Here is a 72,089-nt window from a genome sequence, read left to right as displayed (position 1 = left end):
GTACAGCATCAACTAGGTACAAAATCTTAACTTTCTCCAATGTTAAAAATTAACTCTGTAATTATATTAATACCACTAACATGATTCTAATAACAAAAACTAATATCATCCGAATTAACCCTATATCCCAGAGTGTAATGATTAGTGGAATAAGCCTATTTCTTCTCAGTTTAATGAGAACAATCTCAACTCTTCACTAGTTTCTTCTGTGACGCCCTCTGAGCAGCAGTATTAGCTTTAACAACAGGATTTTGCCACTCACACTTCTAGACAGCCAGTCCCGCCAGTCCAAAGAATCCCGAAGTGAAGTGAAGTCGCTCGACCCGCCCCTCAAAAACTCTCCATCACCATGCTAGTAATATTACAAATGTTTCTAACCTTAATATTGGCTGCCACGGAACAAACACTATTTTATATTTTATTTGAAGCAACTAGTGTTCCAACACTTGTCATTACTCAATGGAGGTAATCAGAACAACTTCAGGCAGGACTTTCTTATTCTACACACTAGTAGGATCCCTCCCCCTCTGAGTAGCACTAGGATATATCCACAACACTGCAGGCTCATTAAACTTAATAATTCACAGACAAAGAGAACAGGCTGAGGGATGCCAAGGGGGAGGGGGTAGGAGGAGGGGTGGAGTGAGAGGCTGGAGTTAGCAGAGGTAAGCTTTTATATTTTGGATGGATAAACAAGGTCCTACTGTATAGTACAGAGAATGATATTAAATACCCTGTGATAAACCGTAACAGAAAAGAAAACTAAAAAAGAACATATGTATGTATGTGGCTTCCCAGCTGGCGCTAGTGGTAAAGAACTAGCTTGACAACACAGGAGCCATAAGAGATTTGGGTTCGATCCCTGGGTTGGGCAGATCCCCTGGAGGAGGGCATGGCAACCCACTCCAGTATTCTAGCCTGGAGAATCCCATGGACAGAGGATCCTCGCAGGCTACAGTCCATGGGGTTGCAAAGAGCTGGAGACAACTTGAAGTGACTTAGCACACACACATGTATAAGAATCACTTCGCTGTACGGCAGAAGGTAACAACACTGTAAATCAACTGTATTTCAATAAGAACTTTTTTAAACTTAATAATTCAATGTCGAACACACATAATACCCACCTCCTGATTCAGCATTTTCATAGGACTAGAAGGCAGACTAGACCTCAGTTAAAACATCTCTTGACGGCCTTCAGCTCTGATCACCCAAAGCCCACACAGAAGCCCCCCAGGACAGAGTCCACAGTCCTTGCAGCCATACTAGTAACAGTGGGAGGCTATGGATCCACACACAGATTTCAGGGCAGCTGCTGCCTCCAGCGTCACATCAACTATACCTGGTCTGCCAGGAAACTCACACCAACGCATTCACAGCCCAACAACCATCCCAGCATAAGACCTGGAAACACACCTTCGTTCACAGCAACGTGATGATTACTGGCATGTCTTACAGATTTAGCCCTGCTCCCAACTCTCAACCTAACTGGAGAATTACGTGTAGTATTATCACCTCTTTCATGATCAAACACCACCATTATCCTCATAGGAATTAATGTAGTAATGACTGCTTTAAACTCCCTATATGCACTCATCATAGCACAAAGGTAAATACACACATCACGTTCCTAACATCAAGCCATCACTGACATTGATGAACCCAGAGTTTGTCATACTGAGTGAAATCAGAAAGAGAAACACAATTACCATGTATTAATGCATATATAGAGAATCTACAAAAATGGTACTGATGAACCTATCTGCAGGGCAGGAACAGAGAGGCAGACTGCAGAACAGAACTGTGGGCACGCAGTGGAGGGAAGGAGAGGGTGGCATGAAATGAGAGCAGCACTGACCCATGTGCACTGCCATGTGTAGACAGACAGCTGCGGGAGGCTGCCGGATAGCGCAAGGAGCTCACCCTGGTGCTCTGTGATGACCCAGGGGTGGGATGTGGGGGACGTATGTATACTTACAGCACAAACTAACACAACGTGAAGCAACTACACTCCAAGTACAAAATAAATAAAATGGAACCAAATAAGAAATTAGAAAAAGAAGTGTATAATAAACCCTAAATGAAGAAAATAATTAAAACCAAAGGTCAGAAGTCAACACCACTGGAAGCAGAAAACAACAGAGGAAATCAGTAGGCCAAACTAGTCAAGAGAGTTTGGGTCTACTTATGTATTGTATTCAAATAATCTTATTCTTTAATTCATAAGGTAGAAAATTCATTTTTAGGATCTTAATATATTAGCCTTGTACTAAACCATAATATCAAGTCACTGTATTTATAAACTACCTAGAAGTTTATAAGTTTGACTGTTATAATGAGTGTTTCATAGCCCATCAATTTTAGATTTAAATATAAAGCATGTGTTTTGGAATAAAAAAATCACTGACATGAGAAAATGCTCTTTTAACTCTCTAACTCTTACCTTTATTACTCCTATCACTCAATCCCCAAAATTATCTGCTGGTCCCTCTACTGCCGATAGTTTAAAAAAAATCCCACTAGATTTATTGTGCTCAAACTTTCTTATTTACCAGAAAAGTACACCAGAACTGCCAATTCAGGCCTCAAGACCTAACAGGATGTCTTTTTCAGACTTTTAAAGGGTAACAGTCATCACTTGATCTTAGAAGCCAAACACTGACGCAAGTCTAAATAAAAGGAATACATTTATTTGCCTCTTTCACAGCAATTAGACTATTTATATCAACACTACCAATTATAACAAACTAACATATAAAGTAACATATACTCAACCTACATAAAAGCCATTATCTCATATGCTTTTATCACCAGTCAAATCTCTACGGTAATATTCATTCATTCCGTCTGCAATGCAGGATACCCTGGTTTGATTCCTGGGTCGAGAAGATCTCCTGGAGAAGGGATAGACTACCCACTCCAGTATCCCTGGGCTTCCCCCCTGGTGGCTCAGACGGTAAAGAATCTGCCTGCCATGCGAGAGACCTGGGTTCAAACCCTGGATTGGGAAGATCCCCTGGGAAAGGGCATGGCAACCCATTCCAGTATTCTTGCCTGGAGAATCCCCATGGACAGAGGAGTCTGGCGGGCTATGATCCTTGGGGTCGTAAAGAGTTAGACACGACTAATCGACAAAGCACAGCACAGCAGGCCAAGAATGATTTCCAACAGACAATGAATCACTGTCCAAACTTTCAAATGATCATTTAGCTTCAAAAGAGATAACGTCAATAATATTTGTACCAGTAGCTATACTTGTTACCTGATTAAAGAATTCTTAATATGATATATACACACAGACCCTAACATGAACCATTTTTCAAATACTTCCTCCTCTTTCTAATTACAATACTAATTCTTGGTACTGCCAACAACCTTTTCCAACTTCTCACTGGATGAGGAGATGGAATTATACCTTTTTACTGATTGTATGATGACATGGCCAAGCAGAAGCCAATCCAGCTGCCCTGGAAGCAATCTCTTTTTTTTTTTCCCCCCCTTTGGTCCCACTGGGCTGCTCCTGGGATTTTAGTTCCCAGACCAAGGTTCAAATCTGGGCCCCAGCAATGAGAGCCCAGAATCCTAACCACTAGGCCACCAGGGAACTCCTACCCTCAAGCAATCTTATGTAACTGCATGGGAGATACTGGATTTCTTATATCAATCAGCATGACTCTTATTCAACATAAACATGAAATAGACAACATATTTTTATACTTAAACTACCCCTGCTTCCCTTCATAGGGCTTGTTTTCCAGCCCCAACTGGAAAATCCACCCCATTTGGCCTCCCTCCTTGAATTCCCTCAGCAAGAGGCCTTCCCCAACCCCCAACCGCCGCCCCTCCCCCCATTCAGCTCTGCTCCACTTAAATGCAAGATGTGTAACAGGCATTTTTCTACTTACCCACTTTCACGTCCTAATAGAAAACAGTAAGTTCACTCAAACAAGAACATTATGTTTTGGAGCCATCACCACACTACTTACACCCATGTGTGCGTGCATGCATACTCAGCAGTTTGTGTCCTGTCTGACTCTCTGTGACCCTACGGACTGTAGCCCGTCACGCTGGGCTCTCACCCAAAACAATGTCCTAAAACTGGTTGCTTTCTCCACTTGGGCCAACTAGGCCTCCTTAAGGTAATGATGGCCATGAGCCAACCTTACTGAGCTTCCTGCACACACATACACGTGCCTTCTTTAAAGCCATAGCATTTGCAAGCTCCGAATCCACGATCCACAATTTAAATGGTGAACAAGACATTCAAAAAACAGGAAGCTTGTGGAAAGCCATACCTTTTCACTGCAACCTCCCTTGTCGCTGGAAGTCTCTTGAGAACAGGAAGCCTTGTCCTCACAGGTTCTTATTCCAAAGAGCTGATGATGAAAACTGCTAACTCCTTGTAACCAATGCCTGAGTCCTGTTAATCACTCTCATTACCACACTGCTCCCAGCTGTCTACAGCATGCAAATTTTCTTCCCACTCCCAGGACGACCTTGCTTCTCTATATGCTCAACGAAAATCACCTGCTCCTAATCCATCCCATCAAACGTCTATTAGCTGGAAGCATCTTCGCTGGATTCCAACAATATTCCAACAATATTCTCCCCGGCCCACCAATTCCACAAATGACAATGCCCTGTTATTGGAAACGAGCTGCCCTGGCCATGACTATTTCAGGTTTTATTCTGGCCCTTGAAATCAACCGTACTATGCAAAATCTCAAGTTGAATTATTGTTCAAACCTCTTCAAATTCTCTCATCTCTTAGGATATTTTCCAAAGATCCTGCACTGCCTCTTACCATCATTAAATTTTTCAGCTAGCCAAAAATCAGCCTCATCACTTCTAATCTGACTACAACATGTTTTACCAAAATCCACCTCTCTTAGCCAAAGAAAAACCTCTACACTAGCATCAGACCAAAACTGCCTGAGGGAACTGTTTCCTCTCATTCCTCATTACCTCCTCCTGAGCATAATTCTATTTAGTTACCAGAGTAACCTACATCATGACTCCAACACTTGTAAGCAGTGATCAGCCAATAACAATTACTAATCAAGTACTAAAATTGTACAACACAGCAATTGCTAGAGCATCATTGTGAAAAACCCAGAGTTAGTGGTATCATAAATAACCCAATCCCCTAGTTCATTAAATTTAACCACAGTCTCTACATCCTCATCCTTGAAAACAAAAAACCATTAAAAATTCCGTCATTCATTCTGAAAGAAATGTGCAGAGACACAGCCTCAGCAGAGACACGTGAGGCTGAGCAGCTTTTCATTTGTTTACTAACTTTTTAGGCTTCCATGGGTCTGTGGTTTGTTAACAATCTTGGCAGCCTTTTTTTAATATTGAGTTGTTTCTTCCTCATTTGAGAGTTTTTTTTATTATTATTGTCTGTGGGATCTTGATTCCCTTACCAGGGATCGAACCTGCACTCCCTACATTAGGAGGGCAGAGTCTTAACCTCTGGACCACCAGTGAAGTCTAGAAAGTTCTTTAAAAAAAAAAACAAAAACGATTTTATATTGGAGTAAAGGTGATTAACAATGTGTTAGTTTCAGGTGTAAGACAAAGTCATTCAGTTACACATGTATCTGTTTTTTCACAAATTCTTTCCCCATTCAGATTGTTACATAATATCGAGCAGAGTCCCCTGTGCTATATAGTAGGTCCTTGTGGGTTACCTATTTTTAAAATAGATAGAACAGTGTATACATGTCCATCCTGAGAGTTCTTGACATTTTATAGATATTACCCTTTGTAACATGGCTTGGACATATCTTCTCCTATTCTGTGAAATATATTTTAACTTTGGTTCTGCAGTTACGTCAAGGTCAGAGATGCTCTCTGTCTTCTAAAATATTTAAGGATTTTCACCTTATATGTAGTACTTTGATCCTGCCTTGATTTTTCTGTGTGGTGTGAGTATCTCATACCTTCTCACTGATTGCTTCAGTGAGTGACTCTGCTCCTCTAAAAGACAATGTTGCCTTTTGTCATATACCAGATTTATGCGTGTGCATGGATCTGCTGCTGACTTTCTAGGGCTATTTTACTATCCCTTGCTAATACCAAATAAAATTTTATAGAAATAAAGGGATATAAAAACATTGTTATATCTTTATTCTTATCAAGATATTAAGTCCTGATAAAAATCTTAACATCCAATACAAGTTCAAAGTTGTTTTATTCCCGGTACTTTTTAATTTTAAGGCTTTTTAGAACAGTGTTAGGTTTACAGGAAAATTGAAAGAGATATTACAGAGGCACTTTACTTTTTTTTTTTTTTTTAGGCACTTTACATTTTACTATGAATTTTTAAGATGGACTTGGCAAGTCCCATAAAAAATGAAAACCTTTTTTTCTTGGAGCTGCATTAAATTTACAGGTTAATTTGGGGGGAAGTGATTTATGATTAAACCTCACAGTCGTGAACACAATCTTCATTGACTTAGGAGCTTTATTGTTTTTCAGTAGTTTATTGTTTTCTTCATAAGAGTCTTCCCCATCTTTTGTCACATTTATTCTTTAGATACTTCTTTTTGTAGCTACTCAGAATCAGATTTTTTGTTTTCTTGCCATGCCACTCAGCTTATGGGATTGCAGTTCCCTGATCGGGGATGGAACCTGGGCCATGACCGTGAAAGCTCAGAGTCCTAACCACTGGACCACCATGGAATTCCCTACACTGAAGTTTTAAACCATCCTTGGTGCCTTCTGTAGCACCACAGACAATGATGCATACTAAGTAATGCCTTGTCCCCTTATTCAGTTCATGAGTCTATGGGTCATGGTTTAGGTTGTAAGGCTTCTCTGTCCTTGGCAGGGCTGACCTGCAGCCTGAAGGTAGGCTTGCCGTTGCCTGCAAGCTCATGCCTCTGGGTCAGCTCCCTGTCAGTTCAGGCAGTGGGGAGATACAAGAGGGACAAGCCCCAAAGGAAAAGTGCTTTTCAAGTCCCATGTCTCTACTTCCTTGAGCATGCACCCTCACAGTGAAGGGTGGGAGCTGCCACTGTGGATGGGCATCCTCTGATTAAAAAATATTTTCCCTCAAGTGTGAATCTACAGGGGATTACATTCACTGAATGGAGTATGGAAATTCTGATACAGAAAGATGTCTAACTTAATAAGACACTCTACCTCTTGGTACAGAAATAAAGGCAGGCATGTGAGGGAAAACAAGCAGGTTAGAAGTAGAGTGTATGCAGTTCTCTAAACTTTTATTAACCTAGTTTGTTCTGAACATATATGGACTACACACAGAAAGAACCCCCTCCCCACAGTGCCCCACATGTACGTACAGAAGGCAGAGGGGGCAACTGAGTCATCACACCTCTGTCGAAAAATGGAAGCTGTCTGGAGGCGGGGCCTTATTGGAAAAGGGGACCCTTAAGAGCTCAGGGGCTGACAATCCCACTCCTGGGCATATATCTAAAGAAAACCATAATTCAAAAGGATGCGTGCAGCCTGAGGTTCATTGCAGCACTATTCACAATAGCCAGGACATGGAAGCAACCTAGACGTCCACTGACAGAGGAATGGATAAAGATGTGGTACATGTATTCAATGGAATGCTACTCAGCCATACAAAAGAACAAAATAATGCCATCTGCAGTGAGATGGATGGACCTAAAGATTGTCATACAGAAGATGGCAGAGAAATAGGATGGGGAGACCACTTCCTCCCTCACAAATTCATCAAAAGATCATTTGAATGCTGAGCAACTTCCACAAAACAACTTCTGAATGCTGGCAGAGGACACCAGGCACCCAGAAAGCAGCCCATTCTCTTCGAAAGGAGATAGGACAAAATATAAAAGACAAAAAGAGAGACAAAAGAATTAGGGATGGAGACCCATCCCAAGGAGGGAGTCATGAAAGAGAAATTTCCAAACGCCAGGAAACCCTCTCACCAGCGGGTCTGTGGGGAGTTTTGGAATCTCAGAGGGCAACATAACCAGGAGGGAAAAAAAAAAACCCACCTAACTGCAACTCCCAGCAAAGAAGGAACCCAGATGCTTCTGTCCACCACCAGTGAGCAGGGGCTGAACAGGGAGGCACGGGTTGTACGCTTAGGGTAAGGACCAGGCCTGAATGCCCTGAGGACAATCTGAGGGAGCTAACGTGAGGGATAGCCAGAAAGAAACAAAAGAGAGAGAGAGTGAGTGAGAACTTTCCCAGAAAAGCTCTAACCTAAGGCACAGCCTGGCCTGCTCACAGAACATAGGACTGAGTGAATACTAGAGGAGCCAGCTGCAGACCAGCCAATCCCCCTGCCGGAGGCAGAGCGGCAGGCGGGCCACAGCCAGAGCCAGAAGGTGAGGGGCAATCTCGGCCCCAGAGACGGCATCCTCCACCAAACTGCGAGCAGGCTCCCAGTTGCTAACCAAGCCTTCCTGGGATCCTGGATGGTTGACATCCACCACAAGGGTCGCAGCCAGAGATCAGCTCCCCAGAGGAGACACACGGCACACCTGAGACAGTGCTCTTGCGGTGCACTCAGGAAACCAAGGGGCTGGGACGGGGAGGTGATGACGTTCCGCCCAGCTGGGAGAGAGTGCTCACCAAACACCAGGTCACCAAAGCTGCTCAGACCTGGGAAGGGCACAAAATGCAGGCCCAACCGAGTCTGTGCCTTTGTGGGGTACCCGAGAACCGAACCTGAGAGGCTTAGACCTGGGAAGTGCACACAACCCAGGGCCTGCTTTAGACAGAGCCCCTGCAGAGCAACCTGGAGCCTGAGCAGTGCAGATGGGGAAAGCACACACATGCCATAAGTGGGGGCAAACCCAGTGTGGCCCAGGCACTGCGAGCACTCCCCACACACGCCAGTGAGATCTGTCTGCAGGGTCCCCCCATCCCCACAGCACGACTGAACAAGTGAGCCTAAAAAAGTGACCACCACCCCCCCCCTTGTGTTAGGGTGGAAATCAGACTGAAGAGACTTGCAAACAGAGGAAGCCAAAATAACCAAAGAAAAGGGAACCACTCTAGAAGTGACAGGTGCAACAGATAAAAATCCTATAGTTAGCACTGACTACATTGGAAGGGGCCTATAGACCTTGAGAAGAAGTATAAGCTGGAACAAGGAACTACCTGAAACTGAAATGACCCCACACTGCTCTCAACAGCTCCAGAAAAATTCCTAGATATATTTTTACTATTATCATTTTTTAACTTTTAACAATTTAAAAAAATTTTAAGTTCGTTATTACTCCTTTAATTTTCATTTTTGTAACTGATTACTTTGCAAAAAAGACCCTATTTTAAAGCAAATAGCATATATATATAATTTTTGTGATTTTGTTTTACATTTTTAATATTGTACTTTTGAGAGTCTAACCTCTACCCTAGATTTTTAGTCTTTGCTTTTTGATATTTGTTATCAATTTTGTACCTTTCAGAATCTAACCTTCAGTACACATTTTTACTTAGGGGTGTGACTACTGGCTTGATTGCTCTCTCCCTTCTGACTCTCCTTTCTCTCCCCCAGGTCACCTCTATCTCCTCCCTCCCCCTTCTCTTCTCTACTTTGTGAATTTCTCTGAGAATTCCGGGCTGTGGAGAACACTTAGGGAACTGATTACTGGCTAGACTGCTCTCTCCCCCTCTGACTCCCCCTCTTCTCCTGGTCACCTCTATCTCCTTCCTCCCTCTTCTCTTCTCTATGTAACACTGTGAACCTCTCTGAGGGTTCCAGACTGTGCAGAGCACATAGGGAATTGACTACTGGCTAGAATGCTCTCTCCCCTTTTGATTCCCCCTCATCTCTTCCTGGTCACCTCTATCTCCCTCCTCCCTCTTCTCTTCTTCATGTAACTCTGTGAACCTCTCTGGGTGTCCCTCACTGTGGAGAATCTTTTCACCATTAACCTAGATGTTTTATCATCTGTGCTGTATGGATGGAGAAGTCTTAAGGCTGCTGTAAGAAGAAGACTGAAAGCCAGAGGCAGGAGGCTTAAATCCAAAACTTGAGAACACCAGAAATCTCCTGACTCCAGGGAACATTAACCGACCAGAGCTCATCCAAAAGCCTCCATACCTACACTGAAACCAAGCTCCATCCAAGAGTCAACAAGTTTCAGAGCAAGACATACCAAGCTAATTCTCCAACAAAGCAGGAACATAACCCTGAGCACAGAAATACAGGTGGCCAAAAGTCACACCAAATCCATAGACACCTCAAAACTCACTACCAGACACTTCATTGCACTCCAGAGAGAAGAGATCCAGCTCCACCCACCAGGACACAGACGCAAGCTCCCCTAACCAGCAAACCTGGACAAGCCACTCATCCAACCCCACCCACAGGGAGCAAGCTCCACAGTAAAGAGGAACCACAAACTTCCAGCCTGCAGAAAGGCCACCTCAAACACAGCAATCTAAACAAAATGAAAAGGCAGAGAAATATTCAGCAGGTAAAGGAACATGATAAATGCCCACCAAACCAAACAAAAGAGGAGGAGATAGGGAGTCTACCTGAAACAGAATTCAGAATAATGATAGTAAAGATGATCCAAAATCTTGAAAACAAAATGGAGTTACAGATAAATAGATTAGAGACAAGGATTGAGAAGATGCAAGAAATGTTTAACAAGGACCTACAAGATATAAAAAAGAGTCAATCAATAATGAATAACACAATAAATGCGATCAAAAGCACTCTGGAGGGAACCAAGAGTAGAATAACTGAGGCAGAATATAGGATAAGTGAGGTGGAAGACAGAATGGTGGAAATAAATGAAGCAGAGAGGTAAAAAGAAAAAAGAATTAAAAGAAATGAGGACAACCTCAGAGACCTCTGGGCAATGTTAAATGCCCCAACATTCGAATCATAGGAGTCCCAGAAGAAGAAGGTAAAAAGAAAGGCCATGAAAAAATACTTGAGGAGATAATAGTTGAAAACTTTCCTAAAATGGGGAAGGAAATAGCCATCCAAGTCCAAGAAACCCAGAGAGTCCCAAACAGGATAAACCCCAGGTGAAACATCCCAAGACACATATTAATCAAATTAATGAAGATCAAACACAAAAAGCAAATATTAAAAGCAGCAAAGGAAAAGCAACAAATAACACACAAGGGGATTCCCATAAAGTAACAGATGATCTTTCCATAGAAACTCTTCAGGTCAAAAAGGAATGGCAGGACATACTTAAAAGTGATGAGAGAGAAAAACCTACAACCCTCATTGCTATACCCAGCAAGGATCTCATTCAAATATGAAGGAGAAATCAAAAGCTTTACAGACAAGCAAAAGCTGAGAGAATTCAGCACCACCAAACCAGCTCTTCAACAAATGCTAAAGGATCTTCTCTAGAGAGGAAACACAGAAAAGGTTTATAAACTCAAACCCAAAACAACAAAGTAAATGGCAATGGGATCATACTTATCAATAATTACCTTAAATGTAAATGGGTTGAATGCCCCAACCAAAAGACAAAGACTGGCTGAATGGATAAAAAAAACAAGACCCCTATATATGCTGTCTACAAGAGACCCACCTCAAAACAAGGGACACATACAACCTGAAAGTGAAGGGCTGGAAAAAGATATTTGATGCAAATGGAGACCAAAAGCAAGCAGGAGTACCAATACTCATGTCAGATAAAATAGACTTTGAAATAAAGGTCGTGAAAAGAGACAAAGAAGGACACTACATAGTGATCAAAGGATCAATCCAAGAAGAAGATGTAACAATTATAAATATATATGCCCCCAACATAGGAGCACCACAATATGCAAGGCAAATACTAACAAGTATGAAAGGGGAAATTAACAGTAACACAATAATAGTGGGAGACTTTAATACCCCACTCACACCTATGGATAGATCAACTAAACAGAAAATTAGCAAGGAAACACAAACTTTAAATGATATAATGGACCACTTAGACCTAATTGATATCTATAGGACATTTCACCCCAAAAGAATGAATTTCACCTTTTTCTTAAGTACACACGGAACATTCTTCAGGACAGATCACAGCCTGGGCCATAAATCCAGCCTTGGTAAATTCAAAAAAGTTGAAATCATTTCAAGCATCTTTTCTGATCACAATGAAGTAAGATTAGAGGTCAACTACAGGAAAAAAACTATTAAAAATACAAACATATGGAGGCTAAACAACATGCTTCTGAATAACCAACATATCACAGAAGACATAAAAAAAGAAATCAAAATACACATAGAAACAAATGACAATGAAAACATGACAACCCAAAACCTATGAGATTCATAGGGGAAGGTTCATAGCAATACAAGCTTACCTCAAGAAACAAGAGAAAAATCAAATAAATAACCTAACTTCACACCTAAAGCAACTAGAAAAAGAAGAAATGAAGAACCCCAGGGTTAGTAGAAGGAAGGAAATCTTAAAAATTAGGGCAGAAATAAATGAAAAAGAAACAAAGGAGACTATGGCAAAAATCAACAAAACTAAAAGCTGGATCGTTGAGAAGATAAATAAAAAAGACAAACCATTAGCCAGACTTATCATGAAAAAAGGGAGAAGAATCAAATCAACAAAATTAGAAAGAAAATGGAAAAATCACAACAGATAACACAGAAATACAAAGGATCATAGGAGACTACTATCAGCAGCTCTATGCCAATAAAATGGACAACATGGAAGAAATGGACGAATTCTTAGAAAAGCATAATGTTCCAAAACTAACCAGGAAGAAATAGAAAATCTCAACAGACCCATCACAAACATGGAAATAGAAACTGTAATCAAAAATCTTCCAACAAACAAAAGCCCAGGACCAGATGGCTTCACAGGTGAATTCTACCAAAATTTAGAGAAGAACTAACACCTATCCTACTCAAACTCTTCTAGAAAATTGCAGAGGCAGGTAAACTGCCAAACTCATTCTATAAGGCCACCATCACCCTAATACCAAAACCAGACAAAGATGCTCAAAAAAGAAAACTGCAGACCAGTATCACTGATGAACATAGATGCAAAAATCCTTAACAAAATTCTAGCAAACAGAATCCAACAACATATTAAAAAGATCATACATCATGACCAAGTGGGCTTTATCCCAGGGATGCAAGGATTCTTCAATATTTGCAAATTAATCAATGTGATACACCACATTAACAAATTGAAAGATAAAAACCATATGATTATCTGAATAGATGCAGAGAAAGCCTTTGACAAAATTCAACACTCATTTATGATTAAAACTCTCCAAAAAGCAGGAATAGAAGGAACATACCTCAACATAATAAAAGCTATATATGACAAACCCACAGCAAGCATCACCCTCAATGGTGAAAAATTGAAAGCATTTCCCCTGAAATCAGGCACAAGACAAGGGTGCCCAGTCTCACCACTACTATTCAACATAGTGTTGGAAGTTTTGGCCACAGCAATCAGAGCAGAAAAAGAAATAAAAGGAATCCAGACTGGAAAAAGAAGTAAAACTCTCACTGTTTGCAGATGACATGATCCTCTACATAGAAAACCCTAAAGACATCAGCAGAAAATTACTAGAGCTAATCAATGAACATAGTAAAGTTGCACAATATAAAATTAACACAGAGAAATCCCTTGCATTCCTACACACTAACAATGAGAGAACAGAAAGAGAAATTAAGGAAACAATTCCATTCGCCATTGCAATGAAAAGAATAAAATACTTAGGAATATATATACCTAAAGAAACAAAAGACCTATAAATAGAAAACTATAAAACACTGATGAAAGAAGTCAAAGATGACACAAATAGATGGAGAAATATACCATGTTCATGGATTGGAAGAATCAATATAGTGAAAATGAATATACTATCCAAAGCAATTTATAGATTCAATGCAATCCCTATCAAGCTACCAACAGCGTTTTTCAGAGAACTAGAACAAATAATTTCACAATTTGTATGGAAATACAAAAAGCCTTGAATAGCCAAAGCAATCTTGAGAAAGAAGAGTGGAACTGGAGGAATCAACTTGCCTGACTTCATACTATACAAAACTATAGTCATTAAGACAGTATGGTACTGGCACAAAGACAGAAATATAGATCAATGGAACAGAATAGAAAGCCCAGAGATAAATCCACGTACCTATGGACACCTTATCTTTGACAAAGGAGGCAAGGATATACAATGGAAAAAAGACAACCACTTTAAAAAGTGGTGCTGGGAAAACTGATCAACCACTTGTAAAAGAATGAAACTAGAACACTTTCTAACACCATACACAAAAATAAACTCAAAATGGATTAAAGATTTAAATGTAAGACCAGAAACTATAAAACTCCAAGAAGAAAACATAGGCAAAACACTCTGACGTAAATCACAGCAGAATCCTCTACAACCCACCTCCCAGAGTAATGGAAATAAAAGTAAAAATAAACAAATGGGACCTAATCAAACATAAAAGCTTTTGCACAATGAAGGAAACTATAAGCAAAGTAAAAAGACAGCCTTCAGAATGGGAGAAAATAATAGCAAATGAAGCAACTGACAGAGAATTAATCTCAAAAATATACAAGCAGCTCATGTAGCTCAATTCCGGAAAAATCAACGATCCAAACAAAAAATGGACCAAAGAACTAAACAGACATTCCTCCTAAGAAGACATACAGATGGCTGACAAACACATGAAAAGATGTTCAACATCACTCATTATCAAAGAAATGCAAATCAAAACCACAATGAGGTACCATCTCATGCAGGTCAGAATGGCTGCTATCCAAAAGTCTACAAACAATGAATGCTGGAGAGGGTGCAGAGAAAAGGGAAGGAACCCTCTTACACTGTTGATGGGAATGTAAACTAGTACAGCCACTATGGAGAACAGTGTGGAGATTTCTTAAAAACTGGAAATAGAACTGCCTTATGACCCAGCAATCCCACTGCTGGGCATACACACCAAGGAAACCAGAATTGAAAGAGACATGTGTACCCTAATGTTCATCGCAGCACTGTTTACAATAGCTAGGACATGAGGCAACCTAGATGTCCATCAGCAGACGAATGGATAAGAAAGCTGTGGCACATATACACAATGGAATATTACTCAGCTATTAAAAAGAATGCATTTGAATCAGTTCTAATGAGGTGGATGAAACTGGGGCCTATCATATAGAGTGAAGTAAGCCAGAAAGAAAAACACCAACACAGTATATTAACGCATATATAAGGAATTTAGAAAGATGGTAACAATGACCCTATATGTGAGACAGCAAAAGAGACACAGATGTAAAGAACAGACTTTTGGACTCTGTGGGAGAAGGTGAGGGTGGGATGATTTGAGAAAACCGCATTGAAACATGTATATTACCATATGTGACATCGATTGCCAGTCCAGGTTCGATGCATGAGACAGGGCACTCAGGGCTGGTGCCCTGGAATGACTCTTAGGGATGGGATGGGGAGGGAGGTAGGAGGGAGGTTCAGGATGGGGGACACATGTACACCCAAGACTGATTCATGTCAATGTATGACAAAAACCACTACAATATTTTAAAGTAATTAGCCTCCAATTAAAACACATTAAAAAAAAGACTGTCATACAATGTGAAGTCCAAAAAAGACAAATGTATAATATTGTTTATATGTGGAATCTAGAAAAAAATGGTACAAATGAACTTATTTGTAAAGCAGAAATAAAGTCACAGATGTAAAAATACAAACTTATCATTACCAAGGGGGGGAGATGTGGGATGAATTGGGAGACTGGGGTCGACATATACATACTACTACGTATAAAATATATAACTAGTGAGAACGAACTGTATAGCTCACAGAACTCTATTCATGCTATGTGGTGACCTAAAATAGGAAGGACTCCAAAAAAGAGAGAAAATATGTGTATATACATAGCTGATTCACTTTGCTGTATAGCAGAAGCCAATACAACATTGTAAAGCAACTAAACTCCAATAAAATTTTTTATTTTTAAAGCCCAGGAGCTGGAATCAGTATATTTTTCTATTGTGCTAACTCAGTCTTTTTGAGCCATTTCTCCAATAAGCTCCCAAAATGAGAGGAAATGAACCTCCAGGACCTTCCACGCTTGTCTTGATTGACCACTGGCCCTTGGGACCCTGCAGCAGCTTAGGTGAAGGTGAGATTTTTGACATCATGAGAACTAGAATATTGGGGTAAGGACATTTGAAACTGCTGGTCCATGTTTGTAAAAAGAAAAAAAGTTACCCATTTCCCCTTGACCTCAGTGCACTTCTGGGGTCAGCCATGTTCACACCTGATCAGCTGAGATGTGTCACCCCCACCTCGGGGATGATCCAGATCATCTTCCTTTCTGGCCCAGGAGTTGCTACTTTCCAATGATGTAGACAGTGGGCAGGGGAGGGTGACCATAGAACATCTGGGACAAAGTGGTCAAGTTTATCTACATAGATTTGAACAAAATGAAACATCCACCCATTCACCTGCTGAGATCAAAGCAGGTGCAAAAGCCCTTGAATGCGTAGGAGCTCAGGTAGACAGAGGGGCTAATCACTCTTGTACAAGCAGCCAATAGGTGAAGACAGACCAGGTGGCCTTGTGAAAGACCTCACTGAGGACTCTAGGATAGTGGACCAACGATACAAGTCTTTGCAGTGAAGAGTTACTTCCATGATTCCTCATTGGACATCTCAAGCTTTATGGTTGTTCCGTTACAACCATGGTGGACTTGAGCATAGTCCATTGGTCTGCAGTAGGGGTGATGGCTCCACCTGCAATGCAGGAGACCCAGGTTTGAACTCTGGGTCAGGAAGATACCCTGGAGAAGGAAAAGGCAACTCAATCCAGTATTCTTGCCTGGGAAATCCCATGGAGAGAGGAGCCCGGCAGGCTACAGTCCATGGGGTCATCTGTGACTTAGCAACTAAACAACAAGAGGTAGTGGCCACACATGTTGGTTTTTTCCACGTATGTTTGTCTCAACACTGTTCTCTAGGTGTGGTTATTTCATATAACTATACATTTAATGTAAATACTGAATCTGAAAACTGTTATGTTTCCAAGGGGAGGTCATCCAATATATGGGATCTCTTTACAAATCCAGTCCTGGGGGCCCAAAGACCTGACCATTAAAGCTGGGACATAAGTGACTATTCATGAGCTGATATACAGATATTGTTCATTAATTCCTGGGAGAGCAGGGGTGGGCAATGTACTCTGACTAGAAAGTCCCACGTGAAGCTCAGCTTATCACAGGGGACACCCACTGCTGCAGGCCATCAGCTGTTTGCCTTTACTGAAAGGCTCTAGCATTATAGAGGACCTGCTCACCTTGGAGCTGGATGGGCTTCTTCACTGACCCTTGTCAGCTTCCTTCCTTCCATGAAGGAAGACACCTGTTGGTGAAGTTAAAGGCTTAGGGACTGGGCTTAATTGCAAGATCCATAGTGTTTTCACGACAGAACTTCCTAGAGCTCATCCCACCTATGGAATTTAGTTCAGACTTGCAGGATGTCAAGTTGGAGGCTGTTTTGACCAGAGGTTAGTCACGTTCACAGTCGCTTCTCAATGGCAGGAGGAAGTTCTCAAATTCAAAAGCTCAACCACACTGGAGAAGGAAACAGCAACCCACTCCAGTATTCTATTCTTGCTTGGGAAATCCCATGGATATAGGAGCCGGGTGGGCTATAGTTCATGGGGTCAAAAAGAGCAGCTGAGTAGCTTTCACTTCACCTCTATATACACATAACTTTAATATCATACCCATTGAGCAAAATAAGTTTCATAAAGGTGTTTCAGATCTTACTTAAACTAAATTAGACCTTTTGTATCCAGAACAACAACAATGTTCAAAATTTCAGATGTTTTATTATTGTATTAGTCCAATATTAAACATTTTAAATGCCTGTTCATAAGACTTGTTTTTAATAAGTTTATCTTTAGTGTATTATTTTCCAAATAAATACAATAAACAAACATCTTGTTTTCTTAACACACACACACACACACACACAAACTCAACCACACACGTAAAAAAAAAAAATGGTATCTGTGAGGTGATGGATGTGTTAACCTGACTATGGTAATCATTTCAGAAAGTAGACATATGTCAAACCACCACGTTGTCTCCTTTAAATATGTAACTTTTCATTTGTCTATTATACTTTTTTTTTGGCCAAAATTTCTTCAACCTCTATATTCTTCGGGCTAGTCTATTATACTTCTTATTAAAACACCACCTCCAGCTCAGAGGGCCAGGAGAACCAGAGGAACCGTAGTGGTAAAAGGCCTCCATCAGCTGTGCAATGAGTAACAAGCACCTGTTACTCATTGGTTTGAGGGAGGTGCTAGGGTAGGGTGCCTAAAGGGCTTCCAAGATTATTGGATATTGGGGCCCTCATTCAAATACGGCCACAGGTCTGACGTCTGGGGGTGGAGGTTACAGGAATATTCCCAGGTTTGGGATGTACTGTCTCTAATTAGACAATATGCGACGGGGCCAGTGGAGCTGGGATTTTTGCCGCAATTTGTGGTTGCAACCAAGTTTCTTGTTAATTGATTGTGAAATGTCTCTTTGAGCTGTGATGCAGCTCCCAAGAGGGCTACTTGGAAGGCAGCCGAGGGGAGCGTGGGTGACTAAGCAAAAGCAGTTTGGCCTGTGAAGCCATTATAGAGACGCCTGCACACCCACCAACAGTTCCCATGGTAACAAGTTGTGTGTCCAAACCACTGATGCTCTCTCACTGGAGATTCAGGGCCATAAGTGTATTGTGTGCTACACCAGGTGGAAGCAAACAGGTTTCATCTATCCCTTGCCGCCACCCTCAACCCCCATTAAAAGAATAAACTACCAGCCATACCCCAGACTGCAGACTTAAGAGCCAGGTTATGAGGGAAGCGGCAGCTCCGTCCACGTTGGGAGCGTCGAGCGTGGCGGAAATGAACGTGGCCACCTTCTTACCGAAGCACCCAGAGTCCACAGTAAAGCTCCCGGCTCCCATCGGCCTGACAGTGGGGGTGCAGCTCCCGAGGAAGCGTGGAAACTCCGTGCTGCACCCCTGGCCATCCGAAACCTCGGGTGAAAAGACCGTGGACCCTTTCTTCTCCCAGGAAGAAGGCGCTGTGTCAAACTGTAACGCTCGGCGAACTTTACGGGGAAAAGCCCATCCTGGAACCTGCATCTGACTCTTAGAGGAGCCACCAACAGTGGATGCAACGAGTGGATCCCGTGAGCAGGTTCTTCTGAAAGAGAGGCAAGCACAGTCCAGGCCAAAGCCAACCAAACACCCCCCACAAAACTACAGCCAGTACTCCGTAAGCTCAGGAGCATGCAGGGCTTCCCCCTGCGTGGGGTGAAGCCGGAGAGCCGACCCATACCTGAGTCTTGTCCCCGCTCGTCCCATGGCTTAGGTTCACCGGGTCTCAGCGGGGTCAGCTCGCACCGAGCAGGTCTTCGCGCGCAGGACTCGTGGGCTCACTCCAGGTTCTTGCGTTGTTTCCTTTGCGCAGGCTCACGGCTCCTCCGGTCCGCTCCGCCCGCCCCTTTTATCGCTGTCAATCACCTGCCTTGGCCATTAGTTGTAAAATAGATTCATTTGCACAGCGGTTTTCCTGGGTTGCCTTCTTCCCGGCATTCAGTGGCCTCCTTACCCAGGATTTTTATTGGGAAGGTGACTCACTTCTTGTCCAAACGACTCGCTCGTTTGCGAATCTTGGTGGCTTTCTGCCCACCCACTTCTTGCAGGGGGCCGTAGGGGGTTGTCCCTGGCCGTTCACCGCTCCCTCCAGGCTATGTATTTTCTTTCCTCGGGAGAGTCAGATGCTCTGAGCTGCAACCACTGGGGTCAGCAACCTTCACTACTGTCTTCCAAGGTCGCCCCTCAGTAAGGCAGTTAGTTGGCGCAGCTGCGGCCTATTTTTGGCTTGTACTCACAGACCCAGATGGACCCCTACCTGGGCAGCGCAGCCAGTAGGAGGCTGCCGAACGGACCACCCTGTGTGAGCGTGTGCAGGGTCCCATGGGAGACACTGTATGAACTCTGCCTCAGCACAGTCTGGGCTCTCCTGGTGCTCAGACGGTAAAGAATCCGCCCGCAATGCAGGAAACCTGGGTTTGATCCCTGGGTCGGGAAGATCCCCTGGAGGAGGGTGTGGCAACCGATTCCAGTATTTTTGCCTGGAGAATCCCATGGACAGAGGAGCCTGGCGGGCTACAGTCCATGGGGTCGCAAGGAGTCGGACACGACTGAGCGACTGACACAGACCAGTCTGTCCCGGGTGAGGAGGACGAATGTATCCACTGACCGCTGTGTCCAATTAGCCAGCATCCCCCTACGGGCAGGAACTCTCGTGTAGCTGCGGGCTGCACACCCACGGCGGGGTCCACGGGAAAGCTCTGGTGTGGCAGTCAAAAGCTGTCGGGGAAGCCTGCGGCCCAGCTCTGTGCTTGCGCTGGAGTGAAACTGGTCACAGCCTTTGCGGGGCAGACACGTGGTCCCTGTCTGGATTAAGAGATGGTGCGAAAAAGGGCCGAGAGGATGCCAAGTGTTGCCTGAAAGGCGGTGGGGGCGCGGGGTGTGTGTGTGTGTGTGTGTGTGTGTGTGTGTGTGTGTGTGTGTGTGTGTCTGTTACAGCAACACAATGAAAGGATGACCTACGGCATAGGGTCCTTTTTGTTTAATTATAAAGAATTGCCACACTTATATCTGCACTTTTTAGGCAATACATCGAGCGACACTAGAATTATGCGATAAGAAAAGCAAAGGTGGGGTGAATGGAGATTTCCAAAGGAAGGAGAACCAGGAGCTGGGATGGGGTGGGAAGCGTGTAGTTACAGTTAAATGTGGTCAGAAGCTGTGTGGTCAGAAGCCAGTGATCAGTGCGTGAGCATCACTAACTAGGGGATTATGATGCGTCTGAGTGCCTGAGGTTCCAATAAAACCTGCAAGCTGTGCTTCTGATCCCGAACCCTGGATTAGGATGTCTTGGCTCTCCGGGCCGGGCGGCGCTCCCCAAGGCCACCAGAAGGAGGCGCTGCGGGCGCGGGGAGCTGAGCAGCCACCTGCGGGGCCGGGTGCTTTTCCGCAGAAGGAAGCCGAGCCCGCGGGGAGCAGAGGCGCTGCTCGGGCGGGGGACCCGGCTCCCCGGGGAGGGCCCTGCCCGAGCGGGCGCAGGAAGCAGCTGACTTCCTGCGCCCCCGCGCCTCCCCTGCCTGCCCGAGGACCCCTACTAGGAGTCGGGGGTGCTCTGCAAACTAGTTGCAGCCAGCCCACGCAAGTTTTATTTGGCCTAAAAACCCAGATTTCTACTTCTCTCAGTCACGTGGGGCTTTTGGCGACTCCGGCGGCGCTTGCGGCTGCCCCTCCACGTGCATCCCCGGCCCGGCGTTTCTTTTTCCTTTTTTGATAGCTTCGACCAGATCAATAGCTTTCTGGCTATTGACTGTTTAATCCGGCTTCAGAACTGAATCCGGCGCAAGACTTCATACCTTAGCGTTTCCTTCTTTGCACAACTCTATACAGAGTTAATCATGGTCTCTTTTTCTTGACAGTGAATCCCCAACAAGCTATCAGTTGCCTCAGTCTGCTTACAAGGTCCAGAGGCACCAGGTATTGTCACCGCGGCCTCCTGAGGAAGTTTCTCCTGGTGTTTTTGCCTTCTACAACCTGAACTGGTCACCCTGTCCATTTGTCTGGTGTCTAATGGGCAGCCATGCAGCTCCCTTCAGCTCAAGGGGTGCCTCTTTTTTTTTAAAGCAGATAAGTCCCCCATGTCAATCTAAATCACACATCAAATTCCATTATATAAAACTGGAAATATGGCATTCATATAAATTACTCATTTACATTTATAACACCGACTTCTAATGAAGTCAGTCTATGAGAGTAATGAGGTTAACTGGAACAACATACCATTTGGAGGAAGGCGCTAAATGGGGCTGTAGCCTCTTCTGTTCATTCACCTATCTGTTTTAGTGGCTGGTGCTGGAGGAAGCCTGGCTTGCCCAGGATATCCTGGAAGGTTCTCAGAAGTTCACCTCCCATTCCTAGTGTCTCCCTGGACCAGCCAAGGTGCAAGGCCAGCCTTCTAGGGCTGTGTGAGGCGGGGTTCCCACTGTCAGCATTTGCCGTCAACAGAGGAGTGTGCATCTTAAGATATTAATATATATTTTGCACATAACATTGATATCCAGGGACTTCGTTGATGGGCTAGTGGTAAAAATTCTGCCTTGCAATGTAGGGGACCAGGGTTCAACCCCTGGTTGGGGAACTAAGATCCCACATGCCTTGGGCAACTAAGCCAGTGTTCTGCAACTACTGAGGCTTGATGCCACAACTAGAGAGTTTGAGTGGGCAAGGAAAAGATCCAAGTGCCTCAACTAAGACCTAACACTGCCAGATTAATGAGTTAATTTTAAAAATAGGGTAACTTTCTTTAAAAAATTTAAAATAAAGATTGACCTCTGTGAACCCCTGTTCACTGCTACAGTTCAGAAACCGCCCTACAGTGGGGAGGAAGTGGTACCCAAAGGCCTGCGGTATTTCCATGGCAACAGAAGGTAGCAACCCAGGCTAGAGAAGAGGCCTGGGAGGTGGTGGCACAGGGAGTGGGCTAGCTTCGGGTCACCTGAGCATCCTGATGCTTCAGCCCAGGCTGAGAATGGAGCCTTCAAGTTCAGGCCGAGCCTCCCGGTCCAGGGTGAGGACCTGGACTCAAACCCCATCTCCAGCCCTGACCTCATGTGCCCTCGGCTTTCTCCTGGGGTCTCCCCACTCCTCCGCCTGGCCTTCAGGACAGATGGGCTTCCTCATGGGGCTCCTGGAGGAAGGGGCGGTTCTGTGGCCGCACCTGGGAGCCTCAGTGAGCAGAAGTCTTTTCTTGTGGATGGTGAGGAAACGTCTGTGCAGAGGCCTGCCCGAAGGAGGGCACCACCTCACCTTCCAGGTCCCTCCCCAGGGCTCTGCCGCCTGTTCGTGGGAGACCATGTGGGCTGACCCACTTTGGTCTCACCTCCCAGGGTCCCTGATGCCACAGATGTCAACACCCTTTCCTGGGTCTGCAGTGGTCGTGGTGAGCTAAGACTGGCTCTGGGTCCTTGGGGCAGGTCTCATGCCCCCTGAAGTGGAAGCGAGGAGTCATAACCATCCTCCCACTATGGGTCCAAACATCCCTCCTCTCATATCTCCGCTTGGTCCAGCCTGGCTGGGACTGCTTGGTGGGTCACCTCCCCATGCTGGGAGCTGGGGTGGTGGGGACAGAGTTTGGCTTGCTCGTGGGCACTGCCCCTGAGATGACAGACCTGTTTTCTCTAGACCCGCAAGTCTTAGCTGTTAGAACATGGTGCTGGCCTCTGCTGGACTGTGGTGCCTGCTGTGGGTGGGCAGAACTGTGTCTCTGTCTTTCTCCATTTCCCAAGAAGTTTGTCAGTTACTTAGGAGCCTTAGACAGAAGGTCCTGCGTTGCTTTAAGAGAAGAAAAACTCTTGGTGAAATATAGATAACATAAACGTTAACCATTTAAACAAATTTCAGGTGTTAATTACATTCAGATTAATGTGCAGCCATCACCACCATCTCCAGAATGTCTTCTTTTTTCTTTTGGTGGCATGTGAGTTCTTAGTTCCCCAACCAGGAGTCAAACTCACAGCCCCTGCAGTGGAAGTGAAGAGCCTACCCATTGGACTGCCAAGGAAGACCCAACCAGAACATAATATTCTCACCTTCCCAAAGGGAAACTGTACCTATCCATTGAAAGTGAAAGTGAAGTCGCTCAGTTGTGTCCCACTCTTTGACCCTGTGGACTGTAACCTACCAGGCTCCTCCTTCCATGGGATTCTCCAGGCGAGAATACTGGAGTGGGTTGCCATTTCCTTTTCCAGGGGATCTTCCCGACCCAGAGATCGAACCTGGATCTCCCGCATTGCAGGCAGACTCTTCAACCTCTTAAATACTCCCAATTCCGCCCTCCAGACTCTGGCAACCAATCACCATTTTACTTTGTCTCTGTGAACTTTGCCTACTCTAGGCACCTCATGTAACTAAAATCATAAGAGTATTTGTCCTTTAATGTCTGGCTCGTTTTACTTAACAGAATGTCTTCAAGGTTCATCCATGGTGTACCATGTGTCAAAATTTACTTTTTAAGGCTGCCCAAGTTGCTTTTTAGTCTTATGTGAATTATGCTGGCTTCCACCCTTAATATCAATGTACTTTGAAAATACACAAGTCTTCTGAGGCCAGGATGATATGCATTCTTTCCTCTTCTCCCCTCCAGAGGGCACATGAACGTCGTGGGTCCCCAGGTAGCACGCGCCTCACTCTGGTTGTACAGCCTTCTTCTAATTTAATAAGAACTCCTGCAATTGGCCAAGTCGACATTTTATTGAAAAACATACATACACAATGGGAAGAACAGGAAAGGGGCCGTGACACCTAGTTGGGGACCGGCTGACCGCATGGTGCTACCATGAGGCCTCGCTTTTAAGGAAGAGTGCACCTTCAAGACCGGATTTCCAAGCGAGATAAATTAGATGATGGCTGTGTTTTCAGAAGAGAGTTTAAGGCAGAGCCCCTCCCGAGGGCTGGGGAGAGGAACAGGCGTCACAGGAGTATTCAGAACCCCCTCCCCCCATCACCATAAGCGGAGGGGTGTCGGGGGGTGTGGGGGGCATCAGTCCCTGAGGCAGTTCTAAAGCTGGAGGAAGAGATCAGATTTTCCTGGCGGCTGCTTTTCTTTCCCAGACAGGGAGGCATATTCTCTGATGAAGTGTGGAAGGCTGGAGAGAGGGGCTGGACCCGCTTGGAAGCCGGAAGAGTCCTGCCTGCGCCTCCCACCCGGGGGATCCGGTGCGAGGCCCGAGACCCCGGTTTCTTCTGGGGTCGCCAGCTCATGACTCTCCATCCGCGGAGGCACACGTCCTGCAGGGCCTCCTACAGGGCTGGGGGAACCTGGGGGCGTCAGGCGGCGTCTGGGGGAAGGGAAGGGCAGGGTTGAGGGGGCCGGGCCCGCAGGGCTGCCCCGGGGCTGCGCATGCGCTGCGTTCCCCCGCCCACACCAAGGCTGTGGGAATTACTTTGGCTTTTTCAGTCCGGTTGTAAAAACGAAATAAAAGATTCCCCTCCCCTCTCCTCCCCACCCCAGGCTTCTTTCTCAGAGGTACTTGAACTCCTTTAGCTATTTCTTTCGGGTCTTCCTCCTAATTTTAACATATTTATATCAAGGTTGATTGATGTATCACTTTTAGACATTACCTATTAACTTTTTCACATTCTTTTTTCGTCATTCATTCTTTCTTAAACAGCCTCACAGGGATATAATTATTCTACCACACAGTTCACTCATTTAAAGTGTGCAATTCCGTGGTTTTCACTGTATTCACAGAATTGTACAACCATCCACACAATCTTAGAACAGTCTCATCGTGTCCCAAAAATCCCCAAACGCACACGCAGTCATTCCTGTATCCCCTGCCCCCAGCCCTAAGCAACCGGTACTCCACTCTCTGCCTCTGTGGATTTGTCTATTTTGGACATTTTTCCTAAAGGGAATCCTACCACCGTGGTCCTTGGTGACTGACTCTTCACCCAGCCTTCTGTTAGCTTTTTGCCAGTGAGAGTATTAGGAGGAGACTGAAGCTCTACTGTGGCAAGCACTCTGTAAGACTCTTTGATCTTTTTAATGTATGTTTTAAAAACAAAGAAAAGAATGAGCAAGAGTGCTATTCAAAGAAAGAAGTAAAGTATAGCTGGTTCAACTTTCAGCAATCCTATTTCTAGGAATTTATTCTAAAGGTGAAAAAACATTAGGTTATGTGTGTGGGGATATATTTACAAGGATGTTCATTACAGCACTGTTGAGTAGGAAAGAATTTTTAATTAAAAAAAAAAAAAATATATATATATATAATGTGCCCAAATAGGAGACAATTTCAGTGAACTACAATGCTGACATGCAAAGCAGCCAGTGCTACACCACCGAGCCATGAAGGATGCCAGAGCAGGACCCTTAATTATGTGGAGAAAGTGACTGATAAGGGGCTGGGCAGGAACAGAGGAGCAGTTTGCAAAATCATACACGAAGTCTGATCCTTTAATAAATGCACATCTCTTGGGACTTCCCGGGCGGTCCAGAGGTTAGGACTCTGTACCTCCACTGAAAGGAGCTTTGATCCTAGGTCAGGGAACTAAGCTCCCGTAAGCTGCATGGCACGGCCCAAAAAACAAAGGCACATTTCTCTCTTTGTATATTCAGAGCAAGGAAATGCTGAAGGGACAGATACCCAGCAGGTGCTATTTCTTGGTGGTGTGATAATGGTTTTTATTTAAGAAAAATTTTTTTAATTTCTATTTTCTAAATATACTACCTTTTATTTTTGTCATTAGGAAACTCATTTAGAGAAAATGCTTTGCCATCAAGAGAATGAGAATGTTGGGGTGACCCTGGGCACCATGGAGACAAGATGGTGCTCTGTCAGTGGTCCCCTACTGCCTAGCTCCAGAGCCCATATCCTCCCATTCCTGAGCACAGGGAACCTTCTTGGTCATCTGTATTCAGACCAGAACTCACCTGTGGACTGGGTCACGCACGAGATCTTGTAGGACAGCCACACGCTCGCCAGGCAGAGGAAGGTGGCCAGGAAACCGAAGATCTGCGCAAGAGAGAGGGGCCAGGAGGTGCCCAGGGCAAGGGCCAGTCACGCAGGCAGCCCTTTCAGCGGCTCATCCCTGTGCCTGTTTCCTGTACTGGCTGTGGCCGCGAGGGAGCCCGGGGACTCATCTGACCTGGCCACCTGTCCTCACGCAGGCACGGGGGTGATGCCCTGGCCCCAGTCAGGCCTGCAACTGGGTCGCAGCCAGGCCTCTGGGCACCACCTCTCACCTCTTCTCCAGACAACTACGTGCCCCCGCTCAGGTTTATGTTTACAACCCAGCTGGGGCCAAGCCACCAGTCTTTATCCTGGACTAATAAGACAGAAAAAGGAGGAACAGTACATTTTATTTGGGGCTCTTAACATTTAATGTTCAAATGGATCTTGGTATGGGGGCATCATATGCACTTCACCCATAAAGGCTTTCTGTTCTGTCTGGCTTCCCAGCTGTGTTGGAGCCAGAAGTTGAGGCCCCCATACCTGGCGCCAGGTTTACACATATTTAAGTAACATCAGGCTGAAATAAGTTCAAGCAGCATGCCTGTCCTTCCTGCGTTCCGCTGTGAGCACCTAGCCCTGCGCAGCCTTCTCATTTGTGGTAGGCAAAGGGCCTCCCGGGCTTCCCTGGTGGGGAAGTTCTTTACCTTCTTTACTTTCCCAGATGGTAAAGAATCTGCCAGCAATGCAGGAGACCCAGGTTCAATCACTGGGTCAGAAGATCCCCGGGAGAAGGAAATGGCTACCCACTCCTGTATTCCTGCTTGGAGAATTTCACAGACAGAGAAGCCTGGAGGGCTACAGTTCATGGGATCACAAAGAATCGGACATGACTGAGTGACTAACAATTTCACCAACACTTTAAAGGACCTCACGGAGGATTATTAAATGATGGAGTGAGAAGCAGACACAGACTCAGGTGTCTCTGCCTGGGACTTGGAAGCCTGTAGCCTTTCCCGACTTGTCAGAGGTCCCCAACCTTTTTGGCACCAGGGCTGGGCTTCAGAGAAGACAATTTTTCCACGAACCAGGGAGGAGGGATGGTTTCAGGAGGATTCGAGTATGTTACATTTATTGTGCATTTTATTTCTATTATTATTACATCAGCTCCACCTGAGATCATCAGCCACTAGATCCCAGAGGTTGGGGACCTCTGGTTAACAACAACTGCAGCGGCAGGTACTAACACTGATGGAGCATTTACTTCATCCCAGGCAGTGTTCTAAGCCCTTCAGATGCATGACTTCCTTTAACCCTCATAGCTCTGCCAGATGAGACCAGAGGTCTGAGCCCAGGGTTCCTCTCTGCTCACCTTGCCAGGTGTCCACAGGCCCCCCAACTGCATGGCCGGGGCCCCTGGAGGTCCAGCAGGAATGGCCCACAGCAGCCAGCCCAAGTGCAGGACTATCCTGCCTGCCTGCTGGTTCCCAAGTGGCTGCCCTGCCCAGCAGCCCCCCAGCCTCCTCTTCCCCCTTGTCCATCTCCCTGGTTCCTTTTGTACCAACTGTCTGCACCACATAATCAGCCTATTACAGCCTGTCCCGGCCTCTCATTGTCTGTTCTGCACAATTAGCACATTATACACTGTCCTGCTCCCCAACTGTTCACACTGCATAATTGAACAGTTTATTACAGGGCTACATAATGTGCTTCTGGACGACAGGGCCTTGTGTGCTAATTGTCTCATGGCCCCGGCCTCCTAAGCAAGAGCATCCCTTTCTCATCAGCAGGGACTGTATCTTTTCATTTCTTCTGGTTTCTCTGGGTCCATGCTTGTTCCCCCAGGACAGGTGGAGGACAAGTGGGGGTTGTTGGGAGTCCAGGGCTAATACTGTCACGTGCCACCCGAATCAGAAAACCCAGTGGGACTCTGCCCGTGTGGTCCTGAACCACGGTAAGCATAAAGCTCCTCTGTCAGCAGGCAGGTGGGAACTATCCTTCTTCTTGGAAACTAACCTCCACAGTGGGGAAGGGGTATGGGAGGGGCTTAAGGGGCACAAATTTAGGGGACGAGGGTTCGATCCCTGGGTCAGGAAGATCCGCTGGAGCAGGAAATGGCAACCCACTCCAGTATTCTTGCCTTGAGAATCCCATGGACAGAGGAGCCTGGCGGGCCATAGTCCATGGGGTCACAAAGAGTCAGACACGACTGAATGACTAAGCTCAAGGGGCATGAGTGCTCAGAGGTCCGGCTGCCCCTCTGCAGGGACCTTCTGCCCCCTGTAGACTCCACCCGTTGGTGGAATCCCAGGCACTCACTGGCTCTCAGCCCAAAGTCAAGAGATTTTGAGTTCCATGTGGAAGTGAGTGACTATCACACAGACAGCTTCTCTTCAAACTCATTTGAAAAGTGAGGCAAAACGGTCGTAGCCCACATGCTTCCAAACTATAAACAATAAGCTAAATCAGAAATCAGATGACAGGAATCTATAGATCTTTTAAAGAATATGGCTTCCCATATGTGACTTCTAAGACACGTGTGGGTTTCCTGGTGGCTCAGACAGTAAAGAATCTGCCTGCAATGCAGGAGACCTGGGTTCGATCCCTGGGTCGGGAAGATACCCTGGAGAAGGGAATGGCTACCCACTCCAGTATTCTTGCCTGGAGAATTCATTCCATGGACAGAGGAGCCTGGCGGGCTACAGTCCATGGGGTCACAAGAGTCGAACACGACTGAGTGAGTCACGCTCACACAGACACATTTGTGTGTCTCTGGGTGATAAATACACGTAGCTCCCAACATGCTCTATTTTTGTCCACTTCATGCTACTTCCATTCAGGTTAGCCAGTGGGTCAGTGTTCACCTCTGAAAGGTACAGAAGTGTTATTTCCTGGTCTGAATACTGTGAATAGTCAGGAATGGCAAAGCTGAGACTCGTGGTGGGTATCACTAGCTGATCGCAGGACTGTTCCCTGGGCCCCAAAGGGAACTTCCCTGTGCAGAACCCTTCCCTGCACAGGGCTGAGACAGCCCCGAGCAAATGACCAGGGCAAGCATGAGAATTAAAACCTACTTATCCCCTGATTTAAGGAGTGGCCGTAAGAGAAAGAGGTCTGGGCCGCTGGGGCCATTTGAGTTTGCACAGCCCTGCCCATCACCACCTGACGCCCTCTGCCATGGGCCCACGTTTCAGGCTCTCTGGGGACTACTGCTGATGGATCAAGGTGGAGACCAGTCCTGAGAAAGAAAGTCCCCAGAGAACAATCCCTTTGCTGCCCTGTGAGGAAGAAAGTGGGCATTCAGAATAGGAATTCCTCCCTGCCGCCTCCTGGGAAGCGTCCTCACCGCTCCAGCCACCAGTCCGCTCTGTCTGTAACTCTCGGAAGCTGCCACGATGGAGGCGACGAGGAGGAGCAGGGTACCGATTAAATAATGCAGGAGTTCCTGCGGGCAGAAACAGAGCAGGTCAGTGGGGAGGGAGCTCCGCTCCCGGTTCTCAGGAGAGAAGGACAGACACTTCCTCTTCTCCTGGTAACACCCCAGCAGGGGCAGGGGAGCTCACAGGCAACAAGGACGGACGGCTGGCCAGGATGAGGCCAAGCAGGAGAGAAAAGACACTGGGCAGGCAGGAAGAGAGGCGGCAGAGACAGAGATGCTTCCCAGGTGAGCAGAGATGTCCCCTAAGGATGGCTCCACTCCTGAGGTCAGGCTGTCTGTGGTTACCTTGACCTTCAGGCTAAAGCTACTAACAAGCAAATGAGCTGCTTGCAACTTCCAGGCTGGAGCGTTTCAGTGCAGTTCTAGCTCTGAGAAGAAAAGCCCCTTAAAGAGATGTGTGCCTTCGCTTCCGCTGCAAAGAAAGGTCTGGGCTCGCAACGTGCTGGCTTTGGTGGCTGCCTGGAGGGCCTCCCCATTCTGCGGACAAAAGTCCTCCCAGTTCTATCCACATTTTGTCTTCCCTCTTCTTTACTGTTGAAAACATGCCCTCAGGCCAGACTGCCGAGGGTCTGCAGGAAGGGCTGACTCCATCTTTGCTTCCCTTGGGTCCATAGGGTCATCTCTTTATGCCCTTTGCAGGTTCTGGAGGAGGTGGGGGTCTCTGTCTTTTGAAAACAAGAGGATGCTTCGCCTCATGCTGCCCCTTCCCTACCAACACCAGAAGGGCGAACTGGGGCTTAGGGCCACCGAGAGCAGACTGTGCTCTAAAGAGAAATTTGTAGCTGTTAGGGTATATATTAAAAGTGAAGAGAGGTTTCAAATGAATAACCTAAACCTTCACCTTAGGACACTGGGAAAAGAAAAGCAAGCTAAAACCTACAACAAGAAGAAAGAAGGAAATAGGGATCACTGCAGAAACAACTGCTACAGAGAAAAGAACAGAGAAAGTCCATGAAATCAAGAGCTGGTTCCTTGAAACGATCAACACAACATAGAGAAAACTTTAGCTAGACTGACCAGGGGGGGGATAAAAAAGATAAGAAAAACATTCAAATGGCCAGAATCAGAAATGAAAGAGGGGACATCACTACTGATGAAATAAAAAGGATTTTAAAAGAATACTGTGATCAGTTGTACACCAATAAGTTATATAAGTTAGATGAAATGGAGACATTCCTAGAAAAACATGCTACTGAAAATGACTCAAGAAGAAATAATCTGAATAAGATCTATAATAGTAGAACCTGAATGAATAATAAAAACACCCACAGGAAAAGCCCAGACCAGATGGCTTCCATGCAGAATTACAAACATTTAGAGAGGAATCAATACCGACTCTTCCAAAACTTTTCTAAAAACATAAGAGAAGAAAACACTTCTGATAACAAAACCAAAGAAATCACAAGAAAACTACAGACCAATAATATCTCTTATGAACACCAATGCAAAAATGTCAACAAAACACTAGCAAACCAAATCCAGCTACATGTAAACTGAATTATACATCACAGCCAATCAGAATTTCCCCCAGGAATGCAAAGTTAGTTCCACATATGAAAATCAGTACAATAACAAAATCCTAGAGGGATTCATCATCCTGTATGATTGTCTTAATAGACAAATGAATTAAAGATAATGTCTTCTATTTGATAAATACCATCTCTGGTGGCTCAAACAGTAAAGAATCTGCCTGCAATGCAGGAGACCTCAGTTTGATCCCTAGATCAGGAAGATGCCCTGGAGAAGGGAATGGCTACCCACGCCAGTATTCTTGCCTGGAGAATTCCATGGACAGAGGAGCAGGGCAGGTTACAGTCCATGGGGTTGCAAAGAGTTGGACATGACTGAGTGACTAACAGTTATCTACAAAAACCCCAGCTAATGTTACATTGAATGATAAAAAACTAACAGTCTCCTCCTAAGACTTGGAACAAGATGATATCCACTCTTGCCACTTCAACATTCAACTTCTTGCAATAAGCCAAGAAAATGAAGTAAACAGCATCCAGACTGCAAACAAATGTAAAACTATCTCTATTTACAGACAGTATGCTCCCATAGATAGAAAACACTAAGGAATCCACTAATGAACGGTCTATTAGATTTAATAAATGATTTCAACACAATTGAGGATACAAGATCAATAAACAGAAATCAATTGTATTTCTATTCACGTGCAGTGAACAATCCAAAAATGAAATTAATAATTACATTTGAAATAGTATCACAAAGGGTAGGACACTTAGCAACACACTAAACAAAAATAGTATAAAACTCATACTCTGAAAATTACATGACATTGTTGAAAGAAGTTTTAGAAGATCTAAATAAATGGAAAAGCCTTCCATGCTCATGGATCACAAGACTTTATATTATTATTAAAATGGCAATATTCTCCAAATTTATCTACAGATTCAATGTCATTCTTATTAGAATCTCAGCTAACTTCTTTGTGGAAACTGAAAAGCTGATTATAAAGTTCTTACGGAACTACAATTCAAAATAATCCTGAAAAAGAAAAAGCGGGAAGACTGCTGGAATGCAACATGTTATATCCACTTTGGAAAATAGCCAGGCAGTTCCTCAAACAATTAAACAGTTACCATGTGACCCAGCAATTCCACTCTTAGGTATATTCCCAAGCAAAATAAAAACATGTCCATACACAAAACTTGTATACAAATGTGCACAGCAGCAGGATTCACAATTGCCAAAAGGTAGAAACAACCCAAATATCCATCAATGATAAATGAATAAACAAAATGTGATTGAGTGGTTAGGACTCCGTGCTTGCACTGCAGGGGGCATGGGTTCGATCCCTGGCCGGGGAACTAAGATCCCGCATGCCACGTGGTGCACCCGCAACAAACAAACAAATCAACAAAAAGCCAAAATGTGGTATATCCTTTCCATGGGTTATTTCTTAGCTATAAAAAGAAATGAAGTACTGATATATGCTATAAATAGATAAGCCATGAACACACTCTACTAAGTCAAAGAAGCCAGTCACAGAAGACCACATCTATGAGTCTACTTACATGAAATCTCCAGAATAGGAAAAGTCATAGAGACAGAAAGTCAATTAGTAGTAGCTCAGGACTGGAGGAGATGAAGGGTAGGAGGTAACAGCTAAAGGGTACAGGGTTTCTTTTTGAGGTGATGAAAATATTCTAAAAATGAGGCGACGGTTGCACAAGTCTAGAAACATACGGAAATCCACTGAACTGTACACTTCAATTGGTAATTGTATGACATGTCAACAAAGTGTAAATAAAGCTGTTTTAAAAATAATATAACGGGAAGAAGAAACCTTAGCAACTTCTGATATCTTTCTTCACACTTTGCCTGTCCACTTTAGCTGACAGATCTTATCCGTAGGACAGTGTAAATACCCACCACCTCTATGAGCTTCCTGCTTCCACATTCTACCTCCAAGTCACCCCCCATTCAGCCCATTTACTGTCACTTGAGAAAACCAGCATGCGATGAGAAGCGCAGCCTTCTTGCAGCTTGAAGGTGAGTTTTAGAGGCCAGTAGGACACGAGGCAGAGAGGGCCACCCAACAGAGCTGAGGCAGCCAAAGAGGCGGGGCGGGTAGACGGGAAGGACGCCGTCAGGTTCCAGCACCCAGCCTGCGTCCTGACTCGCGCCGGGGGAGAGCGGCCCGGCCGCTCCCTTACCGACAGGGGCCAGCTGATACAGGTGAGCACGCGGTAGAGGCGGAAGAGGTGCACCAGATAGAAGGCGAGGATCATGATCAGGTTGCAAATGGTGACCACTTCGAAGTAGCTGTAGGCGCTGTAGCTGGTCCAAAAAGAGGTCCTCACGCAGATGAAGGCGATCAGCAGCGTGACCTGGGGCGGGAACACAGACACATCAGAGAAGTGCCCGCCCGAGATGGGCACCCAGGGAACGAACAAGACAACAGGGACTTCCCTGGAGGTCCGGTGGTTAAGACTCTGCCCTTCCACTGCGGGGGGCCCAGGTTCGATCCCTGTTCAGGGAACGAACATCCCACAGGCCCAGAAAACAAAACAAAATGCATACGGTGATAAGACAGATTTATAAAGCAAAACACCAGGAACACAACCAACCACAGGGGACTGAGAAGCTGCCACAGTTGAGGTTACTTCCTCACACATTGGCAAGGAACAGAGCAGCTCCCCCACAGGACAAGCTTCTGACACATAAGCCACTGTGAACACAGGCTGGGAGGGAGTGGCATGTCTGCCCTAAGTAGTCTGTGTAGCAGCAGGGTGCAACCTTAGAGAGAGAGGGGGCAGGGATTCTGGAAATAACCAGGCAGGACCACTCCCCTATCTGCTCAACCTCCACAGAGTCAGAGAGTGGGCCCCAGCGTTCCATTAGGTTGACCTAGGAAGTTGCCAATACTTGACTATTTTTGACCCACCAAGATGTCAGTTCATACAAATAACCTACCAGCTGGCAGAAGGTAAGTTGCTGTTGACAAGAAATCAAATAACAATCCAGCTAAGAAGACAGATAAGAGAATTTTATTCGAGTCAAACCGAGGGTGATAACCTGGAAAACAGATTCTCAGAAACTCTGAGAACTGCTCCATTGAGCAGAAGTGAGAGGTGCAGTTTTATACATTTTTAAGGCAAAGAAATTATGTATCATATTGACAGGTTAGCACTGAGTACACAGTTCGTTGAAGTGTTTTTGTTTTTTTCAATTATGCATGTACAGATAAGCCTTTGGTCAATGTGACCCCTTGTTTGAGATGGAAAAGAAATATATTAATCATAGGGTTATAAAGAATCTGAAGAAAGAGGCCTTCTTCTCAAAGGCTGAGTTCGTCTTTCTGCTTTGAGGAGGTCTGATTAATGAATAACATAGATTCACACTGCACTTTGGGAAAGGTCCACAAAGGGGGCATGTCCTTAGTTATTGCTGGCTTTTTTTTCCCTTCTGTCTCAGTTTGATTGTTCTACTATAGAAAATTTACAATTTTCCTCATCGTTCCCATGTACTGATTGCTTGATGTACATGATCTCATTGAGACGTCCCAGAACTCTGCCAAGTCAGCAAAATCCCCCCAATTCCTGCTTGTGGGGAAATGGAGACAGACAGTCTCCATCATCAGCCTACGGCTACCCAGTTAGAGCTTTCCTGGTAGCTCAGACAGTAAAGAATCTGCCGGCAATGCAGGAGACCTGGGTTCAGTCCCTGGGTTGGCAGATCCGCTGGAGAAGGAAATGGCACCCACTCCAGTATTCTTACCTGGAGAACCTCATGGACAGAGAAGCCTGGCGGGCTACAGTCCATGGGGTCGCCAAGAGTCGGACACGACTGAGTGACTAACACCCAGTTTGTAAGCAGTGGGAGAGGGATTTGAGTCTTAAGACTGTCTGATTCCAGGGATCATGTTCCTCCACTTCAGATGCAGTTTTGCTTTCCAAAATGTAAGCCCTGACCACGAATGACCTGAGGAGGCCAGAGGCATCATCAAACGTGTGGGAATCCCGGCTACAGGGTGGTGCTTGCTCCATGCCCTGCCCCTCCGCCCCCCGCCCCGCTCCCTGCCCCATCCTGGGGCCTGCTATGGGAACTCGCTAAGTAAGTATATTGTTGCCTGAATGAATGAGTGTGCACAAGTAATAAACTCATGACCTAGTAATGAATGCGCAGGTCGGGTCGATTATTAGCAACATAAGAATACCATGGGAGGGACATCCCTGGTGGTCCAGTGGTTAAGACGACATGCATCCCATGCAGGGGATCCAGGTTCGATCCCTGGTTGGGGAACTAAGATCTCGCATGTGCACGGCATGGCCAAAAAAAAAAAAAAAAAAAAAAACACGGGAGGGCAGACTGGAAGAGGGAAGAGAAGGCTGAGTTTCTATGAAGGCCACTCACAGAGAAGAAAGTGTTGCTCAGCCCAAACAGGGGATGAACCGATAACACACAGGTGTTAAATGTATATAAAGTCTCACTCAATATTAAAAGTACAACCAATTTAGGACAAAGGTTAAATCTTTCATACTGCCTCTGGCCTACAGAACAGTGACTGTTCAAGGGAGTGTAATTTTGTGTTCCATGAGACAGCTGGTGATGTCTGGAGACATTCCTGGTTGTCACAGTGTGTGTGTGCGTGTGTGTGTGTGGTGGGGGGATGCTGACACCCCTCCATGCACAGGACAGCCCCCATAATAAAGAACTATCTGGCTTCAAGTGTAGCCCTCAAGCTACAGCGCTGCCGTGGAGAAACTTTGCTGCAGAAAGTGAGCGGCTATCATGAGAATTCAATCACGAAATCAATCTAAGGCTGGCCAACTCTAAAAACGCTATTTTCTAAAGCTCCTCATTGCTAGCATTCTATCAAGGTCCTAGGTTACAGGGACATCAAGCCAGCAAAGAACATTCAGCTTGAGGCCTAAAGTGGGCGTGAAGAGTGTTCTACTTAACAGATCAAAGCAGAAGAATGTGGCCCTGGCACTCAGGGACCCTCAACGTTTGCATATTTCCCTTCGCTAATGAGCAGCCTGAGGAGTTTCATTTTTTCGGTTCCTCTCCAGCCCACTGGCCATGGATGATATAACGACTCACACCTTGAAGCTGTTTTAAAGCTCCAAAGGGAGACTTTGCTTCACCCAGGAGTGTGCCTGATGGTCACAGCTCTGCTGCTCCATCAACACCCCCCCCTCCATTTCCAGCCCTCGCCTATCTGGGGAGTTAGGTGGGGGAGTCCCCCCACCTGGCATGGATCCTCTCACGCAGGCTGGGGTGGTTTAATTCACTTAAAATGCAAATAACCCAGGATTATGCAGTGTGATTTCGAGGTGGAGAAGCAATTTTGCACCTCATTGAATGCACAGATTAGAATCATTTTTATCAGTCTTTATCTGGGACTGAGTCTGCGGACGCGTGGCTAAGTTTCCCCAAGCAACAGAAGGGGCCCAGGCAGGTCTTCCCCACGAGCCCCAGGGCTGAGCCAAGAAGTACACGATTGCTCTATGACCCCAAACTATCTCCATCTTCTCGGGGAACCCTGACTATGAAATAAGACTCCCCGAATTCTCATCCCTGGGTCTCAGGCCACCAGTCATGCATTCTTCTCCAGTAAAGCCCGATTCTGGCCAATCTCGTTTAGAGGGCAGATGGTGTATACTTGTGCACGCTACCAAAAGCTTCCTTTCTGCCCAAGGAGGCAATCATTGCTACTTTAGCTAGCCAGCATCTTAGCTAGTGCACTTTATTCTAGACTTTTCAGGAACTCCTCAGTAACCTCTGCAAATGCCTTGAATCCTCCAGATTGACACTCAGGGGGCACGTGGAAGGGTGAAGCAAGAGAAAGAACAGACAATGCAGAGAAAAGAGCTGGGATGTGGACAACTCCACTGCCCCCATAATCAGCCCTCTCAGAACCTCTTTTTTCCCTTCCCCCTTCATTAAAAAAAAAATGGAGTGGATTTACAATGTGGTATTAGCTTCAGTAAGGTAATTCAGTTATATATGCATATATATAAACACACACAAACATATATATGTCAGTTATACATATATATATGTACTCTTTCAGGTTCTTTTCCATTATAGGTTATTATGAGATACTGAATATAGTTCCCTGCGCTGTACAGTAAGTCCTTATTGTTTATCTATTAGGACCTTTTCGTGTTCCCAGTTAAAAAAGTCTGAACTCAGAGAAACTGAAGTGAAGCAGGCTGGAGAATTTCTGGAAGACACAATCAGTTGTATTGAGAGTACTATCAGTGTGATACCACCTGAAGGACTCACTTGTTTCTCTGGGTACCTCCTCTGTGTGTGTGTGTTAGCTGCTCAGTCATGTCCGACTCTTTGCAATCCCATGGACTGTAGCCCTCTACCCATGGAATTCTCTAGATCCTCTCATATAGGTCTTCTCTTTTTTTTTTTTTTTTTTCCGGCTGTGCCATGCGGCTTGTGGGCTGAACCTAGGTCCTGGCAGTGAAGGCTCTGAGTCTTAACCAGCAGGGAATTCCCAATCTGCTCTTTTATAACAAACTGTCAAGTTTGTTGAAATATTGAAATATTGAAAGTTGAAAATAAGGCATCTAATATAAATGTCCAGGGGTTTAAAAGTCACGGTGCAAGAACCTTCAACTCAAAGCCTCGGATCTGCCATGGCACTGTTTGGAGAGACCCTGGCTTTGCCTCAGATGAGAAACCACCCCCTCTCCCCTAGACTGAGTTCTTTCGGACTCCATGCTATCAAAATTCTTACTATTAGAAAGGAGATGAGTGTTGTGAAAGCAGCATGAGTTTCGATTTCACAGGAGATGAAACCACCCGAGAGAAATGACTGTCATCCCCTGAGAACTTTGGAGACTAACACAGGCAGATCTGAAGTCCACGGCCATGTGCCAGGCAGTGAATCCAGGCTTTCAGGCTGGGTGGGTCTCCTTCAAAAAGCAAATGGAATTCTGACGTCTAAGACGGACAATTTCTGGACAAGCCTCCAGCGGCGGTGCTCAGGAGATGAACTGCCCAGGGACATCCCCTCGGCAGGTCTGTCCCCTAACACCCTGCCCACGCCTGGCTGCAGATGGCATCACGTACCTTTGTGTGAGAGCCTGCCGGGGCTGGGTGCCAGCAGCTCACCAACCCCACCCTCTCGCAGGGTTTTTCTTCTGACCTTGGAATAATGTTTCAGTGAGAGACATAGGCAGGAGGAGGGAAAGTAAGTGAGGAAAGGCAGGATCAAAAGGCCGCAGACCCGCTCTAAGAGGCTTTTCTGGAAAAGGCCAGGAGATGAAAGCTGGCTTGTTCAAAAAGTCAGAGATGTGGGCGATGATGCAGTGATGGGCAAATGTATCTGTAGGTGTAAGCGGGCCCATCGGTGGCTCTGCCTGGGGCGGGGAGGATGGCAGGAGACTGCGATATCCCAGCTGTGACTGAGCTCTGCCCTGGCTCGCGCAGACGCACCCCTGCCTGTCGGTGAAGCCCCCTCCTCTCGCCTCCAGGAAATGGCCCCGCGCCAGCTCATGGAAAGGCATGTGCCAATGGACTGTTCCGTGGTAAAATTCACTTATTTTCTTGTATTATAAAGATCACATATGGGGAATTCCCCGGCAGTCCAGTGGTTAGGACTCCACGTTTCCACTGCAGGGGGCACAGGTTAGATCCCTGGTCGGGGAACTAAAATCCCTCAAGCTGCACGGCACTGGCCAAAAAAAAAAAAAAATCCCCATACAAAGTTGTTCAGTTCAGTTCGGTCGCTCAGTTGTATCCGACTCTTTGCGACCCCATGAATCGCAGCACACCAGGCCTCCCTGTCCATCACCAACTGCAGGAGTCCACCCAAACCCATGTCCATTGAGTCAGCGATGCCACCCAACCATCTCATCCTCTATCGTCCCCTCTCCTCCTGCCCTCAATCTTTCCCAGCATCAGGGTCTTTTCAAATGAGTCAGCTCTTCGCATCAGGTGGCCAAAGGATTGTAAAAGGCGCTTTATGAGGCCTCGTGGAGATCTTTAACGGCATTATACCCAGGCCCAGGGATAAGTGCTCTACAGTTTTTAACCATGTTCATCCTCACAGCAGTCCTAAGAGGCAAATCCTGTTGTAATCCTTTTATAAGGAAAATAAGGCACATGGCTGTGTACCCCTGCTCCCCACAACACCGCCCTGCCCATGGGACCTGATTGCGTCTCTCCAGGCCCCTGTCCCGGCTCCTGGCCTCCGCTTTCAGCCAAGGGCTTGAGCCCTCTGCTTCCCGCTGGGAGCAAGCACAGAACAGCCTGTGGGACCCTGGATAATAGAAGGGAAACCTGCCTTGATTCCAATGCTCTCACACCCGGAGGCAGGGCTCTGGGGCTCTGACTCAGAAAGGGGGGGCCCTTTAGAAATGACAGTCATGTCAGTTGTCCCACTTAAGGAATAGGGTCACTCTAATTACATGATCGATACTTATACAGAATAGAAAATCAACGCATGAAGTGTCTAAGAAAACAAAAAAATCACCCATAATCCCACTTCTCAGAGATAACTACCACCTCTGGAGTTTAGGGTATTTCTTTCTACACATGGATGTTTTGAACACATACATATTCTTTTTCCCTTTCAGAGACTGGATTGCACGCTATGTACAGTTGTTTAAGATAATTTTTATTTTTGGCTGTGTTAGATAAACTTTATTTATTTATTGCTGCTGCGTGGGCTTTTCTCCAGTTGCAGTGAGTGGGGGCTTCTCATTGCAGTGGCCCCCCTTGTTGTAGAGCGCGGGCTCTAGGCATGCGGCTTCAGCAGCTGTGGCTTTAGAGCACAGGCTCAGTAGTTGTCGCCCATGGGCTTAGTTGCTCTGCAGAAGGTGGGATCTTCCTGGTTCAGGGATCAAACCTGTGTCCCCTGCATTGGCAAGCAGATTTTTTTTTTTTTTTTGCCACTGAGCCACCAAGGAAACCTCTATACACTGTTTTATACCATGCTTTTCATTTTTTAGAAGACTTCTTTCTTACCTGGGCCATCTTGAAAGTCATTATTGAATTTGTTACAATATCACTTCTGGTTTCTTTTTTATGTTTTGGTTTTTTTTCGCCAGGAGGCTTATGGGATCTTAATTCCCTAACCAGGGATGGAACCCATGCTCCCTGCACTGGAAAGTGGAGCCCTAACCACTGGACCACCGGGGAAGTCCCTACACCCTGCTTTTTAGAAAGGTAAGTATTTTATCATGTGTAGTCCCTCCTCACTCACTTATTCTGCTTCAGAGCCCCAGCAGGCAGTGCATTTCATCTGTTTAGTTTTTATTGTCTGTCACCCCTGACTGTAAGCCCCATGGTGCTGAGGGTTTTGGTCTGTTTTGCTCACTGCTGTTGTTCCAAAGTCAGGACCTTGAAGGGCACATGGATTCTCCATAGCTAATATTTTTGGCTGGAATGAATGAATACAGTTTACAGTCCACCCACTCCTGAGGCCTTCCATGTTGCAGGCACCCGGCAGGACCATGCTCTTGCCCCCTCATGCCGAGAGGGGGAGAGAGAAAGGAGAAAGCATCCCCTGGGACAGGCCCCACCATTAACACGTGGGAGGAGACCCGCACCTTCAGGCTTCTCTTGTGCATCTGAAACAAGTGCAAGCTTTGACCCCAGACACAAAGGGTCATCAGGGAAGCTCTGCAAAACGCACACACGTGTTCAGGTGCGGATCGGGCCAGAGTGATGCTGTGACCAGCTGGCCACCCCAGCCCTGTGCATTCTTCTCTGTACGCAGTTCAGCGGTGGGCGCAAGGGCAGGGCCCAGCACAGAGGAGGCCTTAGATGATGGGTGCAGGACTGAATTTGGGGCAAAACTGGACTCTCACCAGCGCCCCAGGGTAAACATGGCCTGTGGGTGAATGGCAGCCTCTTCTCTGCAATCACATCACCTTGGCTCGGGTTACGGGAGACAGCACTGAACGCAGAGGTTTGCTTTGAGGGGTCCGCTTGCTTCCCAGGCGGGAAGGGGCCTTAGTAGGGGCCACCACAATAAGCACGCAGGGTGCTGGATGATTAAGACATACCCTGGGACTTCCTTGGTGGTCCAGTGGTTAAAGCTCTGCGCTTTCAATGCAGGGGGCCCAGTTTCTACCCCTAGTTGGGGAAATAAGATCCCGCATGCCATGTGGAAAAAAAAAAGACACACACACATATACCCTGAAATATTTATGGATGAGATAAATATAGTAGTACAGGAGCTGCCTCTTCAGAATAATATGGGAGCAAGTGTGCATGAGGGATCTTTTGGGAATGACGGAAAAGATCTAAAATTGGATTATGGTGATGGCTGCACAACTCTGTCAGCTTACTAAAAATGACTGAATTGTACGCTTAAAATGAGGAGCTTTTATGTTATGTACATTATATACCAATAAAGTTATTAAAAATTAAAAGGGAAGTCTAAGGAGGTGAAGGTATAATTCAAGGAGGATGGAGGGAATTCCCTGGTGGTCCAGTGGTTAGGACTCCGAGCTTCCACTGTTGGGGGCAAGGGTTCCATCCCTGGTCAGGAAACCAAAATCTCATGTGCCACGAGGTATAGGAAAAAAAAAATCAAGGAAGATTGGGCATGAGCTGGTGGTGACTGCCGCCACAGGTAATGCAGGTAAAGATGGGATGAGAATAACTTGGAGTAACACACGGAGAGTCCTGGTGCTTCACCCCCAAACACGTATGCAGTGAACCATGAAGTAACAGTTAACACTGACCTAACACATGAGGACTAATACTAAGCTCAGGCTTGGGAGGCACTGCCTGATTTAACACCCAATTGTCATGTATCTAAAAAGAATTAGCACATCTGTTGATCCAGTAACGTCATCTTTACTAAATTATTCTATTGAAATAGGAAGCCCTTAACTGAGGAAACACAGTATTAATTTAGAATGGGGGAAAACAGAAAATACATGAAATGCTCTCTCTCTCTCTCTTTCTTTTAAAGATTCTAAAACCTAGAGAATGGGATGAAAAAACCCCACTGTGTGACCGCCCCCCCCAACCCCCGCCCCGGGTCTGACTCAAGAGTAGGAGCTAGTGTTTCTCAGAGGTTCCCTGATGAATCATGAAAAGAAAGTAAGAGAGAGAGACTGCCGAGACTCTTCTCCAGGACTGGGGGGAGCAGGGGTAGGGTCAACGGCCCTTGCTGGGATGTGAGCTTTCTACAAAGTGCTAAAATGATGAAGCTTATTCTCAGGGATGGCTACTGTGAATCAGGTACCTCCCATGAGCCTGGCCCTGGGTTCTGCTCATATGATTCCCCTTACGCAGATGAAGAAACCGAGATGTGGGAAGTGCCCGTCCCAGGCCATAGAGCTATTTGTCCGGAGGAGGGATTCAGTCTTTTCTATCCAATTCCACAGTTTGGTTCTTAATCACAGAACCCTGCTTCTGCCCCCTTTTATGTTTGTTTTTTCTCCCCAGGTTGAGGTCCCAGGTGGTGGTCCCAGTGGTAAAGAACCTGCCTACCAACACAAGAGATGAAAGAGATGTGGGTTGGATTCCTGGGTCGGGAAGATCCCCTGGAGGAGGGCATGGCAACCCACTCCAGTATTCTTACCTGGAGAATCCCAGGAGCCCGGCGGGCTACAGTCCATGGGGTTGGGAAGAGTCAGACACGACTGGAGCAACTTAGCATGCACGCACGTACGTGGGACACGGCAGATGACTTCATTGGCAAAGCTTTAATAAAGCTCTCCCTGAGGACTCAATGGTCTGGGGTAGGAGACAGGATGGACTGCACAAGAGGCTTAAATTCCCTGCAGCCAGATATTCTGATGCCTCGGCCTCAGCAGTGAGGGGTAGAAGGAACATCTCACCCCTCGTTACTGCATGCCAGCTGACTGTGCTTTCAGAGAATAGCCGTAGCAACAATTCCAGGCTCCTGTGTTCTTCTAGACCCTGGCTGCTCCTCATCTCGAAGCAGGACACATCCCCTGCCTTGAACCTGGGTCACCTGAACAGCCTCCTGGCAGGTGGTGAAAGTGACCCTGCTGGCCTTCCACGGCTGGATCAGGGACGCTGATGCAACTTTCCTGGGCCCCCACCCCGTCTGCAAATGCACCCCTGGAGCTCTCCCACCAGAGGTCACTCGGGGAGGCCGAGAGTGGGTGTCTGGCCAAAGCCCCAGCTGAGGGTGGGTCACTGGTCAGCACCGAGCTCAACGCATGAGAAAGCAAAGCCTCCGGCTCCTCCGGCCCAGCTCTCAAGTTCTCCCAGCTGCCCAGTCACCATGGAGCAAAGACAAAGCCCTGTTCACCGTGTCCCGCCCACGCTCCTGACCCACAGAATCTGTGAGCCTAGCGAGTGGCTGTTTAACACACACTAACTTTAGCGGCAATTTGCGGTGCAACCATAGTAGCTGGAGCAGGCACTTAAACCAAAAAAAAAAAAAAAAAAAAGTCCCGCCTGGCCTGTTTTGAAAGTTGCATATGCATTGTTCTGGGTTTCGTGTTTTGATTCTTGTGCAAAGGGAAGTTGAGGTCTGTTCAGAGGGCAGCGGAGGGCCCAGGTGAGGGATCACATCTGGGTCCCCACCTGGGACCCTGGCGTAGACACAGCCCCTCTGCCAAGAGCTTTCGGGCGGCTCAGCTGGAAGGCAGCTGTTGCCTCCAAGAACCCGGTCGCTGACAATTACACAGGGCAGCCCCTGGCTGCAGTGGGGATGGCTGAGGACGGCTCCATAAATCCCCACCTCCATCCCAAGTCACACCCCCAAAACGATGCTCAACCTGGATGGTCCTCAACAAGAGGCTCTGCTGGATCTGGATGCTCCGGGCTCAGCTGAGAAAAATGAAAAAAATGCCAGTGACAGTCAGAGGCTACTCTGCCAGCTCTCAGTCTGGGCACCCCTGCAGTGGCATCTAAGAAGGAGATGCAGGAGGAGCCAGGGCTCTGTTGGTGGTTAAGACTCTGCACTTCCCATGTGAGGGACTCAAGTATGGTCCCTCATTGGAGACCTATAATCTGACATGCTGCATGAAGCAGCAAAAATTAAAAAGAAGGAGCCCTGGATGGCTACCTCTGAATCCTCTTGGGTCCACCCCAAGCAGCTCAGCTGGTGAGAACCACTTATTTACGCTTTCTGGTTAAGATTTCATTTGAAGAGAAGATCTTCCTACCAGATACATCTATATATTGATCTTCTTCAAATTCAGGGCAGCGACTGTCTCCACAGTGCTGAGCACAGGCACGCCCCTAAGTCTGGGGAGCAGGTACCCCACCACGTGCTTTGTGACGACGCCACTTCCCGCCACGTCAGGAGACTCAAGCTGCTAGGTCCCAGCCTGGATGCTCCGGGCTTGGCTGAGAAAAATGAAAAATGCCACTGACAGTCACAGGCTACCTCCACCAGCTCTTGGTCTGGGCTTCTCTGCAGTGGCATCTAAGGAGGAAATGTCTGGTGGCAGACATTCAGACAGTCCTGAAACCCAGTTACTCCAGATGAACCCAGTCCAGATCGGATGAAAAGCCAGCCTCCGGACACAGAAGCAAGCCTGGGTCATGATCAGCGGGGCCAACCGCAGTGACCCCCATCATGTAAGCAGTAAACACTCGGTGACGCCGCCAAGATTTTAGGGCTATTTGTCATGCAGCAACCGCTAACTGACGCATGTGTTTTCAGAACTTCCCTGGTTTCCCATTCGGGCGACCCCAGTTTTTACAGTGGAAAGAAGAATAAAGTTATTTATTCAGTGATTATTTATTGAGTCCTAACGATGTTCCCAGCCCTGCTTAGGAACACAAGGCTACACTGGTTTCCATTTTGCCAAGGATGATCCTAAGGAAACCTTGACACAGGAGAGAGAGAGTTACGCCATTCAATGCTTTGGCCAGATCCTGGTGAAGTAAATATTTGGAGAAGCTGTGTGGTCCGGCCCCAGCAGCAGGCCTGGCATCCAGCCCTGGGCGCCTGCCAGAAGTAAGTGCCTGCTGGATTTGACACTGTGGGTGTGGGCTGCCTTGATTAAAAACCCAGGCAGCATGATGCCAACTCAGTACCGGCCTGGGGGAAAAAGAAATTAGTCTGGGATAAAAAATGACAAAGCAAGTACACAAGAGCCACTGAGGGATTGTAAGCATGTATCACTGATGGAAAACCACAGCGATTAGGGTATATTATTGTCATAGGGCGCCCAGAGAGAGGAGAAGGAAACCTGAGTGTAAGCCAGAGGCTGGTCTTCAGTCGGAACAAGTGCGCCTGAAAGGAGCTGTAATCACAGCCAGCAAACCCCGTGGGTCAAACACTCACTTACCAAACACAAGTCCTGATGGGCCAGTTAACCTCGCTAGGCCTCAGTCTCCTCATCTTTAAGATGGGGTAAGAAGAAAACCTACCACAAAGAGTTGATGTGAAGATTAAGTGAGACAATTCGAGCAAAACACTTAGAATGGCTGGTAGTGCTCTAGTAAACATTTGACCAAGTATTAAAAGTCCCTGCGGATGTATTCTGAGAAAAGTAACATGGGATGATGTTTGAGAAGCTCTGAGCAGACGGCAATCGTTAACCGGTGGTTCATCTAAGCACGCGAGTTGTCAGCAGGCAATAAGTACACCGTGAGGACAGGTTAGACCCGGGCCCTGCCTCAAAGGACAAGGGGCTTCAGACCCAGACACGGGGACATTAAAAGAAAAAGGGGACGAGGCTTTCCCTGGTGGCCCAGTGGTTAAGACTCCGCGCAGGGGGCCCGGGTTTGATCCCTGGTCGGGGAACTAGATCCCGCATGCCGTAACTAAAGAGCCCACATGCCCAAATGAAGATTCAAGATCCCACATGCTGCAACTAAGCCCCAGCGCAGCTCAAATAAATAAAATATTTAAAAAAAAAAAGAAAAGAAAAGAAAACAGGGACGAACGCCATCAGGGAGGTACCATCTGTGAGGAAGGCAGGCACGTCCTCTGTAAAGAGCGGGTGTGGTCCAGGGTGGACTCAGGGGCTGCAGGATTTGAACATGTGGAGAAGGGAAGAAGGCTTCCAGCGGAGGCGGTGGGGCGGGGGGGATCCTCGTGGGAAGGTGAGGCTGGAGAAGCATGGGGCAGATATTTGGGGGCGGGTGAGCTGTCCACTGTTAGCAAACCCTCCCTGTGTGATGGAAACTAAACTGGCGCAGGAAAGGGGGCAACAGGTCCTGGAGAGAAAGAAGACGGTAGGGGCGAGTAGGGGTGGGTAGTGGGGAGCCAGTGAAGATCACTGAGCAGGAAGAGCCACAAGTGGAACTTCAGGCTTGGAAAACACAGGCAGTGGAAATGGCTCAGAGAGGGGGAGCCTGTGTCCAGCAGGGTTGGATAAGGAGCAGAATCCAGCCGGAGGAATACAGAGGCGGCGGGGAGGAGGGGACGCGGGTGACAGGTGGCACAGATGTCCGGGGGGGCCTTGGGGTGACGTGGGGAGCCCCTCCTGCATCACAGCTCTCGGGGCAGACAGGAAACTCCCCCTGCGAGCTCAAATGGGAGGCAGCTGCCTCGGATTCCTCAGACTGCTGACCACAGGCTCCAAACCAGCTGGCAGAGCTGTCTGTCTAGATCTTTGCACAAACAGAGCCCTGGATGAAAGATAAAACACGCCAGGCCCCCTGCCTCCAGAGGGCTGTCAGCGTCCCCTCTGCTGCTCTTTGGTCGGGTTTTGGAAAATGACTCCCCAGAGGGGACAAGACCACGGGCAGGAGTATATGCCTGGCCCTTGACCGCTTCCGTCTCCAGCCGCCACACCCTTGGTTCAAAGGCACAGTTAACAGTGACCTGCACCCCCGGCTTTGGCGACATCACTCCCCAAAGCCAGCCTCTCTCCCATGCCTCACTCTCCCCGACTCTCTCACTTTCAAATCACCCGTGTGCCAGGTGAAAACAAAGACTTTCCTTCAGAAAGTTCCCCACCCCCTCGGCCTCTGCTTATGAAACAACCCCGGTTAGGCTGGAGCGCAGCCCGTCCCCACGTTTCCCCTTCCCGGGCCCGCAGGCTCCCTGCAGGCCTCCTGGCTGCTGGAAGCTGCCTGCTGGTGAGACACAGAGGTTTTCCGTCCTGCCTCCGCCCTGGTCTCGATGCCTTTGGAGGAAGCCGGGAGGACAGAGACAGGAGCAAACAGCTCCTGCTAAACAAAGCCTCCTCTTGGGCACCTGCTAAGAGACCCGCTCAGAGAAATGCCACAGGGACACACCGGCCTCACGGCTGCCCTGGGCCCGGGCACTCAGCAGAACCTCAGCAAGGTGAGGCGAGTCAACTTAGATCTAGCCACGGAGTCAAGGGCTTCCTCCTGCATGCTGTGTCTGAACTGAGTTTCACAACTTTATCCTGTTCTAAGGTGTGTGCAGAAGTCAGACACGGGCAAAGCCCAAAGGGCTGCAGCCACAGGAAGAGCAAAGAGAAGAACCCGAGCTCAGCTACCAGTGCGCCCAAGTCTCGGCGGAGCATTACAAGCTGCTGGATCAACTCTTTTCAGGCTATCAAAAGCCGCCAAAGAATAAGGGCACAGGACTTCCCTCGCGTACGGTGGATGAGAATCTGCCTGCTAGTGCAGGGGACATGGGTTTGATCCCTGGCCCGGGAAGATTCCACATGCTGCAGGGCAACTGAGCCCACACACCCAATTACTAAAGCCCCAGCGCCTGAAGGCCTGAATGCCACCCCAATGAGCCCGCAAGCGGCAACCACTGAAGCCTGGGCACCTAGAACCTACGCTCAGCCACAAGAGACACCCATTAACAGAGCAAGAAAACCTGAATGTTCTTATCAACTGGCGCAGAAAAAGCATTTGAAAAAATTCAATATCCGTTCATTATAAAAACTTTCAGGATAGCAGGGAACTTCCTTGACCAGATAAAGGCCATCTACAAAATAATCTGGTGAAGGACAGAGAGGCCTGGTGTGTTGCAGTCCATGGGGTCACAAAGAGTAGGACGCGACTGAGCGACAAGACCAAAATAATCAGTGTACTTGGTGATGAGAGACTGCAGGCTTCCCTCTGAGATAGCCAACAAAGACGTCCTTTTTCACCATTCATATTCCATGTTCTTCTGCAGGCTGCAATAAGGAAAAGAAATAAAAGGCATATAGACTGAAAAGGAAAAAATAAAACTTTATTTGGGACTCTGTGCTTCCACTGCAGGCGGCACAGCTTTGATCCCTGGCCAGGGAACTAAGATCCCACATGTCATATGGCCAAATAAGTAAATAAACTGTAAAAAAAAAAAAACCCAAACAGCTTTATTTGTTGACAACAAGATTACTTATAAGTCCGAATAGAATCTATAGAAAAAGATCCTAAAACGAATAAGCTTAGCAATGTCAGAGGTTGCAAGATCAGTACCAAAATCAACTGTAGATCTATATATTAGCAATGAACAACTGAAATTAAATGTTAGAAATAAACAGGACAATTTATAGTGGCAGCAACAAGGGAAATATTTATTAGATATAAATCTAACTTTATAGTATGCTAAAAACTACAAAATACTGATGAAAGAAATCAAAGAACACCTAAATAAAAGGAGAGATTTTGATGGCTAAGGAGATGCAATATAGTTAACATGCCATCCCCCAAACTGATTTATAGATTCAATACAATCCCAGTCAAAGCCTGGCAGGCTTTTTGGGTGGCTAAGTGCCAAAGAACTGATGCTTTTGAACTATGGTGTTAGAGAAGACTCTTGAGAGTCCCTTGGTCTGCATGGAGATCAAACCAGTCAATCCTAAAGGAAATCAGTCCTGAATATTCATTGAAAGGACTGATGCTGAAGCTACACTACTTTGGCCACCTGATATGAAGAGCCAACTCATTGGGAAAGACCCTAATGTTGGGAAAGATTGAGGGCAGGAGGAGAAGGGGGCGACAGATGATAGATGGTTGGATGGCATCACCAACTCAAAGGACATGAGTTTGAGCAAATTCCGGAAGATAGTGAAGGACAGGCCGTCCATGGAGTCACAAAGAGTCGGACACGACTGAGCAACGGAACAACAAATAGAGCTTCCATACTGCACCACTACCCAAAAGCCCAGTTTGGGAGCTGATCAAGAATATTTTCCGACTCTACGCCTTTGCACAGGCTGTTGCCTCCTTCGGAACTCTCTTCCCAGGCTCAGATCTCAGCCTCAGGTTCCCTTCCCAGGCAGGTATGAGTGCAGGCTGGGAGGACTCCGGTTAGCTGAGATCACGGCCTTCTCCGCCTCCTCCCGCAGAAGGCTCATCACCTTCACACTATCCACACGTCACTGATTCAGAGATGCTCCATCTCTCACATTTTCAGTTCCCTCCAGCCAGAGATGGGCCTACACCTTCTGCTGGCCAGACTGGAGAGCAGTCGTGAAGCAGTTACCATTGCCTGCCATGTGCCGGCTCAAAACTTGGGAATGGTGTCACAGCACGGGTAAGAAAACCCCCGAGACCAGAGCAGAGCACTCTCTGAAACCCGGGAACCAGAGGTTGTGGGGTGGAGACGGCAACGTGGTGAAACGGGCACGTGCAGCATCGTTCCCAGAACCAGGAGTCAAAAGCCAGCTGGCTTATGAGGCCAGCACCGATGGCTATCGGTTCTTCCATGGACTCCTCTAAGGAATGCTGCACTGCTCACAACTCTTGATGACACAGAGGACCAGAGTATGTGAAAATACTTAAAAAAGGATTCTTAAAAAAAAAATAAAAACGACTCCTTAGGGACTTCCCTGGTGGTCTGCGGCTAAGATTCTGTGCTCCCAGTGCAGGGAGCCTGAATTTGATCCCTGGTCGGGGAACTAGATCCCACATACTGCCTCAAAGAATGAAGAGCCTGAGTGTTGCAACTAAGCCCTGGAGCAGTAAAATCAATAAATAAAATATATTAAAAAAAAAAATAAAGATTCTTAAAAAAAAAAAAAGAAGTTAGCAGAGCAGGGCCATTTTAGGAATATCTTCACCAATTTATTTTCCTTCATCAATTTTCTTTTTTAGGTATTCACAAGAGTATATAAAAGGGCTTCCCTGGTGGCTTAGCAGGTACAGAATCTGTCTGCAATGCAGGAGACCCTGGTTCGGTTCCTGAGTCAGGAAGATTCACTGGAGAAGGGACTGGCTACCCACTCCAGTATTCTTGGGCTTCCCTGCTGGCTCAACTGGTAAAGAATCCGCCTGCAATGCGGGCGACCTGGGTTTGATCCCTGGGTTGTGAAGAGCCCCTGGAGAAGGGAAAGACTACCCACTCCAGTATTCTGGCCTGGAGAATTCCATGGACTGTATAGGGCACGGGGTCGCAAAGAGTCAGACGCGACTGAGTGACTTTCAAGAGTATATAAAATCTCCATTTAGTCCAGTCTAAAAGAATTCTTTCAGTGAGCATAAATTTTCTAGATGATATGAGATTTGTGTCCTCACACAGTTAACACCAGCTTCCTTTTCCAGCAGCGCCTAAAGCAATGGGGCCTTGGGGGTGAGGATGTATAACACCTCTACATCTTCTGCCCAAGGGGAAAGGTACGATCGGCCTTGTTCACTGCTGTACCCCCGAACAGCTGGGACAGAGGAGACACCAAATAAACATCTGATGCAGTGACCCGAAGCTGAGCCTCTGCCAGGGGAAGCGCCACGATCAGGACCACACAGAGGCTCATCACTCAAGCCAGAAATAGAAGTCTCAGAGTGAGCGGCCCGCGTCAGGCACACTATGCCCTCAGTCTTTAATCCACTGTGGCGATGCTACTGTTCAGAGTTTGCTGGTGACGCTTTAAATCAGGAGCCAGTCCTGACAGCTGGACAGACCGGCAGACGCTTCTCTCACCCCATGGCTCATCTTTGTTTGCCCTGGCATCGGAACCCCCCGTTTTGAGTGTGTGAATCAGTGCAAAGCTGTCAGCCCAACTCAATAAAAAAGAAAGGTTCTCCCACACTGGCCACCAGCACAGAACCGCGTCTCCGCCGGAAACTCCACGCCGGGCATTCAGCCTCTCCCCGCTGGCTCCGCCTTCTGCCTCCTGGCCTGCAGGCCTGAGGCCAGTGACTTGGGCCCTCCCATAGCCAGGTCACCCCTCTCCCCTCGTTATCACCATTCATGATCATGATTAATAACTAGTTTTGGGTCTTCAGAAGAAGATCCACGTCTCTCAAGCACTTTACCCAGGCTGACTTTTCTGAAACGAGTGCTATTCACAGAGGCTTTGGTAAAGAAAATCTTCTTTCATTCTGAAAGATCCTGAATGGACACAGAGAACAGACTTGTGGATGCCAAGGGGGAAGGGGTGGGGGAGAGATGGAGTGGGAGGTTGGGGTTAGCAGATGTAAGCTTCTCTATATAGGAAGGATAAACAACAAGGTCCTACTGCATAGCACAGGAAATTATATGCAATATCCTATCAGAACCATAGTGGAAAAAATTTTTTTGTGTGACTGCACCCCATAGCACATGGGATCTTAGTTCCCCAACCAGGGATAGAACCCAGGCCCCCTGCATTGGAAGTGCAGGGTCTTAATCACTGGACCTCTAGGGAAGTCCCAAGGAAAAGGGGATTTTTTTAAAAAGAATGTATATGTGTGTATAACTGAATCACTCTGCTGTACCGCAGTAATGAATACAACATTGTAAATCAACTATTGTAGCTGTTGTATAGTCGCTCAGTCATGTCCAACTCTTTCGCGACCCCAGAGACTGTAGTCCATCAGGCTCCTCTATCCATGGGATTTCCCAGGCCAAGAATACTGGAGAGGGTTGCCATTTCCTTTTCCAGGGAATCTTCCCGATCCAGGGATCGAACCCACATCTCCTGCATTGACAAGTGGAGTCTTTACCACTGAGTTACCTGGGAAGCCCCAAATCAACTATACTTTCATTAAAAAAAAAATTTTTTTTTTTTAAGTTAAGACAAACAACAACAGCAACCAAGATTTTGAGTGTTTTCTAAATTCCAGGCATCCCCTGGTGACCCAGACAGGGTGGTCACTGCCCCCTTGCGTTTCAGTCACGTCCTGGTGGAAAAGCCCACCACCACCAAGTGAGGAAGAAGTAAGAAAGGGGATTTCAGGTGAAGAAGTGCTGGGAAAAAAGCAGAACTGGGCGACAGGACAGGGTGCTGGGGGCAGCAGTTGGGTGGAATCGGGGCGCGGGGCTGGCTGGGGGGACCACCTTAGGTGGGGGTGTTGGGAAATCCTTCCCAGGCTGGGAGGAGGGGGTTAGGGAGGGAAAGCAGGCTATTTATAGACTCCTGGATTGTTTCAATTCTTTATCTTTAAATATGCAAAATAGGGCTTGGAGTCCCCTGCATTCAAAAAGTAGAGGATCCTGCTCCTGGGAGAGCCTCAGAGAGGAAGTAACCAACAGCCCTTCTTGCTCACTCCGTTGGTGAGAAGGAGCTGCCTCTGCACAGCTATCGACCAGAAACCAGTCTGCAGCCCGGCAGAAGCAGCCTGGGTTTCGGGGAACTGCTAAGTACCTGTGCCGGACTCCATATCTGATGGTGTAATTACTATGGACTCGGGTGCTTGGCCAAAAATATGAAAAATAATAGTACCTAGAGGATAGGGCCGTTGTTGAGGATTAAGTGAGGTAATTCAGGCAAGTTCACAGAACAGGACGTGGTGGGTGATAATCCTTCAAGCAACTTTAGCCACTCTTCTAAGAATGTCACCTTTAAGTTCCCCAACCAGGGATCGAACTTGTGCCCTCTGCATTGGAAGCACAGAGTCTTAACCACTGGACCACCAGGGAAGTCCCCCAAGGATGTTATCTTTGAGCTAAGCTGTTGTGTTTTATTAATTATTATTAATAGAACATGCAATCAAGTCCAACTTGAACTATTAACTCTGGATAGCAAGTCTGCGAAAGGGACTTTTGTGACAACAGAAGCAGTAAAATACATGTTCTTCCCTTTCTTTCTCTCCTGCCTCTGTGGTGGCTACGGAACACCAAGAGTCAGAGTTTCCCTCCACACTGACTTTAACATCCAATGATGGGCTGCTCTGTCCTGGACTCCTCACATGTGTCAAAGCCAGGAAAAATAAGACAGACCATTCCAGACTGAAGAGACTGCAGAGACACAATCATTGAAGGCAACGCTAGGCCAGAGAAAGGACGTTAGTGGGTCAACTGGTGAAACCCGAATATCGCAGCGAGATTAGATGCCAGAGAACTGACGTCACAGATCTCTTGAGAGCGAACCCTACAGCAGTTGGTAAGAGAAGGGCCTTCTTGGGAAATGTGCGCTCAAGCCTGGGGACAAATAGCACTGTGTCTCCCGACCAGTCGTTCCCGTCTTTCGCTCTCTCCGCAGGCCTCCCTGCTCCCTGAGACACAGCAATGCTGAAATTAGGCCACTAATAACCCTGCCATGGCCTCCAATTGTTCAAGTGAAAGGAGGAGTCGCACGTCTCTCACTTTAAATCAAAAGCTAGAAATGATTAAGCTTAGTGAGGAACACGTGTCGAAAGCCCAGGCGGACTGAAAGTTCAGCCTCTTGCGTCAAAGTTAGCCAAGTTGTGAATGCAAAGGGAATATCCTTGAAGGAAATGAAAAGTGCTGCTCCAGCAAAAAAAATGTAATGATAAGAAAGCAAAACAGCCTTATTGCTAATGTGCAGAAAGTTTCAGTGGCCTGGGTAGCAGACCAAACCAGCCACAGCATTCCCTTAAGCCAATACCTAATTCAGAGTCAGGCCCCTAACTCTCCTCAATTCCAGGAAGGCTGAGAGAGGTGAGGAAGCTGCAGAAGAAAATCTGAAGTTGGCAGAGGTTGGTTCATGAAATGGAAGGAAAGAAGCCGTCTCCTTAACATCAAAGTGCAAGGTAAAGCAGCAAGTGCAGATGCTGAGCTGCAGCTGGTTCTCCAGAAGAACTAGATAATTCATGAAGGTTAACCACACTATAAAATAAATTCTCAGTGTAGACAAATACTCTTCTACTGGAAGAAGACAGCAGGCTTCCCAGGTGGCTCAGTGGTAAAGAATCCACCTACCAATGCAGGACATGTAGGTTTGATCCCTGGGTTGGAAAGAATCCCTGGAGAAGAAAATGGCAACCCACTCCAGTATTCTTGCCTGGAGAATATCATAGACAGAGGGGCCTGGCAGTCCATGGGGTGGCAAAGGTCAGACAGGACTGAGCATGCATGCAGGGAAGAAGATGCTCTATAGGACTTTCATAGCTGGAGACAAAGTCAATGCCTGACTCCAAAGGACAGGCTCATCTTCTTGTTTTGGGCTATTGCAACATTAAATGCTCATTTACCATTCCGAAAATCCTGCTGCCCTTAAGAATTACACTAAATCTACCCTGCCTATGCTCTCAAAATGTAACAACAAGGCCTGGATGACAGCACATCTGTTTACAACATTGTTTATTAAATATTTTAAGATCTACTGCTCTGAAAAAGGATTGCTTTCAAAATCTGACCACTCATTGACAAGGCATCTGGTCATCCAAGATCTCTGAGATGTACACTGTTGTTTTCAAGCCGGCTAACATAGCATTCATTCTGCAGCTCACGGGTCATTTCAACTTTCAAGTCTTATTATTTATTTATTTATTTTTAATGTAAATAGGCATTTTGCCAAGAAATGTTTTTATTTTTTATTTATTTATTTTCATTTATTTTTATTAGTTGGAGGCTAATTACTTTACAATATTGTAGTGGGTTTTGTCATACATTGACATGAATCAGCCATGGAGTTACATGTATTCCCCATCCCGATCCCCCCTCCCACCTCCCTCTCCACCCAATTCCTCTGGGTCTTCCCAGCGCACCAGGCCCGAGCACTTGCCTCATGTATCCAACCTGGGCTGGTGATCTGTTTCACTATAGATAATATACATGTTTCGATGCTGTTCTCTTGAAACATCCCACCCTCGCCTTCTCCCACCGAGTCCAAAAGTCTGTTCTGTACATCTGTGTCTCTTTTTCTGTTTTGCATATAGGGTTATCATTACCATCTTTCTAAATTCCATATATATGTGTTAGTATGCTGTAAGTCTTATTATTTAATAAATACATTTTGTAAGGCTACATAGCTGGGCTTCCCAGGTGGCGCTAGAGGTAAAGAATCTGCCTGCCAATGCAGGAGACATAAGAGACATGGGTTTGATCCCTGGGTCAGGAAGATCCCCTGGAGGAGGGCATGGCAGCCCACTCCAGTGTTCTTGCCTACAGAATTCCACAGACAGAGGAGCCTGGCAGGCTAGGTCCACAGGGTCACAAATAGTTGGACATGACTGAGGTGACTTATCACACAACACAACATTCATTCTGCAGCCCATGGATCAAGGAGTCGTTTCAACTTCCAAGTATTACTATTTAATAAATACATTTTGTAACGCTATACAGTTGCCATAGACAGGGGTTCCTCTTATGGATCTGGGCAAAGTTAACTGAAAACCTCTGGGAAGGATCCACCATTGTCACTGCCATGAAGAAAATTCATGATTCACAGGAAGAGGTCAAGATATCAACATTAATAGGAATTTGAAAGAAGTTGAATCCAACCCACATAGATGACTTCAAGGGGTTTCAAGACTTCAGTAGGGGAAGTAACTGCAGATATGGTGGAAACAGCAAGAGAACTAGAATTAGAAGTAGACCCTGAAGATGGGGATGAATTGCTGCCTCTCCTGATAAAGCTTGAGTGGATGAGAAGTCACTTCTTACAGAAGAGCCAAGGAAGTGGTGTCTTGAGACAGAGTTGTGAAGTTTGTTGGTGAAAATGTTGCGAAGTTTGCTGAAATAACAACAAAGGACTTAGAATATTACATAAACTAAGGTGATAAAGCAGTGGCACGGTTTCAAAGGACTGACTCCAATTTTGAAAGAAGTTCTCCACTATTTGGTCAAGTGCTGCCAAATAGCACTGTAGGCTGCAGAGAAGTCGTTCATGCAAGGAAGTGTCAATCTATGCAGCAAGCTTTGCTGTTGTCCTATTTTAGGAAATTGCCATAGTTGCCCCGACCTTCAGCAATAACCACCCTGATCAGTCAGCAGTCATCAAATATCAAGGCCAGATCCTCCAATGGCAAAAAGACAATGACACATGAAGGCTCAGATGATGGTTAGCATTTTTTTTTTAGCAATAGAGTAGTTTTCAATTAAGGTATGTACATTTTTTAGACATAATGCTATTGCAGAGGTAATAGACCACAATACAGTACAAACATAATTTTTATATAACACTGGGAAACCAAAAAATTCATATGTCTCACTTTACTGTGATACTCACTTTACTGCGGCGGTCTGGAACCAAATGTACACAACAAACTGTGATGGTAGACGTTCCGTCAGCAAGGAGACGCCCATCAGCTTTAGGGGATGCATGTCACACTGCAGGGTGTTTTTTTCAGCCACACCCAGAGGCATGTGGGATCTTAACTCCCCAGTCAGGGATCGAACTCATGCCCCACTGCATTGGAAGGCAGAGTCTTAACCACTGGACCACCAGGGATGTCCCTACACTGCAGTTTTGCTTTGATTTACAATGTTGTGTTAATTTCTCCCGTATACGCTGCAGCTTGTCCTCTGCCCAAAGTGGCAGTCAGTCAACACTGCTCCATAATGATGACACTTGAGGACCCTTGTAAAACCAATGGCACATTGTCAACACAAGGTCAATGGTGCTTCTTTTTACCTTCCCCATGTGAGACTCACAACAAACACAATATATCAATAAGGCCCCCATCTCTGAAATCATTAGGTCCCTCCAAGGAGTTAAAATAGATATGGTCAAGTTATTTATATCACCATGATACTGTTCACAATTCTTTCCTGAAAGGTTACAGAAATAATTTTGGTTCCTATTGATTTTATTTTTTCATTCAGTAAATATTGATTTCTTTTCATCTCCCCTCATTTCAAATGAGAGTTGAAAACAAAAATAACAAAACTGCTTAAGTGAACAGCAAAAAGTAACATGCGAATTCGGTGCAGACTGGCCTTGCAGATCCAGGGTGTGCCCCAGGGAAGAATACTGATAAACCAGTTCTGCAGGTGGAGGGAGGCTTCAGTCAGGTTTGTGTGTCCCCAGAGCATACCACCTTAGGGCCTTGTCAGGGATCAACCAGAGGCAAAGCCGTTCATTCCAAAGGCTCCTGAGAAACACAGGCAGGCGCTGCTCCACTGAAAGTGAGTGAAAAGTGAAAGTGAAAGTCACTCAGTCATGTCCAACTCTTTTCGACCCCTCATGGACTATACAGTCCATGGAATTCTCCAGGCCAGAATACTGGACTGGGTAGCCTTTCCCTTCTCCAGGGAATCTTCCCAACCTAGGGATCGAACTCAGGTCTCCCACATTGCAGGCGGATTCTTTACCAGCTGAGCCAGCGGGGAAGCCCAAGAATACTGGAGTGGGTAGCCTATCCCTTCTCCAGCAGATCTCCTGACTCAGGAATTGAACCGGGGTCTCCTGTGTTGCAGGCGGATTCTTCACCAACTGAGCTCTCAGGGACACCCCGGCTCCACTGAGCTCCCCTTTACCAGGTCAGTGTCCACATCCCAGCTACCGCAGAGGGCACAGCTCACTCCGCCCACCTGCAACCTTCTAAAGATTTTCCTTGCACAGTGGGAGCTGTCTGGCTCAGAGGCACCCCATCCTGAGTTTATCGACTCCCCTTCTCTGGTCTGCAGCCAATGAACAGAACAAAAGCCCAGCTCCACTGCCCCAAATGGGAGCATCTCTCTGAGGCCCCTCACTCTCCAGAGCTCCCGGCAAGATCAGGCTGAGGCTAGACTTCTCAAACCCATGGTCTAGTCCTCCCCTGCCCTGGACTGCAGCCCTCACTCAGGCAATTTTTGCAGGAGTGTTACTCAGCCATAATAAGGAACAGGACTGTGCCATATGCTGACACATGGACGAATCTAGAGACGGTCAAACAGAGTGAAGTCAGTCAGAAAGAGAAAACCAAATATTGCTATTAACCCACATATGTAGAATCTAGGGGGAAAAAAAAGCAGAGGTGATCTTATTTGCAAAGCAGAAACGGAGACACAGACACAGAGAATGAAAGCATGGACACCAAGGCGGGAAGGGAGAGTGGGATGGATTGGGAGACCGGGATCCACAATCCATGTACACAACAGAGAACTACTAAGGACCTCCTGCAAGGCACAGGGGATCTACTCAGAGCTCTGTGGGGACCTAGACGGGGAGGGGGTAAAAACAGAGGGGTGTATGTGCACACACAGCCGAGTCACTCTGCTATATGGCAGAAGCTAGCCTGACACTGTAAAGCAGCTATACTCCAATAAAAATACATATTATTAAATTAAAAAAAAAAAGAATCCCCATCTCAAGCTCTATTTTTAAGAAGCTTGACTTCAACACTCCCTGTGATGGATTCTGGGAAATTCTAAAGATGCTGATCACACAGGTCTTCTTGTTCCCCAGGATATTCTGGTCCTTCACATCTTAAGTCAAATAGGAGTCTAGAGAGCTTGAACTCTGAACCCTGAACCCCAAGTAGAGCCTCTCAATGACAGTGGATGTGGAAGACCTCTGACACCCCCTGGGAGGAGATCACAGGAGATGTTTGAGAATCTGAGTTACAGAACAGACGAAAAAATGTCCAAGGGCAGGCAATAGCTGGTGGGCCTAGGGATTCCACCTTCAGGGATTTCTCCTTCTGATAAGCTTGTACACACAGAGAACTATGATATGTAAAATGGTATCTACGACAGCACTTCGACGTAACAAAAGATGGGAAATAACCCAAGTACCCATCAACAGGGGATTGGTTAAAAAACAATATGGTCAATCCATTCTCTGGGACACAACGCAGCTCTTAAGGAACATGAGGAGAATGAGAACACTCTGAATGCATACGGAATGATCCCCAAGGCGGAAAACCAATGGAGAGATTAATATTTTACCTCTCTGTGTGTAGCACACACCGAAACATAAACTATGAATAACTCCTGATGATATATAAGAAAACAGTTATCAGTGGGAGCCTCCAGGAAGGAAATGTGGAAACTGGAAGAGTTTATGAACTTTTAAAATCTTGATCGTGTGAATGTTATCTACTCAAAAATAGGAAATACACTTTTAACAGTTGTACAACCACAGTTACTGTGAGCATCAGCATTTTCATTTTTTAGAATGGCTCTAGGAAGGGACCCTGGAGGACAGTGGGACTGCTGGGCAGTGGAGGCCTGTCTTATGGCCATTCTTCTGCACAGAAGGTATTTAAACTCCCCGCACAGTCTCCTCATCTGTAAAGTGGAAATACTGTTCTAAGCATTAAGGAATAGCAAAGGAGATGTGATGTCATTCCCATGGTTATGTCACATGCTGGGGTGAAGGGATGCCGCAGAGGTGAGTAATTAAAGCTCCAAATCAGTTGACTCTGAGTTGATGAAAAGAATGTTCTCTTCAAGTGAAAATCCCTCAGTCGAGTCTGACTCTTTGTGACCTCATGGACTGTAGTCTGCAAGCCTCCATCCATGGGATTTTCCAGGCAAGAGTACCGGAGTTGGTTGCCATTTCCTTCTCCAGGGGATCTTCCCGACCCAGGGATTGAACTGGGGGGTCTACCGGCATTATAGGCAAACGCTTTACCATATGAGCCACCAGGGAAGATCTGAACCTGGATCCTAACAATGAGTGAATTCTTGGCTTTTGAAGCATTTAGCACAATGCCCAGAGCAAGGATTCCAACCAACAGATTGACTGCACAAGAAGTAAAAGACATATGACCATAGCCGAGATAAAAACTTATCTAATTGTTATGGTAAAAATGGCCACTGTAAGGACTTCCTTGATGGTCTGATGGTTAAGAATCCACCTTGCAATGTGCAGAACATGGGTTCGACCCCTGGTCCAGGAACTAAGATCCCATATGCCACAGGGTAAGCTCAAGTGCCACAACAGAGATCCTACAAGCCGTAACCAAGATCCAATGCAGCCAAGTAAAGTAAATATATTTTTTCAATGGCCACTGTACCTCCTACCTCCTGCACGGTTGTTGACGCTCCACTCCCCTTCTTTTCTGGCTAAGGAGCAGCTGTGAAAGCACCAGATATCATGCAGGAGACACGGGTTTTTGTGGCTGTATGAGATATCTCCTGCTGCCTAACAAATTACCCCAAGTAGGTAGCTTAAACTGATATTCATTTAAAATCTCACAGTTTCCAGCAGTCGGGAGCTCTGCTAGTCTTCTGCTCAGGGTCTCATGAGGCTGCGGTCGAGGTGGGGGCTTGGCTGGGGCTTCCTCTGAGGCTTGGAGTTCTCACACAAGCTCATGCGCTTTTGCAACTATGGGGTCCTATTTTCTGGCTGATTTCAGCTGAGGGCTGCTCTCAGCTTCTAGACACAACCCACAGCTGCACCCCACATGGCCTCCGCTGGGCCCAGGAAGGCAGGTTAGTTCTCCGGGGTCAGCAAGAGAATCTCTCCCTTTGGGAAGAACCCAGTGTCTTTCTTAAGGACTGTCACCTGATTAAGCCAGGCTGATGGCTCAGATGGTAAAGAATGAATCCACCTGCAATGCAGGAGACCCGGGTTCAATCACTGAATGGGAAAGATCCCCTGGAGAAGGGAATGGCTACCCACTGCAGTATTCTTGCCTGGAGAATCCCACAGACAGAGGAGCCTGGCGGGCTACAGTCCATGGGGTCAAAAAGAGTCGGACATGACTGAGGGACTTTCATCTGAAGATAACTTCATCTTGATCATCAGAATCAACTGACTTGGAGCTTTAATTACATCTGCAGCATCCCTTCCCCCTGGCACATCACATAACCAGGGGAATGACATCACATCTCCTTTGCTATTCCTTAATGCTGAGAATTTCAAATCCTGAAAGATGATGCTGTAAAGGTGCTTCACTCAATATGCCAGCAAATTTGGAAAACTCAGCAGTGGCCACAGGACTGGAAAAGGTCAGTTTTCATTCCAATCCCAAAGAAAGGCAATCCCAAAGAATGCTCAAACTACCGCACAATTGCACTCGTCTCACACGCTAGTAATGCTCAAAATTCTCCAAGCCAGGCTTCAGCAATATGTAAACCGTGAACTTCCAGATGTTCAAGGTGGTTTTAGAAAAGGCAGATGAACCAGAGATCAGATTGCCAACATCCACTGGATCATCGGAAAAGCAAGGGAGTTCCAGAAAAACATCTATTTCTGCTTTATTGACTATGCCAAAGCCTTTGACTGTGTGGATCACAATAAACTTTGGAAAATCCTGAAAGAGATGGGAATACCAGACCACCTGACCTGCCTCTTGAGAAACCTGTATGCAGGTCAGGAAGCAACAGTTAGAACCGGTCATGGAACAACAGACTGGTTCCAAATAGGAAAAGGAGTACGTCAAGGTTGTATATTGTCACCCTGCTTGTTTAACTTACACGCAAAATACATCATGAGAAACGCTGGACTGGAAGCACAAGCTGGAATCAAGATTGCCGGGAGAAATATCAAAAACCTCAGGTATGCAGATGACACCACCCTTATGGCAGAAAGTGAAGAGGAACTAAAAAGCCTCTTGATGAAAATGAAAGAGGAGAGTGAAAAAGTTGGCTTAAAGCTCAACATTTAGAAATGTAAGATCATGGCATCTGGTCCCATCACTTCATGGCAACTAGATGGGTATACAGTGGAAACAGTGTCAGACTTAATTTTTCTGGGCTCCAAAATCACTGCAAATGATGACTGCAGCCATGAAATTAAAAGATGCTTACTCCTTGGAAGGAAAGTTATGACCAACCTAGATAGCATATTAAAAAGCAGAGACATTACATTGCCAACAAAGGTCTGTCTAGTCAAGGCTATGGTTTTTCCAGTGGTCATGTATGGATGTGAGAGTTGGACTGTGAAGAAAGCTGAGCGCCAAAAAACTGATGCTTTTGAACTGTGGTGTTGGAGAAGACTCTTGAGAGTCCCTTGGACTGCAAGGAGATCCAACCAGTCCATCCTGAAGGAGATCAGTCCTGGGTGTTCATTGGAAGGACTGATGCTGAAGCTGAAACTCTAATACTTTGGCCACCTCATGCGAAGAGTTGACTCATTGGAAAAGACCCTGATGCTGGGAGAGATTGGGGGCAGGAGGAGAAGGAGACGACAGAGGATGAGATGGCTGGATGGCATCACCAACTCGATGGACATGAGTTTGAGTAAGCTCCGGGAGCTGGTGGTGGACAGGGAGGCCTGTCGTGCTGTGACTCATGGGGTCGCAAAGAGTTGGACACGACTGAGCTGAATTGAACTTAATGGTGAGAAAAAGTCGAAGGTCCTGTCCACACTTCAGAGGATGGAACTGCATAGGGTTGTGACTCATGGGATGAGACATTACTTTGCCAAAAAAAGTCCATCTCGTCAAAGCTATGGTTTTTCCAGTGGTCATGTATGGATGTGAGAGATGGACTGTAAAGAAGGCTGAGCGCCGAAGAATTGATGCTTTTGAACTGTGGTGTTGGAGAAGACTCTTGAGAGTTCCTTGGACTGCAAGGAGATCAAACCAGTCCATCCTAAAGGAAATCAACCCTGAATGTTAACTGAAAGGACTGATGCTGAAGCTGAAGCTCCAATACTATGACGACCTGATGCAAAGAGCTGACTCACTGGAAAAGACCCTGATGCTGGGAAAGATTGAAGGCAGGAGGAGAAAGGGATGACAAAAGATAAGATGACTGGATGGCATCACTGACTTGATGGACATGAGTTTGAGTAAGCTCCGGGAGTTGGTGATGGACAGGGAGGCCTGGCATGCTGCAGCCCATGGGATCTACAACATGCCAACAGTCATGACACTTGACAGTCTGACAACAAGTCACAGACAACTGAACAACTGAACAACAAGGGACTCACGGGAGGGGTCCCCCTAGGGTGTGTCAGCCACAGAGGGGGAGCCTTGGAGCCTGCCTGCCACACACAGAGGGATAGCACACCATGGGGGGGGGGGAGGGTTAGTCTGTGGCCACACTTAGGATCCCATTCTGGCTCCAGAAATAAATAGAATTTTCCAACCTTGTGCAAGTGACAAAATCTCTCAGCCTTCATTCAATGAAAATAAGGGAAAGTAATTAACAAATAGTCGTTAAGGATTAGCCAAGGGAAACTGCATGTGAAATTGCCTGACATGACAAAGCAGACACTCGCCCTTTAGTTCTTCTCTTGGGAGGAACTTAGGACATAACACCAGGATGATACTAATGATTTCACTTTTTTTTTTTTTTGCCACTCCACGTGACACGCAGAATCTTACTTCTCTGACCAGGGAACCAGGGAAGTGCTACTAATGGTTTCCTCTTAAGCCTTCCAGAGGCCCAGAGAGAAATATGTGAAATGCTTTCTAAAGTACGACACACTCTGTCTGTCCTATTCCCCAGAGAGGGATTTCCCCACTCAGACTGAGTTCGTCTCTGGCAAAAAGTGAAATTGTCACCAGCATCTACTGGCACATCTCAGAGCACCTCCTTTTAACTCTGTGACTGCCTGCCCACCAAAGAGGAGCCAGGTGGGTCCTCTAACCAAATAATGGACTCGTATGTAGTTATCACAGCATCCTTTCCAGCTAAGATTTAATGACATGAGGGGACTTCCTAGGTGGTCTAGTGGTTAAGACTCTGCACTACCAAGGCAGGGCGCCTGGGTTCAATCCGTGGTCTGGGAACTAGCTAGCTCCCACACGCTGCAACTAAAGATCTAGCATGCTGCAAAGAAGATCAAAGAGCCTGTGTGCTACAACCAAGACCCAGTACAGCCAAATAAGTAATTAGAAAAAAAAAAAAAAAAAGGTTTAAAGACACGGGAAACTTTTCATGGCATATTGATAATGAAAAAGAGTGACTCCAAGTTGTCCTCTTATGAATTCAAGATCTAGACTCAAACTACCCCAAATGCAGCTTCATTATTTATGGCTTTGTGATTTTGGGCAAGTTGCCAAATTTCTCTGTTTCCTCATCTGTAAGATGCAGATAATTATAGGAACTACCTATTCTGAGGACTGAATAAGCCCACACATGTAAAACACCCAGCCCAGTCATTATCACCTAACAGGAACTCAATGTATGATAAATGCTATTATTATTACTATTATTATTAGCTAAGTATCACTTTCATCATATGAGAGAAAAAGTTTTAAAAAGACTTCCCTTTAAACAATACTAGCATTATTGCTGCCTCCCTAGGGGAATAAAGAAAACCTAAGAGGGGACTTCCCTGGTGGTCTGGTGGATAAGACTCCACGCTCCCAAAGCAGGGGGCCCAGGTTCAATCCCTGGTGGGGGAACTAAGATCCCACATGCTGCAACTCAGCCCAAGCACCCCAACTAGAGAGCCCGCATGCCACAACGAAGACCCAGAGCAGCCAAAAAAAATAATAAATTAATAAAAATTGAAAAGAAAAAAAAAGAAAACCTAAGAGGAAGAAGTGAGTAAAAAGGTATGGAGGTCATGCTCTCTTTAGTCACTCTCTCTGCACTCCAGAAGGTCCAAGTCACCCTGTGCCCAAAAGCATTTATTTAATTTCTCCTCTCCCTTTCCTACTCCCTTCTCAATTCCTTTCATTGTCTCCACCTCTATGAATGAGAGTGATACCCGCATTACTCTGAAGTTTCACAGCAATCTCTTCTGCGGGTAATGTGTGGCAACCACTTTCGAGACAATTTCTCTCTTTCTCTATCAATGAATCTGTCCACCTATTTCTTTAAAGGGAAAAGGCTGCCCCAGGGAAAGGAAGAGCCTTGTCACTGCCAAGTAAAACGCAGACCAGGTGAAAGGCTTTCGCAGCAGGACTGCCGCTGGTCCAGAGGATGCGGCTGCGCTGGGAAGAGGGCCCCTTCTCCTTGCGAGCCCTCATCTCTCAGGAAGGCTAGGGGATGGAGGGCCAGCAGCCAGCGCCAGGCCCTGAGCCAGGCCACCAATGCCAGGGGGTTGCTAAGGACCCGGCAGAGGAATGCCCGGGAGTGAGCAGCGGGCAAAGAAACTTCTGAGCCAAACTGGTGACAAAGGAGGACAGCATGAGGCAGGCGGCGGGTCACTGGGAGGCTCCCGGGCAGCAGGCCTGGGCCGGTGCCGCGGGCAGATGGCAGGGCGAGGAAACAGATGGGCGGCCAGGGGCCCCCAGGCAGGAAGCGTCAGCCTGGAGAGCAGGGGATGAGCCTGGGAGGAAGGGAGGAAAGAACTGAAATGAATGCGCTGACCCACACAGGGAGGCCTCGGAATGTTCTGGAGGGTCTCCAGGATCCACGGTGATGCCAGGGACCCTGTGAGATTGTCTGGATTCACGTGGGACCACACACAGCCCCCCAACCCCCACCCTCGTCCCCTAGCCTGGTGGACCCCTTCAGCTGCTATTTTCATCAGGACCCTCTCCTCTGGCTGGTGGCTCCCGATTGGGGTGCAGACAGTTATTTGGGGTGTCCTGCAGGGGAATTCTTGCCAGTAGCTAGGAAATCCACATGGTCTGCAGCCTGAATAAATAAATCCTCACACCCATGAGGTGTCGTCATCCTTCCGATGTACGTGGAGGCTGTTGCCATTGCTTAAACACAACTGCCTTTCAAAGTACTGGATGAAAAGAGGGACTTCTCTGGTGGGTCAGTGGTTAAGACTGAGCCTTCCAGTACTGAGGGGTGCGGGTTTGATCCCTGGTCGGGGAACTAAGATCCCACATACCTCGTGGCCACAAAACCCAAACATAAGAAACAGAAGCAACACTGTAACAAGTTCCACAAAGACTTTAAAAATGGTCCACATCAAAAGTATGTGATAAAAGAGAGAGACTGCAATGGACATTATACAGTTCTTATTTCATTCTGGACACACAGATTTCTCCAAGACCTCTTGCTTTTGAAAAGGACACGTGACTACTCTGACCAATGGTATCACCCTTGAGTCAAAGAATTAAAAAAGAGATATTTTCATACCAGCAACCAATGACTGATGTTAACGCCAAAGAAATAAATCTTTTCTTATGAAGCTCTTAAGAAAATAAAACCCTTACAAAGTCTTTTAGCCCACCTGTTTCTTTTCTAAACCATCAGACACCGAAAATAAGACTGTGACTTAAAATATTATTACTACCACATTTGGCTCCTGGAAATTTCTGGATGATACAGAGACAATCATTGATTTCTGGACGTTAACAAGGCTAGAGAGTTGTTTAATGCCAGCATGCTCAGCAGGGCAAGACGCACTCCATCTCTCTCTCTGTGAAAGGTCATGGCCATTTATCCAAAGGAAGGATTAATGGCTTTGCACACCAAAACTTCTCCGCAGGGCGGTTCATCACTGTCTTGTTCATCCACAGGCAGAACTGGAAGCTCCTCGAGCCACAAAAACAGGGGAGGGGGCTGGTCACACAAACCATGGTGCATTTGTAACTGGCTGCAAAAACACTGTTGAAAACCTCATTGCGTGCAAACCTTAGGTGACATGAAAAAATCACCCATTACCTGTTAAGCAAATAAAAGCACTTTACAAAACTGTAGCGTGTCATCCTACTTTTCTAAAAATAAGACAAAACCAGCAACCGCAAATTGTATGTCGCCTATGAAACAGTGTAAAATTTTACTTTCAATAATAAACCCGGGGGGAGAGGGAATGGGAGGGTCTAGTTTTTTCTTGGTTTCCCGAAGTTTCTACAATGAACAAGTATTACTTCTGTTATCGGGAATAAAGCCTGTAAGTTATGTCTTATTATTTTTATTTGTTTGACCATTGATGGACAGCAGTTTCTTGTTGTTGGATTGGGATTGGGTTGGAGTGAAAGACTATTTTTTGGCTAGGTCAGGTCTTAGTTGTGTCATGTGGGATCTGGTTCCCTGACAAGGGATCAAAGCCAGGCCCCCTGCATTAAGAACTTGGAGTCTTGGCCACTGGACCACCAGGGAAGTCCCAAGGGGTCAAAAACTCATGATATGAGGTTCTTTGCTGCCCTCAACCCTCCAGCTGCCACGAAACAGGGCATGGGAATGCCAACTGCATTTGGGAACCAAACTGGGGCTCCTCCTTCCACACAGACCTGAGACAGAACATGAAAGGTGAGCCATTCTGGGCTATGCTTGCTCATTCTCCACTAACAGGTCTTTTCATGGCTGTATCAGAGGCTGCGATCCCCCACCGTCTAACTCCATCTGGGATGTGGGCTGTGAATACCCAAGGGAAGTCTGTACTTGCCCCACACTCCTAGAAAGTCTTTAGGAAGCCAGGAAAACTCAGGAACTCTCCCCAGACTCACACACCCACTTAGTCTCCTCCTTCAATAGTATTCCTGATAACACCTCTCTTTAGGATAGTTAAGTACTTGTCATGCCTTCATTATTTTGCTGAAATGAATGAAACACATCCTGGATACGATCCTAATCCCAAAGACAACCAAAAGACAATTTCCATGAAGTTCCAAAATGACCCCAGGGGGCTGTGCAGTCCCAGGTTGAGAACCATCGCTTCAACAGTGAATTGATACTGATATGATTACTTCCAGAATAATCTCAGAACAAGCACCGTATTCTCAGCACGCTCCGGCAGACCCTGGATGGGCTAGTCCTGGCCTATTTCTCCAGACTCACTCCCACCATTCCCAGCCCTGTCCCCTTCCCTCCAACCATCATCACTCCTCCTTCCTCCGGTCACTGAGCCCCTGTCTGTGCTCTTCCTTCTTCTGGCAATGCTGTTCCCTTATCCTCCAAATATCCCTTCCACAGAACTGCCCTTTCTTACCTCCCTGACAGGGTAGACCTCCCAGTTAATTCCCTGCGGCAGGGGTCCCCAACGTCTGGGATCTGATGCCTGATGATCTGAGATGGAGTTGATGTAAGAATAATAGAAAGTGCACAATAAATGTAATGCACTTGAATCATCCTGAACCATCTCCCGCCCTCAGTCCATGGAAAATTGTCTTCCATGAAACTGGTGCCTGGTGCCCAACAGGTTGGGGACTGCTGCTCTATGGGCCTCTTGTTCATAACTTTTGTCCCAGTGTACAATTTTATATTTAAAACCACTTAATGTTTATTTTCCCAATTATACTATAAAGAGGTCAGGGGCTGTTCCTGACCCCTCTTGTTCACTGGGCCTTCCACACTGTCCTAGCATACAGCAGGTGCTCTATATTTACTGAGTAAATAAAAGAACCTTCTAGGAATTCTCTGGTGGTCCAGTAGTTAGAACTCGGTGCTCTGACTGCTGAGCGCCTGGGTTCAATCCCTGATTAGGGAACTAAGATTCCACAAGCTGCACAGCGTGACTGAAAATAAAACTTTAAAAAAAGGAAGTTTCTGGAAGACACTTAAGGTTTCCATCTTCACTGCTTACGAAACTACATTCTGATTCTCCATCCTTATTATGGTTCTTCAAATGTCACAGTCTCTGCCGAAAGGATCTATCTTGTTAACGGCTGTACTCCACAGGCTTGGCTTCTACAGAGGTAAGAAGAGAGCAGATGCTCAATAAGAGAGATAAACCCCTTTCTAAATGTCAGGAAGAACTGCCCAACACTGGCCCTCTTCTCACCCTATCTCCTTCCTTTCTATGTCCTCCCTGCCCAGAATCGCCGGAATAAAGTCACTAGGAGGCCAACAGGGCATGCCCAGCCTGACACACCCACACTCAACTCAAGATTCAACACAAATGTCACCTTAATCTTCCCTCCGTCCTTCCTTCCTTATGTGGGCAACCACAGATCTTTCAACTCCTCAACCAGGCAGTTTGGGGACAAGTCTGTCTTCTCAGCAAAACCACAGAATCCTTGAGGGCAAGGGCTTTGTCACAGCCATCTGTTTCCGGAGAAACAGAGGTGAACATGGCACTCACCAAAGTCTGATGAACAAATAAAATGATGAGGGGTGCTGGAGGAGCCCCAGGAAGGCCCTCTGGATGCCTGCAGGGGTCAGGGCACTCCTTCCAGCTCAGGCCCCTCAAGGACTGGGATGATGCCAGGAGGCCCGCCTCCAGCTCACACTCTGTGAGGATCCAGATGGGCCTTCCTTCCTCGAGTAGTGGATTTGGGGGGACTCCCAGAGAAGAGGAGGAGGAGGAGATCAGCCCTAAATGGTCTCTGTGTAGTAATATGACCATGGCAACGGCAACTTCACTCCCAGAGGGTCTGCTCAAACCGGCCTGCATCCACAGGGCAGTCCCCAGGGAAGGAAGAAGGTGTAAGAACCCTCTGGGCACTCAGAGATGCAGTTCTCCAAGTCTCTGTTCTCTCTGGGACATCAGGCCATCACTGTCACCTGCAACTTGGCCCAAGGGCCAAAGGTAAGAGGCTAGTTTAGGAGCTGAATGAAGGGGAGGTTTCTCTTCTCCACTGTGTGTGTCTATTAAATTTATGGATGAAAATAGAGGCTCTGACCCCAATCTTTGTCCACCAAACTCATCATTCAGCTCCTGATACACCTTCCAAGGCTCCCATTCATCTTTCTTAAGGATGGGGAGGTAGGTAGGTCCCCTCTATTTGGCTGATCAGATCTCTCAGTCTGAATCCCCCAAAATGCCCTACTCAAAGCCAACACAGCTGCACATGATTTATTTTGGTTAGTAGCTAAAATACTTCCACTTCCTAATTTTTAGTCCATCTAGATGCTCTTCTTTGAGAAAAGGGAACTCAGTCCCTCTTCCCTTCAGGTCTGGCCTAAGCAGGAAACCAGAGCCCCCTCTACACACCCTTGGCCCCCAGAGTAACAGAGCTGTGGATGCCTGTGAGGCCCTCACGCTGTGTCCAGGCAGGCCCGGCCTCTGGGTCTGTGGCCGTGTGTATAAGCCCCATGCCTCCCTCCTTTCAAAACTACCACTTTCTCCTCTACCATTCTCGCTGCAAACATTATCAGGAGTGGAATCAAAAAGAGCCCGGCCGAGTTTCCAAACACATCAGACGAACGGGAAAGGTGTTTCAGGTTTAAAACTTGTGAGGAAGAAAAACTTGGGAAGAGAGAGAAGAATGGGGAACAGGCCGGGGCAAGGTCTGCCCTGCTGGAGGCCCCCGCCTCTGTCCCGCCCGGCTCCCTTTCCGGAGATGCCCACTCCCCAACAAAGTACAGAGGCCTCCCCAGTGACCACTGCCGTCCAGCGGCCCCGAGGGCCGGCCCTCCCTTGGGAGTCGAGGGGCAGGGCCCGGGACAGCTGCCCCAAGGGTCCCCGCGCCTTCTGCCCCCGGGAAGGCCGGGCCGTGGACCCCGCGCTCGGGCGAGGCCGCTCGGGTGGCAGGAAGCCCAGCGGCGCGGGGTTCGCGAGGAAGACGCGGCGGCCAGAGCGCTGGAAGAGGTCGGCTTCCGCGGCCTGAGCGCCGCCCCCGGCACTCCCCACCCCCTGCGCGGGTCCGAAGCGGCGCGGCCCGAGAAGAGGAAGGAAGACGCTCGGGAACTTTGGCCGTGGTTTCTTACGGTCCCAGGCAGACCGACCCCGCGGAGCGGCTGGAGAAACTTGGGAGCCCGGAGCAGGGGCCGGGGGAGCAGGCCGGGGGGTGCGCCGAGTTCCTCGCCGGAGGAAGCCCCCTCCAACTTGACTGGGGTGACTCGCGACCCCGCCCGGGGCGCGATGCTCCCGCCGCAGCCGCGTCCGCTCCCCGGACCCTGCTCTCCGCGTCACCCCGCAGGACCCCGGCCCGCGCCCTGGCCTCTCTTACCATCTGCGCCACCTTCAGTATCGCCCCGTGGGTGCGGGGGTAGATGGGATCCAGCAGATTCTCCAAGGAGCTCACGCCCAGCGGCCCCGCGCCGGCTCCGGCTCCCGGGGCGCTGCCGCTGCTGCACGTGGTGCGGACGAGCCCGGCTCCGTGCGACATCGCGCGGCCCTTGCCCGCGGGCCGCCTCCGGCGGCGGAGGCCAGGGGCCAGTACCAGAGGGGCGGGGCCTGTGTGGGCGGGGCCTCTGCGTGTGGGGGCGGGGCCCTGGTGGGCGGGGCGCAAAGCCCCGGGCCCGCGCGGGCGACGCCCCCCCACCCACAGGCCGGGCGCAGCTGAAAGGTGGCTGCAGCCTCCGCCCTCGGGGAGGCGCGGAAGTTGGACTGGAGGGGGCGAGGGAAACGGATGCCCCGAGTGTTAGCCTTTCCGAGGTGGGCGAGGCCGGGCACAGCTGGTCTGAGCCTCCTGGGATCTGGTGTGGGCGCGGCTGCGGATGTGTGCTAAGGGCCCCTGAAGTATAAACTACACTCACTGAAATGCCCAAACCTTCCGTGTTCAGCTCCATTAATTGTTCTGTATGAGTGTACATCTGTATAATCACCGCCCACGGGGGAAAAGTTCCATCGCTCTTTTCCCACTTCCTGTCGCTATAGATTCGTTTTGCTGCTTTTTCGTTTGTCCACTTTTTTGGTGGACAGAAGCTCTCATTTCTCTGGGGGTGGGGGGTAACTATCACTGGGTCACAAAGTGTGCATAGGTTTATCTCTAGAAGAAGCTGTCAAGCAGCTATCCAAGAGAGATGCTGTTTCCCGCGTTCTGGGTTATTTTTCAAATGAGCAAGCAGTATCATACCAAAGGAGATAGTCATCAAACTTGTTATACCATCAAATGTTTCCACAGAACACAAAAACCTACCTCCTGAGGTCACTGGATGCCTGTGCTATCCTGTCAACAGAGAACTGTCAATTTGGCAAACTCTTGATAATTCTTTTTTTCTGGTCGGACCATGTGGTATTTGGAATCTTAGTTCCCCAACTAAGATCCCAGGCCCCCTACGGTGGGAACATGGCATCTTAACCACAGGACCACTGGAGAAGTCCTTTGATAATTCTAGAATGTAGAGATACTCATGAAATCTCTGCTTTGACAAGTTTGCCAGGTGTTTCT

At 47.0% G+C, this 72,089-nt stretch overlaps 1 protein-coding gene across 1 annotated transcript; it reads right to left on the bottom strand.

Moving 5' to 3' along the window:
* Positions 1 to 24,755: 24,755 nt before the first annotated feature.
* On the bottom strand, positions 24,756 to 71,124 carry CMTM7 (CKLF like MARVEL transmembrane domain containing 7). Its single transcript, XM_061127675.1, has 5 exons — positions 70,926 to 71,124; positions 33,635 to 33,808; positions 29,862 to 29,960; positions 26,497 to 26,578; positions 24,756 to 24,898 (listed from the first exon to the last, which is right to left on the bottom strand). The coding sequence occupies exons 1-5, from the start codon at positions 71,082 to 71,084 to the stop codon at positions 24,888 to 24,890; spliced, it is 525 nt and encodes a 174-aa protein (XP_060983658.1). The 5' UTR covers positions 71,085 to 71,124; the 3' UTR covers positions 24,756 to 24,887.
* Between the last annotated feature and the right edge of the window lie 965 nt (positions 71,125 to 72,089).

This window comes from Dama dama, chromosome 24 (assembly GCF_033118175.1).
Source record: "Dama dama isolate Ldn47 chromosome 24, ASM3311817v1, whole genome shotgun sequence".
Taxonomy (NCBI): domain Eukaryota; kingdom Metazoa; phylum Chordata; class Mammalia; order Artiodactyla; family Cervidae; genus Dama; species Dama dama.
Note: the sequence above shows the minus strand (reverse complement) of the source record. Positions and strands in the feature narration are given on the sequence as shown.

Coding starts and splice junctions, on each gene's coding strand:
- CMTM7 (XM_061127675.1), bottom strand. CDS start 71,084: ATGTCGCACGGAGCCGGGCTCGTCCGCACCACGTGCAGCAGCGGCAGC. Junction 33,809..70,925: donor TACTGAAGGTGGCGCAGATG/GTAAGAGAGGCC, acceptor TTCCCGCCCCAG/GTCACGCTGCTGATCGCCTT. Junction 26,579..29,861: donor GCGGACTGGTGGCTGGAGCG/GTGAGGACGCTT, acceptor TCTCTTGCGCAG/ATCTTCGGTTTCCTGGCCAC.